The 72,089-nt window shown below is 38.4% G+C and overlaps 3 protein-coding genes across 3 annotated transcripts; 1 reads left to right on the top strand and 2 right to left on the bottom strand.

Annotated features, from left to right (window-relative positions):
• Positions 1–30,202: 30,202 nt before the first annotated feature.
• On the top strand, positions 30,203–33,278 carry LOC112188947 (nicotianamine aminotransferase 1). The gene is made up of 7 exons (XM_024328189.2): positions 30,203–30,634; positions 30,789–31,134; positions 31,655–31,873; positions 31,996–32,055; positions 32,243–32,398; positions 32,491–32,584; positions 32,811–33,278. Exons 1-7 carry the CDS (start codon positions 30,375–30,377, stop codon positions 32,927–32,929), a joined length of 1,254 nt encoding a protein of 417 aa, XP_024183957.1. The 5' UTR covers positions 30,203–30,374; the 3' UTR covers positions 32,930–33,278.
• A 3,405-nt stretch (positions 33,279–36,683) lies between these two features.
• Positions 36,684–37,482, bottom strand: LOC121051245. The gene is made up of 2 exons (XM_040513407.1): positions 36,745–37,482; positions 36,684–36,689 (listed from the first exon to the last, which is right to left on the bottom strand). The coding sequence occupies exons 1-2, from the start codon at positions 37,480–37,482 to the stop codon at positions 36,684–36,686; spliced, it is 744 nt and encodes a 247-aa protein (XP_040369341.1).
• A 265-nt stretch (positions 37,483–37,747) lies between these two features.
• LOC112189602 (tyrosine aminotransferase) lies at positions 37,748–62,151 on the bottom strand. Its single transcript, XM_024328944.2, has 7 exons — positions 61,781–62,151; positions 44,955–45,294; positions 44,526–44,744; positions 42,316–42,375; positions 38,769–38,924; positions 38,576–38,669; positions 37,748–38,057 (listed from the first exon to the last, which is right to left on the bottom strand). The coding sequence occupies exons 1-7, from the start codon at positions 62,056–62,058 to the stop codon at positions 37,939–37,941; spliced, it is 1,266 nt and encodes a 421-aa protein (XP_024184712.1). The 5' UTR covers positions 62,059–62,151; the 3' UTR covers positions 37,748–37,938.
• Between the last annotated feature and the right edge of the window lie 9,938 nt (positions 62,152–72,089).

The raw sequence follows: 72,089 nt of genomic DNA, 5'->3' as shown, positions 1-72,089 counted from the left end.
GAAGGACAATATTAGTCAAAGAATCTGCATGCATATCTCTTAAAATAATACATGATCAATTACTGCTATTAACACGCAATATTTCTTTATCACCTAATTAAATTCATTAATGTCATTGATCCAATCCCAAAAATCCAAAAAGAAATATAAATGGTAAAGTTTGTCTTTCAAGATTATGATGTGACAAGTCCTAGGGTTTAGCCGAGCATAGAGAGGAATCCGTCTAGTTGTGACAGGACCCGCCCCAGATTTCACCCTGAAATCCGAAGAGGCCCAGAGGGGCCCACCTTAGAAGAAATTCTACAAAAAATTTGACAGAACTTCCCATAAAAATGGACAACCCAAAACCTGTAGAAAAACATTTACACTTCTAAATCATCCATCCTTATTCTCCTGGAGCCACCCTGCTCCCTATATCACAACATCTCCCATTTCACAAACAATTCTGATACTTAAGAATATTAATCTCAAGAGTTATCAGAGCAATCTATTTCTTACGCGTATAAGAAGGTAGAATACAAGATAAACGATCAATACTTTTATAATGCGGAAGCTATGACAGCTATGTCTCAACCCCAAGTACGCTCGACCTCAAGCTAAACTGGCCTGCAAACTGGGCATTTAAAACCGAAGGGCCCAGGGAAAAAAACATTAAAAACCATTAGAGTGAGTGGACTAAAAATAAGTACTTTCGAATGTATAAGTAAAACTCAATGCTTTCCCAAGTTATTCTCTAAAATCTCGCATGCAGTAACAATCTTGGAAAATACTTTTAATCATCATCTTTACTGCAATCTCTTAAAATCTCATCCTCAATCCTTTTTAAAACATCATTTTCAAGAGGTTCGTTTGATGACTAGAAAGGACTGCTATCTAGTCATCTCATGCCATCTGGGAGGGACTGCCACCCAGAAGACGCATCAGAAGGGACTGCCAACCGGAACAGGAGGCGGTGGATAGAAATGACTGCCAACTAACCACATGTAGTCAGAAGGGACTGCCAACTACTACCTCATGTCACCTGGGAGGGACTGCCAACCCGGTGACGCATCGGAAGGGACTGCCAACCGGACTGTAGTCTGGAAGGGACTGCCAACCAGACTATTACCTAGAAGGGACTGCCAACTAGGTAATGCATGCATGTGCTGACTGATAGCCTCCTCAATAAACTGGAAACAACCTTTTTCAATTACTTGCTTTCGGAAAGAAACTTGCTGTTACTTCAATAAAACATTAAAAATTCACCGAAAGCATAACTCAGGATTATCTCGCTAAATCAAACCTCAATATCTCAATAAATTCTCGAAAGCATCTGCGAAAGCATAAATCAAATACTCTGTAAATCAATAAATGCTTTCGGAAAGAAAACTCAATCTAACTTCAAGGCTGATAAGTGCGGAGCTCAAAGCTCCATAAATCTCGATAATTCAATCATACTCAAATATTCGATGAAATATTCGTACTCGTGAATCCTCATACAAACTGATATTCGAAATCCATAATTCTCATAATATTTTCTGAATCAGTCACTTTTCGAAAATCATTTCTCAACTCAATAACTCCTGAATAACTATCTCAAAAATCTACTAAAAGCCCTCGGGAAGGAATTTCAATACTAAAAATCTCGTGACTCATAGAGCATAATAAATCTCAAGAAATCAAGCTCATAAACTCATAATACTCAATAATTCAAATAATAAATTAAACCTCAATCGGAAATTAATAATATACTGCATGCACATTTAATTTAAAATAAATGTCCACTCACAGTACTATTGATGCGATCACAAGGAGCTAGCATATTCTAAGATGTTTCTAGTTGTTTTTGTACCACAATTGAGTGCTGGTAGATTAGACTAGATGAATGATTTTTCCTTAGAATAGTGAGGTTGTTCTTACTTGTTTTAGGCTTGCTTTCTAGCAAGCGTCCCTTTAAATTTTAATGAGTTTAGTATTGGCTTAGATAAGTTATCTGGTTTTATCGGATTTCTTGTGTAAGTGTATATTAGACTCATGCCTGTTTTATGGGGTTTGATGACTAATAATATGAAATCCTATTAAAAAAAATAATAAATAAAAAAAAGATATGTTATGCTACGTGGAATTGAAAATAAAATTTGTATTTACTTACATGACATATTAAGGCATTAAATCTTAGATCATTTGAGTCCCCATATCATGGATCCGGATCCAAGGGCCATCATATTGACACGTCAGCTAAAAAAAAGTTTTTAAGGCTCATTTACGATAACTTTTCAATGCCAACCGCCGTTAACCCCCCTGGCTCTTTCTCTCTCTGCGCGCTCCTTCTTCGACCAAGAAACACTGCACTTCTCTGGCAGCTAGCCCATCCCCATGTCTTCTTCATATTTCAGCAATTGAGCTCTATGGTTATTTGTTAGGAATGGGATTTGAAGTATATTTTCATCAGCTTAATTAACTACATGCAGCAAGATGGAAATAGATTTGGTTGGAGGAAGAATGTTCTTCGACATCTCAGTCTGGGATTCTTAATTGCTGCACACAGCTTCAAGCTTCCGGGCATGAACAAGGAAAACTTATTCGAATCAATCATGTCAGCATCAATTTGGGAGGATCCCTATTATGACTGAAACAAAACAAAAAATTAAAGAATAAAAGAACTGAACAGATGGGGGGAAAGCGATCAACAACGACAGAAATGGTTAAACTTTCAGATATTGAAAATAGAAGAGAGGGAGAGAGAGCTGAGAAGAACAGATGAAGAGATGAAAAAGAGAAAGAACATCGAGATCGTTAATAGTGTTGAACAAGAGAGATAATGGAGAAGAGGAGGCGTCCCTGTGTCTTGAACCCATTGTAAACACGAAAATCTGAAAGCAAACAAGATACAGACACGTGTACAAAAATAATATATTTTATTAATTCAAGTGCAGGTTACAATCTTTGGTAATCCTCTGATTCGATCTCCGACGATGAATTTCACTCAAGGGCTCGACGCTTGATCTTGAGTTGGAAGATAGTCACGAGAGTCGACACGTGACGAGTGCTTTGGCTTGAGGTTGGTGATGAACCGGCTATTTGGCAGCTTGAGGGTTCTTCACACGAGCTTGGGAGGCTTCAGGAATTTTGAGAGTATTTCCTTCTCTTTTCTGGCTGAAGTCCTTCTCTTGATTTGAGAGGGGGTATTTATAGTGTCGGCGTCTCTCTCAATTTGGAACCCCTTGATGACACGTAATTAATTGTATTTTCCTTAATTACGTAATCAAATTAATCAGCGTTAATTAACTGATTTAATCACGATCATTAAGGAATTAGCCAATCAATTTAATGGCTGATTTTAATCACATTTTCCTTAATAACATAATCAAATCAACCAGCGTTAATTAGCTGATTTAATCACGACTATTTAAGGAATCAGCAAATTAATTTGATGACTGATTGTCGTCTTGATTATAAATTGATATCTAATCAGCAGACGAGATTTAATACTTGATTTGACTTGGAATCAACTTATTTAATTTGATTGATCCGCTTTAATATCAATTGATTTAGCCGGAGCAAATTCATTTATTGCCGTCGGGCCTTTCATGTGTCGCCAAATGTCATTCTCTGAGTCTGTGTGATTTTGCTGACTCACAAGCCACGTGGACATTTTGTGGGACCCACATGCAGACTAAATTTGTTCAGTCATAATTTTGAGTGTTGACCAAATTATTTAATGAATTTATTTTCACTAAATTTTTGGTGTCTACAAATGCCCCCACTTCAAGGTGCGCCGCAAACATGTCGTCACGTGTTGGAGGTGTGACTTGAAGTTTGAATTTGACCCTTTTTTTTTTTTTTTTTTCATAGCTTGACGCGGCACTTTGCTTCACTTGTAGCCACTTCTAGAACTCTGAAGTTGTAGAGATTCTTTTGGAATCTTGATTTAATTTCTTAGAGATTCTCCCGAAATGTTTTTGTAGAGATTCTCTGGCAATCAGGATTTAATTTTGTAAATATGGCAAAGACTTCAAATGGGCATGTGACAAAGCCCATAATATAAGAATATTTACATAATAAATCCTTAATTTTTTCAGAATAAAACATTTATTCACAAAATTTCTGCACTCAAAATATTATTGCCATATATAGCAGAAAATTTAGGATTTCTGCCATATTTTCCTAGTCTCAACTAGGAAATTAATGAAGTAAGAAACCCTAGTCGGTTAATTTAAAAGGACGGCCCCCTCACACATACTTTTCCAATCTGGCTTCTTCCAGACTTCAACAATAGAACTAGACTCGGCTGCCCATTCTCAACCGCCTTGCTCCATATTTGTCCTTGTGTTGCAGAGCAAACTGTCAAGGAATTAAAGGTGATTTGCCTTCACCCGTTTATTTATTTCTCAGTCAAGGGGTTAATGATAGCTTATGCTTACCGTCTCTTTCTCTATCCTCTGACAGGTACTGGAACCACTACTATTTCCTTGACTTGGGTTCCGCGAGTCGTCATCACATCATATTTTCTTTATTAAGGGGCAACGCAAGGCGGGATTCAAGTACTGTATTGCAGGCAAAGTCGACCTCGTCTCTGGTAGGAGAAATCCTTCAGGTCTCTCTCTCTCTCTCACTTTTTTTATTTCTGTAAAGCTTTGGGACTCATGATTGCATGTGCCTTTCTGGACACAATTCCATGATTTCATCCCTTTTTATACATATATATGCATACATGTATACATATATCCACGTACCCTTCTGCCATAATTCCATGATTGATTCTTTATATATATATATATATATATGTGCACGTGCAGTCTAATCAATCATGCTTTTTGCTCTCTGTTTTTTTTTTTTTTTTTTTTGGCTGAGTTCGAAACATGAACTTTTTCTCACGTGCCACACTCCCTTATGATGCTGCCGCAGCCACCCTTTTTTTTTTTTTTTTTCTCGCACCTTACATGCATTTTTCAGAGCTGTTCTAAATATATAAATATATATATATATATATATATATATATTCTTTCTTTTCAGGTGTTTGGTGATAATTGAAGAACCCCTACTCTGCTTTCTTTATTTACTGCCTGTTGCTGTCAATTTCTTCCCTTGAGCTCCGCAAATCTTCAAGCTGAGGTATGGCTTTCTGTCCTCTTTTTTACTTTCGAAATAAAGCTTTGTTCAATCATCTATCTTCTGACCATGGATATGCATGCACATATAGACCTAATCAAGCATGATCTATTTGTTCCATGGCTCATCCTTTTACATCCTTTTCATATGCTATGACGTAATTGCTTTCTTTTTCTTCTTTTTTAGATGTTACACGGATCTGAAAATATATATTTATATATACATTTTTTTCTTTCTCTTTTTGTGACGTCACCCTCTTCTTTTTTAATGGCGCACAATTTTATATGTATATATATATATATATATATATATATATATATTTTCTTTCTTTTTCAGAGTTTTGGTGATCACTGAAGAACGCAGACGACCTAAGCGCTTGGATTCCTCCACTTTTGTGTGTGGCAGGGTCCGCCAAAAGCAATTAGGCTTTGCGTGTTTATTGACGTCAAAGAGAAGAGCGTAAACGTCCTAAACGCTTGGATTCCTTCACCTTTGCTCGTGGTAGGGTCCACCAAAAGCGGTTAGGCTTTACGTATTTGGTGATTCACGAAGAGAAGAACGCGGACGTCCTAAACGCTTGGATTCCTCCACCTTTGTGCGTGGTAGGGTCCACTAAAAACGGTTAGGCTTCGCGTATTTGGTGACTCACGGAGAGAAGAACGTGGACGTCCTAAACGCTTGGATTCCTCCACTTTGTGCGTGGTAGGGTCCACCAAAAGCGGTTAGGCTTCGCGTACGTCATCAGGCACTCGCGATCGCACTTCCCGTCCTTTTGTGGCCATGGCTTTCTTCAAGTGCTTCAAGAAAGGGACAGTCACCATCCTCGACAATCCGGAGGACACGCTAAGTGATGGCACTACTCTGCAGGTGTATCCATCATTGACTGGGCCTCAAGCAATCGATATCCCTCCTTATGACCCTTCAGCTCACATCCTCTAGTGGACCCATGTGGCACCTCGCCAGCTACTGAAGGAAGAATGTGAACGTCCTAAATGCTTGGATTCCTCCATCTTTTGGGCATGGGAGAATCCGCTTCAAGCAGTTAGACTTGGAATATTTATCAACTATCGAAGGAAGAACGTGAACATCCTAAATGCTTGGATTCCTCCATCTTTTGGACATGGGAGAATCCGCTTCAAGCAGTTAGGCTTTGCGTATTCGTCGATAACCAAAGAAGGCGCGAACTTCCAAAGATTGTGCGGAGTCATGCTCTCGGTAGATATTTAATATTTGAGTTCTTCACGTGCATCTCTTCTTTGAGTTGGCGGACAGCTCCAAATGCTTGAGTCATTGAATCCAATTGTGATCTTGACACATCTCTGAGCAGACCCATCTTCTTGCTTTGGAATGACTGGACTCGAAGTAATTTTCCGAGCTGCCTACGTACTCCTTCCAAAGAAAGAGATCAAGTCATCACGTAGTTCAAGGATTTATGGATGAAGTGAAATTTTTTTTTTGTTGGTCTTTTTTTTTTGCTTGAGCCGCCCTTTCGGGTTTTCAACTAAAACGGATTTTTTTTTTTGGTGCCATGTGCAGTTTAAGCTCGTGCTGGCTAGGAGCGTCTGTTTTGCGCCACGTGCAGTTTAGGCTCTTTCTGGCGAACGTCTTTTTTGCGCCACGTGCAGTTTAGGCTCTTGCTGGCTAGGAGCGTTGCAATTCTTCTATGCTCTAAGGCAATTTGGGCAAGTAGCATGCCCCCAGCAAAGGCGATGACGACTCTGCTTCAAGTTGATCAAAGATGATAGCAGCATGATTTGATTGAGCCATGTCATCTTCAATGTCTAAACAGATTTTTCCTTGTTGTGCAAGCTTCATGATGAGGTCTTTCAACACAAAGCACTTCTCTGTCGGGTGACCGATGACACGGTGGTATTTGCAATACTTTGGTTCATTGATGCGATGCATCTCTTCTGGACGTTTGCAGTATGGCAATTTAATTACTTTCTTTTGAAGCAAATCTTCCAACATGTCAGCAACATCGGAATCTGGAAAAGGGTAACTTTTAGCTTCTAGCTCTTTAAGAGTGCGCCGCCTTGTTTGATCATGAGTCGGCTCCAACTTGTTTTGGTTATTTGACTTGACTCGTGCAGTGATCTTGACAGGAGTTGTGATCGCCAAAGACTCCATGACACGTTTCTGATTATGTGATTCAACGATTTCATCTTTTCTTCGACTATGACTAGCGATGCTAAATTCCATGTCATGAGCTCGAGTGGCAAGTTCTTCAAAGGTGCGAGGCTTTATCCCTTGAAGGATGTATAGTAAGTCCCAATGCATGCCTTGAATGCACATTTCTACTGCTGACAACTCTGAGAGTCGATCCTTGCAGTCGAGGCTTAGTGCACGCCAACGGTTGATGAATTCTATAGCCGACTCGTCATTCTGTTGTTTGGTGTTGGTGAGCTCTAACATGCTCACAATGCGACGTGTACTGAAGAAGCGATTCAAGAACTCTTTTTCAATTTGCTCCCAGCTGTCAATGGATTCAGACTCCAATTCTGTAAACCATTTGAATGCTGTCCCTCGGAGTGAGCGAACGAATTGTTTCACAAGATAGTCGCCATCTGTGCCAGCACTATTGCATGTCTCGATGAAATGTGCAATGTGTTGCTTGGGGTTACCTTTGCCATCGAATTGTTGAAACTTGGGAGGCTGGTATCCAGTTGGCATCCTCAAATTGTCGAGCCGTTTCGTATAAGGTTTGGAATACGTTAGTGTATCCTGAGATGGACCACCATATTGAGCTCTGATCGTGTTAGCAATCATGTCTTGAAGTTGTTGAATTGACCATGAAGCTAGAATGAAATTTGATTCTTCTTTTTGTTCAGAAAATGATTTGCTAGATGAGTCTTTCTTATGACCACGCAGACCTTTTTCTGAGTCATCGCCACGTTGAGTTTCTAACTTCTCCATGAGCGCAGCAATTTCCATATCCTTCTCTTCAATAGTTTTCTGTAGCTTCACAACTGCTTCAGCCAATTGGGCTATTTGAGTCGTCTGTTCTTCCACGGTGGTGACCCCTACTACCATGACTTGCATAGCAAAAGAGGAATCTTCCCATGTCTCTTCCGTTTGGTTATCAAAAGACGAACTGGGGCGTAGGTGTGTACTCTGATCAATACTGGCAGTGTGCAAAGAAGAATGTTCCCTTGAGTCGCTTGAGCTTGCTGACCATCTTTTCTTAGTGAGGTTTGCCCCCATTGTTGTCGAAATGATGATCGGCTGATGTGACCGAGATGGATGAGTTATGAATGTCGCGAGTTGAGACGACTCACTCCAAGCGGTATGATTTTTAAGGTTTTTACTCATTTTCAGAATAGCTACCTTATTGGTCTTGTTTGTTGATTTGAGTTGAATCATCTTTGAAGCCATATGCTGAAGATGATCACTTGAGATTGTCAGAGAAAGAGATGAGAGGCAGAGATGGTCCCACTGGGCGTGCCAATTTGTAAACACGAAAATCTGAAAGCAAACAAGATACAGACACGTGTACAAAAATAATATATTTTATTAATTCAAGTGCGGGTTGAAATGATGATCGGCTGAAATAGCCTCACAATTTAACCCTGCAAAATGTAGTTGTCAGTATAGGATAAGCAGGGATCGTTCAGTCCGGGGATTGTAGGGTACACCTACACAAAAAGGTCAATTAACAAATAAAAGAATTAAATGGGGGGTTTTGAATTTTGGTTCCTAATCTACTTAAAAATAAAAACAAAACAAATAAACCTATATACAATGATCGACTTCCCTAACCTAGACCAATACCACTTGGAAATTACTAAGTGTAAAAACAGAAAATCCATTTCAACATGCTACAAAAATGTGCCCATCTTTAATGCCTAGATAAGAGCTCAAATGAAAAGCCTCAGCGGATCAATCCATTTATCTGATTCGTTCTAATGTAGGCATGGATCGGAAAAGTCCTTACCAAGCCTAATACTACTAATTTTTGAAAACACTCAGCGTAATTCTCTTAACTAGTAGTATTATCTAACCCTCGAATCAACTCACACGTGCAAATTAACCATTACACATAGAATTTAACACGTAATTTCCAGAGTCATTTAATCATTAAGGCATGATTTTTACCACTCGTTAGAACTAATTACTACTTGTTTAACTCAGCGTCTTAACAAATAACAATTGCTCTTGGCAAATTAAGCAAACACACAAGAACACTCAGCGTGATTCTAGCATGCAAACTTATGAACCTAACTCTGAAAATTACCTAAACACATAAAAGGGCACAAGATTGTAACATGCATCATAAAAGAATTCTCGAAATTAACTCAATAATAAACTGAAAATCTCAAAATTTTTAATAAAAATATTCTGAAAATTTCGTGTCTCCAATTACACAACTCACAAATTGAAACACACAAAACCGAAATAAAAATTGTAAGTAGAGTCATAGTTACACTTTGAAGCTTTCCTCAGCGGCTTAGCAACACGGTGATTAACTTGTCTCTGCTATGGTGGTGGAGCGTCCTTGACTCATCGCCTAAGAGCTTTGTAGATTGATGGATGGATGGTGTCACGGTCTTGTAGGTGATGGAAGTTTAAGAAGTGAATTGGGCAGAGTCTCGGAAAAGTTTTTGGCCAGGAAGTGATGCAAATTCAGTTCTGGACGTTGCCTATTTATAGGGGAGCATTGGTTGGCTTTTGTCGATCATACCCTTCATCATTGGACGGATGAGATTGCACCGTATTTCCTTTAATTTTCCAGCTGAAACATCTTTCTCCTTTAAGGCCTTAACTCCTCTCATAATGGGGCAATTCCTTTAATTTCCAAGTTGAAACATCTTTCTCCTTTATTCTCCAACTGAAAACGTCTTTCACTTTATTTCCCTTCTTCATTGCTTGGTCAACCTGATTTAATAAAGGGCAGAAAATTAAATTCTTTTAGAGAAAATAAAAAGAATTAAAATAATTTAATTTCAGAAAAATACTCCTATAAATTATATCTTAAGGCCCACAGATTTGCATGACGGTGAGGAATCCTGATCCAGCTAGGATTCTTCATGAATTTTGCGTTTTCTGCCTATTTCACTCCAAACACTCTACAAGACTCTTAAAATGACTCGATGACTCAAAACACGAAACTTAAGGGAGAAACAAGGCTAAAATGGGGCACATATTCAATAATATCGTCACACTTTTTGGTCCTATCAACTACCCCACACTTAGCTTTTGCTAGTCCCTTAGCAAAACAAAAATACAAAACAAAACAACGACTCGACAAAAAAACAAGTAAATGACTCTACTTCCCCTAACTGTTGTCTCAGAGACTCCAAACTCATGGCTTTCACGTTAAACACTTAATCAAAATTGCATAGATAATTCCATGGTTAATAAACCTGTGACATTCATATGACTAAGCAAGATATGGAGAACTTAAGTTAAACAGTGAATGATAGCATGTTTCGAACAAGTCCAATCCAAACTCACAGGGCATACTCTCAACTTTTCTCTCAGAAATGGGTATGCTTAAAAGCTTAACTCTCAAGTATATGCAAGAGAATAAATTGTAAGGCAACAAACAGCTTGCATATTTCATCAATAAACGCATTTTGTGAAGAATTATTAAAGACCTCAAGAAATGACTAAGTGCACAAATGGACCTAAACCATAAGCTCGACTGCGTTCCTGACTCCACTAACCAAAGACTGCCCATCTCAAGGATCAAGTCAGCACTTAAAACAGGTTGTAATGGGGCTAAGCTAGGGTTTTTGAAATGAAGATTAAGGATACAAAAATCCTAAGGACCTAGCAGAGCATATAAGGACCACCTTATGTCATTATTTTTGTAGACCAAATATCATTGTTTTGGGCCAAACCTTCACTCTAACCAACATGGGAATGGACAAAGGCATAATTTTCAACTTTGAGCCTTCTACAAATTTGAAAGTCCAAAACCACACTTCAATAATTTCCCAAGAGTTTTCTTTTCAATTTTTCTTCTATTTTTGCCGCTTTTCTTTCTTTCTTTTTCATTTTCATTTTCTTTCATTTTTTTTTCTTGGATTTTCCCCACCCCACACTTGTCTTTCATCGTCACCCCTACATACTATGTCATGCTCTACTAAGTCCCTAAGACAAGGGTAGAGATATCCTGTACTAAGCTCATGGTAGGGTAGTGAGGGTGATGAAACAAAGGTTTTCAACGTAGGCTCAAAGGGGTTCATTCTAAGGAGTCCCACGACGGGCACAATTGGGGACACATGCTTGTTTGGCTATGGTGGTTACCCTAATGCCTTCTATCCTATCCAGGATCAGTGCATATTATGGCATACAAGTTTTGACAGTCACAACAGCCGAGTTCTAGTACTCTGTAGTCCATTAAAATCTATGGCACATGATCATTGGATTTTCAAAGAATGATGAGGTTTTGCAAATACAGCCATGAAATTCTGAATTTATCAATAAGCACTCAAAAAGAAAGTATTTTAGCTCAACAGCTCACTTAGGGTCAAATGAATCAGACTTAATCCTAGCATGCTTAATGAACCAAGTTACAATCCTATCTCAAATCTTCATACAAGCATCACAACGTCGATTAACCACAGAATTCAATTAAGTCATATTTCGATTGTGAAAACCTTCAGCCATGAATTCAGAGACATGTTCATCCTAGACGTTAGGGGCATCCTAAGACTCAAACACACAAAAAGACTATAAAACTAACTTCTTTTTTTTTTTTTTTTTACTGAAAAAAAATCTGAAATGAAGGTGTAAACCCACCCCACACTTAGAATCTACATTGTCCTCAATGTAGGCAAAAAATATGGTATATAGACCCTAAATATGGGGGGCTACGAAAATAAGGAAAGGGTAAAATAAATAAACAAACAAACTGACACAAGTACAATTCAACTAAGCAAGTGAAGGGATAGAAATTTCAAACTCTCGTTGATGGCTCCTCCACAGATTCGATTGAAATGGGTTGCCTCCCATGCAGCGCTTTAATATTTATAGTCCTTCAGCCTGGACTCTTCTCCTTGTTCACACGTCATGGGGTGCCTTCTGGAGGGGTATCTCTTCCAATGTGTGCTCCACCAAGGATTCGTAGTAGGGCTTGAGACGATGCCCATTTACCTTGAACTCCTTCCCCGTCTTCTCACTCTTGATCTCTACAGCACCATGAGCAAACACATTTGTAACTATAAACGGGCCAACCCAACGAGAACGAAGTTTACCCGGGAATAGCTTAAGTCTAGAATGGAATAACAGAACTTTCTGGCCCACTTGGAAGCTTTTTCCGCGAATCATTTTGTCATGGTAGGCCTTTGTCTTCTCCTTGTAGATCCATGAAGCATCGTAGGCCTCATTCCTTATTTCCTCAAGCTCATTTAGCTGTAGCTTCCTATGTAGGCCCGCTTCATCATAATCCATGTTGAACTTCTGGACAGCCCACCAGGCCTTGTGCTCTAGCTCCACTGGAAGGTGGCATGCCTTTCCGTAGGCCAACCTAAAGGGAGACATCCCAATTGGTGTCTTGTAGGCCGTTCTGTAGGCCCACAACGCATCATCCAATCTCTGGCTCCAATCCTTCCTTGTCGGGCCCACTGTCTTCTCGAGTATCCTCTTGATCTCCCTGTTGGATACCTCTGCTTGGCCACTGGTCTGAGGGTGGTAGGGCGTTGACACCTTATGGGTTACCCCATACTTCTTCAGCAAAGCCTCTATTGTACGGTTGCAAAAGTGAGAACCTCCATCACTGATTAGCACACGTGGCACTCCAAACCTGGAAAATATGTTAGTTTTCAAGAAACCTGCAACCACTTTTGAATCGTTAGTCCTGGTGGCTTTTGCTTCCACCCACTTTGATACATAGTCCACAGCCAATAGTATATATAAACAACCATTAGACGAGGGAAATGGGCCCATAAAGTCAATGCCCCAAACATCAAAAATTTCTACATTTATTATTGGGTTCATGGGCATTTGATCTTTTGGGCCAAGATTACCAGTCCGTTGGCACCTATCACAAGAAATACAAAACAAGTTTGCATCCTTGAAGATAGTGGGCCAATAAAATCCACAATCTAAGACCTTCAAGGCTGTTCTACGAGGCCCAAAGTGGCCTCCACAAGCCTCACTATGGCAAAATGACAGAATTGACCTATGCTCAGACTCTGGGACACATCTCCTAATGACTTGGTCACTACAATGTTTCCATAAATAGGGCTCATCCCAAATAAAGTGCCTAGCCATTTTCTTCAATTTATCCTTACTAGCTTTGGAAAGTGTGTCAGGAAATGTCCTAGTGACTAAATAATTAACTATGTCCGCATACCAGGGCACACTAACCTCTATCCCAAAGAGCTGCTCATCTGGGAAAGTTTCCTGTAGGGGCTGGATGTCTTCCTCATGTATTATCCTACTCAAATGGTCCGCCACCACATTCTCGCTGCCCTTCTTGTCCTTGATCTCTAGGTCAAACTCCTGAAGCAACAAGATCCATCGAATCAATCTGGGCTTGGCCTCCTTCTTGATCATCAGATATCTCAAGGCTGCATGGTCAGAGTAAACAATTACTTTAGAGTGCAATAAATAAGAACGAAACTTATCTAAAGCAAAGACTACAGCTAAGAGTTCTTTTTCAGTGGTGGAGTAGTTGAGCTGGGCATCGTTGAGGGTCCGAGAAGCATAGTAAATAGCATAGGGCTTCTTATCCTTCCTCTGGCCCAACACAGCTCCAACAGCATAGTCCGATGCATCACACATAAGCTCGAAGGGTAGACTCCAATCTGGAGGGCATATGATGGGGGCCGTGGTCAACAACTCCTTGAGCTTTTCAAACGCCTTCTTGCAATCCTCATTGAACACAAAGGGCACGTCCTTTTGCAATAGGGCACACATAGGTCTCGCCACCTTGGAGAAGTCTTTGATGAACCGCCTGTAAAATCCTGCATGACCAAGAAAAGAGCGTACCTCCCTCACAGTTGTGGGGGAGGGTAAGTGACGTACAAGATCAACCTTAGCCTTATCTACCTCAATGCCCCTATTAGATATTATGTGTCCTAACACTATTCCTTGTGTCACCATGAAGTGACACTTCTCCCAATTCAGCACAAGGTTAGTTTCTACACACCTTTCAAGTATCAATCCTAGATTCTCTAAACAAGTATCAAAATCTTTACCAAAGACACTAAAGTCGTCCATAAAGACTTCAATAATATTTTCAATGTATTCTGAGAAAATGGAAAGCATACATCTTTGGAAAGTACCTGGTGCGTTGCATAAGCCGAAAGGCATGCGCCTATAAGCAAAGGTCCCAAAGGGGCATGTGAAGGTCGTCTTCTCCTGATCCTCGTGGGCTATGCAGATCTGGTTGTACCCACTATATCCGTCCAAGAAGCAATAGTAGGAATGGCCCGCTAAGCGCTCCAACATCTGGTCAATAAAAGGCAAGGGCATATGATCCTTCCTTGTTGTGGCATTCAGCTTCCGGTAGTCGATACATACCCTGTGACCAGTGACTAATCTCTGGGGCACTAGCTCATTCTCCTCGTTCTTCACCACTGTCACCCCAGACTTCTTGGGCACCACTTGCACAGGAGAGACCCACTTACTATCAGAAATGGGGTAGATCACCCCACAATCTAGCAACTTGATCACCTCGTCTTGAACCACCTTCATCATGGGCGGATGTAAACGTCTTTGGGCTTCTCTTGTGGGCTTGGCGCCATCTTCTAATAGGATCCGGTGGACACACGTGGTTGGGCTGATCCCCTTGATATCTGCCAGAGTCCAACCAATGGCAGTCTTGTGCTTCTTCAACACGTCCACCAACTTTCTTTCTTGCTCTGCCTCCAGCGTTGATGATATGATCACTGGGAGGGTCTCCTTTTCTCCTAGGTACGCGTATTTCAAATTCTCAGGGAGTACCTTCAATTCCAACTTGGGTGCCTGAACAACAGAGGGTAGCATTTTATTAGTAGAAACCGGAATTGACAAATAGGAAATTGACCTCTTTATAGGTTGAGCCTCTAGTGAGGCCACAGTCTTGATCACTCTAGGCTCCTCAACGTCCCACTTAACCTTGGGGATAGGTTCCCCATTTGCATCATACCCGACCCCCTCCTCTAGGGTCAGAGCCAATTCATCCTCAACCATTGCTTCAGAGAAAACCTGCGCGAGTGAATCAACTACATCAATAGCAAAGCAAGGTTTCAAATCAGAAACAGGGTACCTCATCGCTTCAAGAATGTTGAAGCGTATAACATCACCATCAAACTCCATGGTGAGAGTCCCTTTGTACACATCAATTTTAGTTCTTGCAGTCTGATAGGAGCATTTTAATGTGATATTTTAATAGTTAATTCCTCACATTTTGCTTAGTTAATTCCTTAACTGAATCGATTTTAATTCAATTTCTATTTTTAGGTACATTGGAGTAAATGAAGGTGAAATGAACGTTAGGTCCATAATTACCTAGAAATGATGGAGAAGAATGAAAATGCACTAAAAAGTCAACCTTGAATATTTTCTTACTCCGGCTAGGAGAATCAGAGCCAAGCAAGGAAGAAGGAGCGGCCGCCTGACCAAATGAACTTCAAATGAGCTGAAACCTTCCAGATCCATTCTAGACACCCAAAGGATCATTTCTTATGAAGAGTGCCAGAGAAAAATATGAGTGGAAGGCATTCAAACAATCAGCCCAATTTTCTACAGAAGCAAAACCGGAAAACTGGACCTGTAAGAGGTCCAGCAGCATTTCCGGCCCAACCACATGGATTGAAGCTCTGAAAATTTGTCAGGATTAATCTAGGTGCTTTCGCTTAGGTTAATTAGCATTGAAAAGTAAAATATGGGAAATCATTTGCTTTCGAATGTTTCACATGATCAACTCCTCTCTCATGACTTGGAAGAACAATTATAGGGTTTGAATCGAATTTGATTACATGGAATTGATTTTGATCTTTGTTCCTTGCGTTCCACCCTTGTATATATGTTTTTATATTTTCTTTATTTTATTTATTTTAATTTTAATTTTAAGAATCCTAATCCCCCCTTATTTGTGTTTACTTGTATATATTTATTCTTTATTTTATTTTTGTAAATAATACTTTATTATTTTAATTCTTTATTTGTTTATACAATTGTATATATTTATATTCTTTATTTTATTTTTGTAAATAATACTTTTCTTTATTTGTTACAAAATTGTATATATTTATATTCTTTATTTTATTTTTGTAAATAATACTTTTCTTTATTTGTTTCACAATGACAGGTGTACCCTCAATCCCCGGATAGAACGATCCCTACTTACATATACTACTAACGATATTTCAGGGTTAAATTATGCGCTTCCCAAAAGCGCGTCAATTTTTGGCGCCGTTGCCGGGGATTGAAAAATCACTTGCTAAATTGTATCATTTATTGTATATATATTTGTTGTATATAAATTGTTTAAAACTTAGTTTAAATATTATTTATATTATTGAACACGAATTTTAATTGTAGGTTGTAAATTGAGAGGAATAGGTGAAGTCTCTTTTGTTAATATTGGCCTAAACCCCTTATTGGTACCTAGCTCAGGTCCCTTAAGGTTGAGGGCGGCCTTTATTAACACTTGTTGAACTGTCTTCACACTTATGAACTTTTTCATCTTAGTAAGTATAGCCTATGTGGAATGGTGTCTAGGAAGGGGACAACGTTCATGACGGGTTTTTGAATCCAGAAGTGCTTACAAATGGGCATAAACCACTATGTGGGAGTAGCTCATGCCAAAATGGATTTTTCCTCTCGTGTTCGCCCTCCCCCACCTGACCATTTCAGTAAGGTTGCCCAAACGATTTGAAAGGGAGTTTGTGTCTAGGCGACTATACTTGGGCCGCACGTCCACTTGATTTACCGCTTGGAATTTGATTCGATATCACTAATGTTTATAATAAAAGAAATACTTGTGAATACTCTATACATGTAAATTATTTTGTTGTTTCACACTTTAAACTTGTAAAAATACTTTTCACGTTTTATACTCACTTGAGCACTTAACTTGTGTCTTGTGTACAATATACTTGTTAATTATACTTGTAGTTTGTAATTAATAGTTATACTTGTTTTTATTTTGTATTTCTTTGTTAATTATAGTTACTAACTTTATTTAATGTAGGTACTGTCTGGCTGCAAGACGTAAAATACAAGCGCTACTTGGGAGGCAACCCAATTCAGAATATAATCAGATTTGCTTTCTCTTTCCCTATTTCTTTTTATTTTTCATTTTTTTTTCTCTATTGTTTTTATTTTTAGGATTTGTTTTCGTAAATGTCTTCTATCTATGCTTACTTATTTCATTGCATGCTTTTAATTGATTACATTGAAGATAATGCAATATTTAAGTGTGGGGGAAGGGATTTATATTTTTGTCTTTCATTTTGAGTCCTATATTATATATATATATATATATATTTTGTCTTTTATTTTTGAGTCCTATATTTAAAAAAAAAAAAAAAAAAAAAAAAACTGCATTCATTCAGTCTTATTAAATTCAGCTATTTACAAAAAACAAAAAAAACAAAAAAACAAAAAAAACAAATATAATAATAATAATAATAATAATAATACTAAGCCATGTCTGCATCTCTGTAGGAGTTGAGACTGAGCTCAAGGGAAATGTGAGAGCCACCGCCATAACCGCCACCTCCCTCGGAAGTAGTCTTCATGTTGCCCAAGATGTCCTCACCATGCATGGGGAATAGTGGAAGGGTTTCAATCTCCTGGTGATATTCTCCTCGTTGTTCCATGATCGATCCATCAGCACCATAGCCGACACGTGACCCAAAGTTTAGATCAATGGATCTGTCAGTGGATCTGTCATTACTAGTAGAACCAGTGGAACCAAAATTGAGATCGAGAGATCCACCAACCGGAACGTTCCGAAATTCCTTCAACTTCTGCCTCTCACGAGCCTTGAGGTTCTGGAACCAAAAGAAGACGTTTTTGTCCTCGATCTGCCCATACTGTTTCAGATGAAGGCAGATCTCTTGAATCTGCTCTGGAGTTGGGTACTTAAAACCCTTATCATAGTAAAGGCCCTTGAGGATTCTTAGTTGAGGCGGTGTGGGAGCCCACCGGTTACTACTCCCGGCTGCTTGGATGCTTCCTCCCTCCTCGGTTGGTTGCTGGGCTTGTAATTCCATTTGTTGCTGGGTTTGTAACTCCATTAGTTGCAGAGTTCGTGGTTCCATGTTGATGAAGAAAGGATTGGAGTTTCGAAAGAAAGGCTGAAGGGTTGAGAGAGAAAGGATGGAACTCGGAAGAATTTTCTTTTGGAGTGAATAGTCGCTCCCTCAGAATGCACCTAATTATAGAACGAGTGAGCAGATCTCCACCGTTGGATGGACGACCTCTGAGATTAAATCTACGCGTTGGATTAAAGTCACCCGCAAACACGGAAAAGCTGTTGCCGCGTGGAAGACACGTGGGGGAACCAAACGAATCTCGAGGAGCTGTGACAGACAAGCTACAGCCGAAAGCAGGTTTAATTGCCGTGAATCAAGGAAAAGAAGGACGCGTGGGGGAGTCAAACGAATCTCGAGGAGCTATAGCCGAAAGCATGCCATAAATCCAGGAAAAGAAAGGAATATTTACACGTGGGGGAGTTTCTTGGGCCGTGAACTGTCATAACTCTTCTCCTTCCCGGAGAAGCTTTGTTAAAACCGTGTGCCTGTTGAGATTTCTACCCTATTTTGTGCTTTACATATACATCCTTTTTTGTCTCCTCCAGATTTTACTAAGGTTTGTCTAAGCGTGCAGTTTCAAATTCCTTCTATTTCCTCATGGCTCGAACCAAGGTAACCCCTCGCAGGGGCGTCAATCAACACCATGTTCTCTCTTTGGAGGAAGAAGGTCGTCAAGCGGCCACTAGAGCTGGGCTTACTCGTCCATGGGACCATCGTCCTATTCGTGAGCGTACCCGCAGTCCCCCTCCTCTGCCTCGTCGCTCTCCCAGACTGCATCCCGGAGAGTCTTCTTCCTCACCAGCTGCTCGTGCTCCTCGGCCTATGGCCACCCTGGAAAGCTTGTCGGATTCGATTGATGATTTGCGTTCCTCTCTCCGCGATGGTATTATGGTGACAGATTGGAGAGTCAATTGCATGATCGATTACATCTCTGAGATGAACTGCTCTTTGATCCGCTGTCACACTGCAATAAACAAGCTTGCTCAGGAAGTCAATAACTTGCAGAGTTATCCTCCTGGGTTTCCTCGCAAGGACACTACTGCATCACACCATGAGAACCCGCCTCCGAAGGCTGAAACCAGCAAGAGGGCTGCCACTCGCCCGCATACCGCTCCTCCAAAGGAGTAAATGGAGGTACAAGTCTAGGCTGAAAGACTTTAAACATTAAGCGCTGCATGGGAGGCAACCCATTTCAACCGTATCTGTGGAGGAGACTTCAAACGCAGATTTGCTTTCTTGAACTCTTCCTTCTATTTTATTTTCATGAATTTTAAGTTGTTTTAGGTTTCGTTGTGTTAACTTTCTCTTCTATGCTTGATTTATGCTTTGCATGATTTATATTTGTTTGTACATTGAGGACAATGCATGAATTAAGTATGGGGGAAGGGTTATTGCTTTATTGTGTTTTTAGTAGTTAGTATATAAAAAAAAAATGAAAAATAGTTGATGTTGGATTGTGTTTTTATTGTGTTTTTAGTTGATGTTGTGATACACTAAGGTATATTGGATTAAACATAGTCTTGAAAAAGGGTAGCTGTTTCAGTCCCATTGCACATCGAGACTCCCTGTTCCCGTACCTAAGTGTTGAAATTAAATTAAATTGTAAAAAAAAAAAAAAAAAATTGTTGGTTTTAGAGTGTTTTTGTTTGTGTGTTTGAGTCTTAGGATGCTCCTAACGTCTAGGATGAACATGTCTCCGAATTCATGGCTGAAGGTTTTCACAATCAAAATAGGACTTAATTGAATTCTGTGGTTAATCGACATTGTGATGCTTGTATGAAGATTTGAGATAGGATTGTAACTTGGTTCATTAAGCATGCTAGGATTAAGTCTGATTCATTTGACCCAAGTGAGTTTTTGTGCTAAAATACTTTCTTTTCGAGTGCTTATTGATAATTCTAGAATTTCGTGGCTGTATTTGCAAAACCTCATCATTCTTTGGAAATCCAATGATCATGTGCCATAGATTTTAATGGACTAGAGAATACTAGAACTCGACTGTTGTGACTGTCAAAACTTGTATGCCATAATATGCACTGATCCTGGATAGGATAGAAGGCATTAGGGTAACCACCAAAGCCAAACAAGCATGTGTCCCCAATTGTGCCCGTCGTGGGACTCCTTAGAATGAACCCCTTTGAGCCTACGTTGAAAACCTTTATTTCATTACCCTCACTACCCTACCATGAGCTTAGTACAGGATATCTCTACCCTTGTCTTAAGGACTTAGTAGAGCATGACATAGTATGTAGGGGTGACGATGAAAGACAAGTATGGGGTGGGAAAAATCCAAGAAAAAAAAAATTTTGCCTTGAAAAAAAAAAGAAAGAAAGAAAGAAAGAAAAGCGGCAAAACAGAAGAAAAATTGAAAAGAAAACTCTTGGGAAAATGTTGAAGTGTGGTTTTGGACTTGCAAATTTGTAGAAGGCTCAAAGTTGAAAATTATGCCTTTGTCCATTCCCATGTTGGTTAGAGTGAAGGTTTGGCCCAAAACAATGATATTTGGTCTACAAAAATGATGACATAAGGTGGTCCTTATATGCTCTGCTAGGTCCTTAGGATTTTTTTTGTATCCTTAATCTTCATTTCGAAAACCCTAGCTTAGCCCCATTACAACCTGTTTTAAGTGCTGACTTGATCCTTGAGATGGGCAATCTTTGGTTAGTGGAGTCAGTTACGCAGTCGAGCTTATGGTTTAGGTCCATTTGTGCACTTAGTCATTTCATGAGGTCTTTAAAAATTCTTCACAAAATGTGTTTATTGATGAAATATGCAAGCTGTTTGTTGCCTTACAATTTGTTCTCTTGCATATACTTGAGTGTGAAGCTTTTAAGCATAGCCATTTCTGAGAGAAAAATCGAGAGTATGCCCTGTAAGTTTGGATTGGACTTGTTCGAAACATGCTATCATTCACTGTATAACTTAAGTTCTCCATATCTTGCTTAGTCATATGAATGTCACAGGTTTATTAACCATGGAATTATCTTTGTGATTTTGATTAAGTGTTTAACGTGAAAGCCATGAGTTTGGAGTCTCTGAGACAACAGTTAGGAGCAATAGAGTCATTTACTTGCCTTTTGTCAAGTCTTTGTTCTGTTTTGGATTTTTTTTGTTTTGTTTTGCTAAGGGACTAGCAAAAGCTAAGTGTGGGGGAATTTGATAGGAGCATTTTAATGTGATATTTTAATAGTTAATTCCTCACATTTTGCTTAGTTAATTCCTTAACTGAATCGATTTTAATTCAATTTCTATTTTTAGGTACATTGGAGTAAATGAAGGTGAAATGAACGTTAGGTCCATAATTACCTAGAAATGATGGAGAAGAATGAAAATGCACTAAAAAGTCAACCTTGAATATTTTCTTACTCCGGCTAGGAGAATCAGAGCCAAGCAAGGAAGAAGGAGCGGCCGCCTGACCAAATGAACTTCAAATGAGCTGAAACCTTCCAGATCCATTCTAGACACCCAAAGGATCATTTCTTATGAAGAGTGCCAGAGAAAAATATGAGTGGAAGGCATTCAAACAATCAGCCCAATTTTCTACAGAAGCAAAACCGGAAAACTGGACCTGTAAGAGGTCCAGCAGCATTTCCGGCCCAACCACATGGATTGAAGCTCTGAAAATTTGTCAGGATTAATCTAGGTGCTTTCGCTTAGGTTAATTAGCATTGAAAAGTAAAATATGGGAAATCATTTGCTTTCGAATGTTTCACATGATCAACTCCTCTCTCATGACTTGGAAGAACAATTATAGGGTTTGAATCGAATTTGATTACATGGAATTGATTTTGATCTTTGTTCCTTGCGTTCCACCCTTGTATATATGTTTTTATATTTTCTTTATTTTATTTATTTTAATTTTAATTTTAAGAATCCTAATCCCCCCCTTATTTGTGTTTACTTGTATATATTTATTCTTTATTTTATTTTTGTAAATAATACTTTATTATTTTAATTCTTTATTTGTTTATACAATTGTATATATTTATATTCTTTATTTTATTTTTGTAAATAATACTTTTCTTTATTTGTTACAAAATTGTATATATTTATATTCTTTATTTTATTTTTGTAAATAATACTTTTCTTTATTTGTTTCACAATGACAGGTGTACCCTCAATCCCCGGATAGAACGATCCCTACTTACATATACTACTAACGATATTTCAGGGTTAAATTATGCGCTTCCCAAAAGCGCGTCACAGTCCTCATAAAGGGACGCCCTAAAAGTAATGGAGTGGTATTTAGGGGCGATTCCTCCATGTCCAATACGTAGAAATCCGCAGGGAATATCAGATGGTTTACCTGCACAAGAACATCCTCAACATACCCTTGAGGGTATTTGTTAGACCTATCAGCAAGTTGAATGACAACATTATCCCTCTTAAGAGGGCCTAGACCTAGGGACACATACAAATTATAAGGCATAACATTTATGGATGCCCCTAAGTCTAACATCACATTTTCAAATCTGGTGTCACCAATGATACAGGGAACAGAAAAACTCCCTGGGTCCTTCAACTTTTGGGGTAGCTTCCTCTGGATAACGGCTGATACCGTCTCGCTCATTTTCACCACCTCATTCTCTCTTGTCTGCCTCCTTGTGGTGCATAGCTCCTTCAAGAACTTGGCGTATTTAGGCACCTGTTTGATGCACTCGATCAAGGGCATGTTCACTTGAACCTTCTTGAAGATTTCCAAGATCTCTTGATCAGATTTATCTTTCTTCGTCTTGGCAAACCTGCTTGGGAAAGGTATAGAAACAACTGGGTTAGTCTTAACTAAACAACTAGAGTTAGGAATTGTACCTTCGGGTGCCTCAGCTTGGGGCAAGTCAACTTCCACCCTTGTTGTAGCTGGGTCCTTCTCAACATCCTTCTTAGACACCTCCACAATGTCTTCTTCTTCATTATGGGCCGCTTGGGCCTTCTTGTGGGCTCTGGGAGGGTCAACTAGTACGCGCCCACTCCTAGTGATGATGGCTTGGGCGTGCTCATTCCTTGGGTTAGGCACTGTGTTGCTTGGAAGTTTCCCTGTTTCAGCAATCCGGCCCATGAAATCCACCACTTGGCCCATTTGATTCTTGAGCTCTGCAATATCCTTTGAATGGGTTGCCTGTCCTACAACCAAAGCTTGAGTAGCCGTGTTAAGTTGTTGTTGCCCCGCAGCAAGGGACTTCAACAGTTCATCATAATTAGGGGCATTCAAAGTATTAGAAACAGGAGGTAGAGGGACAGAATTGGGAATACCAAAATTTTGAGGTACCTGAGGCCTCAAAAACAAACCTGGTGGGCGCTGAGAATTCTGACCTGGACCTTGAGGTGGTCTCAAGATGTTATCATTGTTGGCCCAACGAAAGTTGGGGTGGTCTCTGAGCCCCGGATTGTAAGTATTTGAGTAAGGGTTGTACCTCGGGCCTCCTTGACCTCCTTGATACCCTAGGGCGTTAACAGATTCCCATCCTTCTGGAGAGGCAAGCTGGGGACATTTATCAGTGGGGTGCCCTTGAGTCGAGCACATCCCACACACTTGAGCCATTGCTCCTCCTCCATTAACGTTTAAGACTTGAGACAGCAAAGTAGACATCTTGTTAACCTTGTCTTCAAGAGCAGAGTTAGTGGACACCTCATGTACCCTCCGTTGAGAGGCAAGTACCCCCTCATATTGTTGATAGTTTAGCGCACGATTAGTAAGTAGCACCTTGGCATCAGCAGGTGTCTTATCCATAAAGGATCCTCCAGCAGCAGCATCTAACAGACCACGCTCATTAGCGGTGAGTCCTTCATAAAAATAGGTAAGGAGGGACCCCTCACTCATCCCATGGTTAGGGCATGATGCTACAAGGCTCTTAAATCTATCCCAATAATTGCAGAAATTCTCCTCATGTCCTTGCGTGATTCCACTAATCTGCTTCCTCAAAACAGTGACCTTTGAGGCAGGAAAGTACTTCGTAAGGAACTCGCCCTTCATCCTATCCCAAGTGTTGATAGTCCCAGCAGGCAGCTCAAATAGCCAAGTCTTGGCCTTGTCCTCCAAAGTAAAGGGGAATGCCTTCATCTTCAAGATATTGATATCAGCTCCTTTAGGGCACATACTCCCACAGACAAACTCGAACTCCTTGAGATGCTTGTTGGTGTCTTCACTACTCATCCCATGAAACTTGGGTAGGTGATGCAGAAACCCACTCTTTAACTCAAAATCATCATTAAGCCCCTCTCCTGGTTCTGGATAGGCAATGCATAAGGGCGCAGCACCCCCACCTGTAGGATTAGACAGTTGCCTAATAGTCTCAGCCATTGGGGCCTGTACTTGCTCAACACGGGTGTGCTCTTCCTCTTCTTCCTCTTCTCTGTCTGCAACGTCCTCTTCAATGGCCTCCTCTTCTTCCTCTTCAAAGACTTGTTCTTCTCCTTCTTCAGAATGGTCAGGTTTGTTGATCTCCTCGGTTGATCTAGTTGAGGAGTTATAACCTGAATAGCTAGAGTCCTGAGAATCCCTCCTTTCTAGAGGAGGGCGGTCTGAAAAAGTGAGTTCTGCCCTTTGCCTAGCACGTTCCAATTTTTCAATGAGCTCCTTAGTCTTATCAGAGACAGTGGACATTCATAGACCTTTAAGACCAAATCAAGTGTTAGTAACATATACAAGGTTCGAAATACAAACATTATGTCTTTCCTACTTTCTAAGTTACTTTTACATTTACATACTTAGGTACTGGAACAGAGGACCTCGTTTGTGCAATGGGACTATAGAACAGCTACCCTCGACAAAGTCATGTTTAATCCAATATACTTTAAGTAGGTCACACATCAGTTTTTTTTTTTTTTTTTTTTTTTTTTTTAATTTTTAATTTTTTAATTTTTTATTAATTTATTTTTTATTATAAACATAGTTAATATCTCAATTGATTCCAAGTTGTAAGTCGAGCCCAATAGAAACCGCTACTATTGGTGAGATACGATCTAGGGATAGTCGCCCAGACATAAGTCTCTTTCCTTTGTTTCAGAAGGCCGAATGGCCAGATTAAGAAGTAAGTGAGAGGGAGGACTCATTTTGGTGATACTACGGAGGCTACTCCCTCATTGAGGTTTAGGCCCCTATCGGCTACTCCCACATAGTGGTTTACGCTCATTCTATAGTATCTCTGAGATCCAATTGAACCCATCACCCAGGGTCTCAACCTTAGACACCATCCGTATGCCCCTTACTCAGCTGGGAAATTAACTTATGTGTTAGACTGTTCTCCAAGTGCTAATAAAGGCCGCCCTCAACCTCAAGAGACCTGAGCAAGGTACTAATGAAGGGTTTAGGCCAATATTAACAAAAGGGCCCTTGTCTACTCATACGATTTTACACACTTACAACAATTAAGTATTTAGTTAAATTCACAACTTAAGTATATTAATCTAAGTGAAACACATTCAATTTACAATATGGTTAAAGAAACAACTTCTACAAATTGTACAACAATGATAAAAGACATGCTTAATTTTGTAACACTCATAAAACTTAAACTAAATCACAATTAAAGCTTGGCCTAACCAAAATCGTAATTTGTTACCATTCCACAAGTGTAGTACAAAAATTAGCATGCATTCTATATACAACAAAATCGATGACACTTTAAGTGCAAGGGATTTTAACAATCCCCGGCAACGGCGCCAAAAATTGGTTCGGCTGAAATAGCCTCACAATTTAACCCTGCAAAATGTAGTTGTCAGTATAGGATAAGCAGGGATCGTTCAGTCCGGGGATTGTAGGGTACACCTACACAAAAAGGTCAATTAACAAATAAAAGAATTAAATGGGGGGTTTTGAATTTTGGTTCCTAATCTACTTAAAAATAAAAATAAAACAAATAAACCTATATACAATGATCGACTTCCCTAACCTAGACCAATACCACTTGGAAATTACTAAGTGTAAAAACAGAAAATCCATTTCAACATGCTACAAAAATGTGCCCATCTTTAATGCCTAGATAAGAGCTCAAATGAAAAGCCTCAGCGGATCAATCCATTTATCTGATTCGTTCTAATGTAGGCATGGATCGGAAAAGTCCTTACCAAGCCTAATACTACTAATTTTTGAAAACACTCAGCGTAATTCTCTTAACTAGTAGTATTATCTAACCCTCGAATCAACTCACACGTGCAAATTAACCATTACACATAGAATTTAACACGTAATTTCCAGAGTCATTTAATCATTAAGGCATGATTTTTACCACTCGTTAGAACTAATTACTACTTGTTTAACTCAGCGTCTTAACAAATAACAATTGCTCTTGGCAAATTAAGCAAACACACAAGAACACTCAGCGTGATTCTAGCATGCAAACTTATGAACCTAACTCTGAAAATTACCTAAACACATAAAAGAGCACAAGATTGTAACATGCATCATAAAAGAATTCTCGAAATTAACTCAATAATAAACTGAAAATCTCAAAATTTTTAATAAAAATATTCTGAAAATTTCGTGTCTCCAATTACACAACTCACAAATTGAAACACACAAAACCGAAATAAAAATTGTAAGTAGAGTCATAGTTACACTTTGAAGCTTTCCTCAGCGGCTTAGCAACACGGTGATTAACTTGTCTCTGCTATGGTGGTGGAGCGTCCTTGACTCATCGCCTAAGAGCTTTGTAGATTGATGGATGGATGGTGTCACGGTCTTGTAGGTGATGGAAGTTTAAGAAGTGAATTGGGCAGAGTCTCGGAAAAGTTTTTGGCCAGGAAGTGATGCAAATTCAGTTCTGGACGTTGCCTATTTATAGGGGAGCATTGGTTGGCTTTTGTCGATCATACCCTTCATCATTGGACGGATGAGATTGCACCGTATTTCCTTTAATTTTCCAGCTGAAACATCTTTCTCCTTTAAGGCCTTAACTCCTCTCATAATGGGGCAATTCCTTTAATTTCCAAGTTGAAACATCTTTCTCCTTTATTCTCCAACTGAAAACGTCTTTCACTTTATTTCCCTTCTTCATTGCTTGGTCAACCTGATTTAATAAAGGGCAGAAAATTAAATTCTTTTAGAGAAAATAAAAAGAATTAAAATAATTTAATTTCAGAAAAATACTCCTATAAATTATATCTTAAGGCCCACAGATTTGCATGACGGTGAGGAATCCTGATCCAGCTAGGATTCTTCATGAATTTTGCGTTTTCTGCCTATTTCACTCCAAACACTCTACAAGACTCTTAAAATGACTCGATGACTCAAAACACGAAACTTAAGGGAGAAACAAGGCTAAAATGGGGCACATATTCAATAATATCGTCACACTTTTTGGTCCTATCACGGGTTACAATCTTTGGTAATCCTCTGATTCGATCTCCGACGATGAATTTCACTCAAGGGCTCGACGCTTGATCTTGAGTTGGAAGATAGTCACGAGAGTCGACACGTGACAAGTGCTTTGGCTTGAGGTTGGTGATGAACCGGCTATTTGGCAGCTTGAGGGTTCTTCACACGAGCTTGGGAGGCTTCAGGAATTTTGAGAGTATTTCCTTCTCTTTTCTGGCTGAAGTCCTTCTCTTGATTTGAGAGGGGGTATTTATAGTGTCGACGTCTCTCTCAATTTGGAACCCCTTGATGACACGTAATTAATTGTATTTTCCTTAATTACGTAATCAAATTAATCAGCGTTAATTAACTGATTTAATCACGATCATTAAGGAATTAGCCAATCAATTTAATGGCTGATTTTAATCACATTTTCCTTAATAACATAATCAAATCAACCAGCGTTAATTAGCTGATTTTAATCACAACTATTTAAGGAATCAGCAAATTAATTTGATGACTGATTGTCGTCTTGATTATAAATTGATATCTAATCAGCAGACGAGATTTAATACTTGATTTGACTTGGAATCAACTTATTTAATTTGATTGATCCGCTTTAATATCAATTGATTTAGCCGGAGCAAATTCATTTATTGCCGTCGGGCCTTTCATGTGTCGCCAAATGTCATTCTCTGAGTCTGTGTGATTTTGCTGACTCACAAGCCACGTGGACATTTTGTGGGACCCACATACAGACTAAATTTGTTCAGTCATAATTTTGAGTGTTGACCGAATTATTTAATGAATTTATTTTCATTAAATTTTTGGTGTCTACACCCATTACTTACCGTAGAAGAGAGAGATTTTCAGAGAAATAGACTAAGAAATCGGACAAAGAAGAAGAGGCTAGATGAGATAGACGGAAAAAGACGCCGTTTGTCTTGAAATCCCAACTTTTGCATAATTTATTATAGGGGAAATGATCATTTACCCGATTTTAGGCTAAAAATTGCCCACTTGCTCCACCAACTGTTTTTTAACCCCATTTACCCAAACCTTCTTTTTCACTTAGAGGGAGAAGTCATCCTCTACCTTGCCAGCCTCCGGTGACCAGTGGCAGGGTGCCGGCGACCGGAATCCTGCTACCGGCGACCGGTGATCGGAATCCGGCGAAAGGTGACCGGAATCCGACAACCGGTGACCGGAATCCGGCGACCGGTCACTAATAATATCCAGTAATCATATTATTGCCTCCCAAAAATCATATTATTGCCGTCAAGTGAATTGTATGAACTCCCAAAACCAAAATAAATGCACTACAGGCACAATTGATCAATTTATAATCATATTATTGGCTCCCAATAATCATATTATTGCCCCCCAATATAAAGTCCAATGTCTCTACTGCCTCCCAATAGACCACCAAAAATGCACCTTTTTGTAGGATTCACAGATAATTTGACTTTAATACACAGAAAACAACATGTAACTTATCAAAACACCACACTATAGTGATTCCTGTCCCTCGTATCAAAGTCTACTGGGGGCCAATAATGTGTCTACTGCCCCCCAATAATTATATTACTCCCCTCCAATAAACATAATTCCTATCAATACAGCTTATTAAGGCTTTGCTCGGTGATTTTACGTTCACCGGGATTCGTCCTGAGAGCACCTTAGAGTATAACCGTGAACCAGCATTTCTGCAAGCTTAAACCTTTCAAACCTCACAAGTTGAACCCACTCAGAGCTTCCGGTGAAGATAATGAAAGCATTGAAGAACCCAAGAAGCCCGGTCGCCGTGGCCGGAAAAAGACCCCACCAAAGAAAACCCAGCGCTCCAAAAAAGCCCAGATTGAAAAATGGCCCGATAGAACTAGAACCCGAATCTTCAGATTCAGAGCTCAAAGATTACGACGACGGCATCGATTTCCTGTACGACTACCTGCCCTTGGTTTGCTGCTTTAGGGCAGCCCAGAAAAAGTTTGTCCCGACGGTTCGGGTCTCTGACAACCCGATGGACCTGGACATGTACAACCAGTGGAGATGCTCCAGTGGCACTGGAAGATCGACGATCTGATTCGTCGGAAGCCTGGGTCGCTGGAGGCCTGGGTTGAGCATCAGTGTGAGAGAGAGAGAGAGAGAGAGAGAGATTAAAATGAGGGTAATTATGTCAGTAGAAGTTATATTGGGTAAATGGGGTCAAAAAACTCTTAGTGGAGCAAGTGGGCAATTTTTTAGTTAAAATTTGGTAAGTGGTCACGCCCCAATCATAACCTTAGGGCAGACGTGGACATAGTCAAGGACAACTGAGCAGGCAGGCTAGCCAAGGAGGAGGGATGAAATCAGCTGTAAATAATGACTGACAAGAAAACAACAAAATAACAAATTGCATAGGCGTACTCTCCGAATGAATAAGCACAAATCGTCATTGGAAAACTCCAAAGAATAGAGGTTAATTAATCTCAAGAATTTTGTCTTTATCTAAATAAAAGCTTACGTCGGACTGAACTTTTGAGGTAATATTCCGCTTTAAACCAGAGATATTTTGCACCAATAGATGCACCGAGATAAAAAGAATCTCAGGTTGTGGTGGAGAAGAGACAGTGGCTCATTAATGATAAAATATGTGCAAGTCAGAGTAGTATAGTCTTTGTAAAATCATTAATGTTGTGTATGATCAGATGCAACTGTGTAATTAAATCAGAATGAAGGTTAGGTGAGCCACTACTGAGCATAATTATATAAACAAAGGTCGACATTGAAGACCTCAGTCAGCTCAACAGCTGGAAATGGAAAACAAGTGGAATTTTCAGGGGAATGGAGAGCTCAAACCGGAACCACCAACCACGGTTCGAGGAGTTCTCACAATGATAATGCAAAATCTCAACAAAGATGATCCAAGGTCTATCATTCCTTTAGGCCACGGTGACCCCTCCGCTTTCCCATGCTTTCGGACTAGTATTTCAGCCGAAGATGCCATCGTTGATTCTGTTCGGTCCGGCAAGTTTAACTGCTATTCTCCCTCAGTTGGTATTCTACCAGCAAGGAGGTATGTATAGCTAGCTTAGCTACTCTTATGTAATAGTTTGGAGGTGTCATATTTGTGTTTCAAATGTATTTCAATCCTTTTCTCTTTGGTGTATTTTATAGTATGTAAAATATGTCGTCTAAGATGATGATGCTCAACATGTTGTATCAAACAGGGCTATTGCAGATTACCTGTCAAATGATCTCCCATACAAGTTATCGCCTGACGATGTTTATCTTACAATTGGGTGTACACAAGCAATTGAAGTGGTACTGACAGCTATATCCCTGTCAAATCCTGTTGCCAACATTCTGCTTCCAAGGCCAGGCTTCCCTTACTATGAAACTCGTGCAGCCTGTTCCAATCTGGAAGTTCGTCGCTATGATCTGCTTCCAGAACAGGGTTGGGAGGTTGATCTTGAAGCTCTTGAAGCACTTGCAGATGAAAATACTGTTGCCATGGTCATCATCAATCCTGGAAATCCTTGTGGAAATGTTTATACGTCTCAACATTTGAAGAAGGTTGGTCAAGAAACTACTACTGCCTCTCTTTTTCATGCTAATAGTGTATACAACTGGATTCCTATGATCCTATCTACAAGTGATGCAGAAAGACTTGTGCAAATATGAGTCTGCAGTCAGTGAAATTTGGATATTTTCTTTTAAATGCTCCATGTAGTTCAGGCCTGTATCTACTTATTGCAGTTAAGACCTGAGTCTTCTTTTTGTAGTTCAGCTTTGTATTATCGATTGCGACCGAGTCCAACTTTACATTTATCAAAAAATTAACTGGTGACAATGTCATGTTATTCTCACTTGGAAAGTTTTGGTACTCTATTTAATTCCTAAATTATTTTGATGTAATCATTAATAAACTACATGAACCAAAAATGTAATTTACATTAGAAGTTGATACTAGTGAGTGATATGGCAATCTCTCAAGGAAGAAGATAATTAAAACACATAAAAGTGTAATTTACATTAGAAGTTGATACTAGTGGATAGTTTGGTACTATATAATCATTAGTCTGCTGAAATCTAGATTGCAGAGACGGCAAGGAAGCTTGGGATTCTTGTAGTTGCTGATGAAGTGTATGACCATCTTACTTTCGCAAATACCCCATTTGTGCCAATGGGGACATTTGGATCTGTTGTCCCAGTTCTTACACTTGGTTCTATATCAAAGAGATGGATTGTACCTGGTTGGAGACTTGGTTGGATTGTTACCTGTGACCCCAACGCAATTCTTCAAAAGTCGGGGGTATGTATCTCTTGTATATATCCTCTTTCTTCTACACACCCTATTTAAGAACAATCTTCGCTATTTATGGCATATATAAATTTTTCTGAAGCTCGTGTCTATGCTCTTGCCGTTTCCTTCAGATTATGAAGTCCATTACAGGATGTCTCGAAGTCTCAACGGATGCTCCAACCTTCATTCAGGTTCTGTAATTCAAGTAGAGTATGAAAGTTTTAGAGACTAATTTCAGAGAAGGAAAAAAAAAAAAAAGACAGAGAGATGCTACTCTATGAAGACATGCTAAAGCTGTTTCCCTGAATTTATATACTATTGCTCTTCCTCTATCTGATGATAAAATTTTGTACTTCTGTGGCTTTCATGGATCTGCAGGCAGCAATTCCTCAAATTATAGAGAATACAAAGGAGGATTTCTTTTTTAAAATAGTTGAGATGCTACGAGGTGCTGCAGACATATGTTTTGATAAACTTAATGAGATTCCCTGCATTACGTGCCCAAGCAAACCTGAGGGTTCCATGTTTGTAATGGTAATCAATTAAGGGCGTGAATAATCAAATAAGGCCATTATGAAGATCTGTAATTAGAAAATGGTAAATAATTACTTCTTATATGCATGCAGGTAAAGCTGAATCTATCATTGTTCGATGACATTAGTGATGATGTTGAGTTCAGCCTCAAACTTGCCAAAGAGGAATCAGTCATAGTACTACCTGGTAATTACAAACAAGCTTAATTCACAACCATCAAAATCTTGAATACTGCATCGACACTAGTCTATATTTATGCCAGATTATCACCATTCATCTGTTTGATATGAGTCCACCATATTGCAAAAGTCAAACTGACGGTTTCTCTGTTATAACTAGGAAGTGAAACTGATTATGCTGGTGGAGTTTGTTTCTGAAGTTAGAACCATTTATATTTCACCTTTTTTTGTAGGTGTGACTGTTGGATTGAAGAACTGGTTGCGGATAACATTTGCTTGTGACCATTCAATTCTTGAAGATGGCCTTGGGAGGATTAAAGGCTTCTGTGGAAGGCATGCCAAGAAACAATAACATGCATGTGTACGTTGCAATTCAGAATATGATGGAGTACATACATACCGGCGGTGATCAACAACTCCTAGTTGGATCTCATGCTCCACTCAAATGCTGGCTTTGACTTTCAATTAAGACTGAAATTTATGATATTAGTGGAAATCAAATATTGACTAGTCAGTCAATTACTGAAAATGAATAAAATCCCTCTGTATCGTAAGGGTGATTTATAGGAGATCAGCAACTTCTTGTTGCGTCTCGTGCTGTTGCATGCAGGTAGTTCTTGTAACTTCCTTGAATTCTTATGACAATTGGAAGGGAGTATTTGTTAGATAAATGAAAAACTGGAATTGGAAGTTTTCTGAGATGCTGAATGTGTTGTAAATTCTGGTTGTTACTGCAACTTTTGTGAGTAGCTAGAATGGTGCTGCTATCTATGTTTTTTTTTCCAGCCAATTTGATAATATGCCTATCCATACTAGATATATGATTTCCTCATTGTTAGGTAAGAAGCTAGCAGCATAATCAGGTACGTACTTATTCTTTGTCCATTCAGCGATCCATGAAATTTCTGAATTTGGCCAAGTACACCTTGCCCATCAAACGCCAGTTCCTCCCTTCCTCAATGTACGTCGTACTCATCAACTCCAAAACATACAGTTTAATCTTGGTTACAGTGGTTCCACTTTAGCCTACAAGCCGCCCATGTATCCATTCATCACTAGGATTTTCTGTATTACATATTATACTAACAAATGGAAACTTATAGATCGAGTACATGAGACGATCGAGGACATCTATATAGAGCATCTTATTAATGTAAATGAAAAAGCTCATAAACACCAAAATAAGAAAAAGTAGTCGCATCTGGAAAAGAAAAGTAGAGTTATATAGTTGTAGGAGAGTTTCTATTGGGACCTCATAATCTACTTACTAGATCTCCTTCATTTTCAATTATTAAATGACTTATATATCCTTATATAAAAAGACTGTTGCAGACAACAAAATATTAAGAAAGTATATATTTTTGTTCTCTCTCCAAAGCTTTATAATAATAGAAACACAATTCACGTTACTTTTATTATTTATTTCGATTTTCAAATCTCATTTCTTTGTTCATGAAAGCTTTCGAAGAAAAAAAAATTCAAAAGAAAATGCATTAAAATTACTTGGTGAATTATACAAGAAGAAAACTATGATGCAATAGGAACAAAATTAGAAAAATGTTTTTCTCATTAGTATAACAAGATCATGAAACGAGGGATAGAGAGCCATCATGTAAACTAAACCAAATAAGTATGTGAAGTGGCATATAAGATAAAGCTAAATAAACGATAGAATGAGTAAATTTAATTTTGTAACCTAGCCAAAAGGGTAGCAACCATAAAATATGAAACATTAGGCTTGAAAACAATTATGTTAATATTTTTTTAATTAGATACCAAGCTATGACTTTTTTTTTCAATAATTACTTCAGTTTTTCTTGTTTGGTAAACAAACAATTATGGGAGCACTGAAACTCATCTTTAATGCTCGGAACATTCTATTTATAAGTAAGGTTAAGTTAGATATCTGAAAGAGGTTTAGATAGCAAATTTTACTTTTTAAAAAGCAAGTATGAGATGTAAAGAGCATGTGAGGTCAAATAAGCAAATTTGGAGGTCCTAATAGAAAAACTCTAGTTGTAGGATTTTCTTGTTTAGCTTGAGGATTGATTTCACTTGACAGATACATTATGGCGCTGAGGATGCGTTGAGTGAGAAAGGATACTTCCCAATTCCCTCAGGCCTCAGAGACGGAGCTTATGGAAGTTGGCGTTAAATTTACATGCCAAAAGAAAGAGAACTCGCTCCACGTACGAAAGCTTCAAAAATGAGGTGATGGATATTTCACCATTTTCCATTGGAAGAATGTAGAGTCTCTCTTGAGGAACCTCATTGCATACGAACAGCGTGATGATCAAAGCATGCTGACTGAAGATACCATCCGCATTACCTCGTATGCTGCAGTCATGGCCAATGTCATCAACTCCAGCAAAGATGTCTAGACTTTATACCAGCAAAGAATTAATTCAATAAACAAAATGGAACGCAAGGCACCCTATTCTACAGTACCTGCATGTATGTCAGTATGTGATACACTCATCTACAGATTTGACAACAATTTTGTAGTCATTGTGGTAAATAGAGTTATTTTTTGGGTAATTTTAGTTCTATTAGAGGTAATTACTCCACCTACGATAATTTTACAAGTTTATGAATAAATTGTTGTCAATGTGGTAACTTGGTTCAATTATATGTAAATGTGTAAAATAAATGTGATAATTTTGTTGTCAATGTTGTAAATTTGGTTTAGACTTTACTTCGCTTTAGATAGGAGATCAAATCAGTCTGCGTGCAAGAATCGTAACCCAATTGGCCGGGTTCGGATTCCGGAGAAACTTCTTCAGTAGGGTCTTCCTTGCACCTTAAACAAGGAGGTATTCATAATACTAGGAGCAGCCCAGCGAATCAGGCCCTACCTTTTTGTGGTACTCAAGGAGCTAGTCTTCTTCGTAACGAGTTGAGATTAGCCCGGGTTACCTTCCCTCCTCTAGCATCAGCGCGGCAAACTCTGAAGTCAAGTCACTGAGGGCCAAGAGTGCTGGGTACTTATGAAAGGGCATTCAATCTCTCTTTGGCAGGTCATAGACTACATCCCACTAGCTTAATCTACAGTCCAAGGGTATTCATGTGACCCATAGCTTACTGCTGATATGTCAAGCAGAACTGTCTGTAGATTCAATGAAATTCGATCATCCTCAGACTGACCCGTTCATGATTTAATCCAGAAAAGTTCGAGCAATACACAGTAGTTTTAATAAAACTAGAAGGAAAAGGTTGGCGGGTTTGTTTAGCCAAAGGACAAACCGCACAGGTATGACTAGAATCAAAATCAAAAGAAAGAGAGTTCTTGGCTAGAAATTGTAAACGAGCAGGAGAGGGGTGTCCCAAGCGGCGATGCCAGAGATCAGATGGTATGGTGATGTGACCGGCAAAGGGATGGGTGGTAGGAATGGAGGAAGACAACGCCACAAGATAGTATAAATTTCCACGTCGCTTACCCACACCAATCATCATCCTCGTAGCCAAATCCTGCAAAATACACCAACAAGGAAAAAAGGTTACTGAACAGTGCAAATCATCTATAGTGCGTCCAACAGACATCAAATTGACATCGAATGAGGGAACACAAAGCACGTCCCGCAAAACTGCATTATTAATGGTAATTGACCCTTTCATAGTGATGTTTGCCTTGGCTCCACTAGGCAAAGAAACAGAAGGAAAAGATGCATTCTTGTGGTCAGTAAAAAGATGTGGTGCATTAATAATGTGGTGAGTTGCTCCACTATCGATTATCCATCGATTAGGATCCACCAAAGACAAACCTGAAGCAAACTCTGTAGCAGAAGCGGCATTAGCCTGAGGAGTTGGTGGCTTCGGATTCAATGCAGCGATAACCTGAGTGTATTGATCTTCAGTCAGGTTGGGAAGTGTGGCTTGCAGCTCCTTAAATGAAGGTGTGCAATCAACATGATTAGCAGAGGCATCATTGTGTGGTGGAGGTCGATTTCCTTGTTGTGGATTGCGTTTATAGAGCCGATGACCAGGTGGAAAGCCATGTTTCCTGTGACAATTCTCCTCAGTATGATAAAATTTGTCACAATAGGTGCATTGAACTGGAGTGTGATTGCGAGAACTGCTGCCTTGATTGCCAGGATTGCGACGAGGTATCAATCCTGGGTTGCCAGGATTGCGACGTGGTATCAATCCTGGCCTGGGATAGTTACGAACGGCCATTGCTGCTGCATTGGATGGAGCAAGGGCAGCAACACCAAGTTCTCGCTGCTTCTCTTCCTGAGTTACTGAAGCATAGGCCTGTCTCACAGAAGGTAATGGATTCATTAGCAAAATTTGACCACGAGTACCTGCATACGATTCATTCAAGCCCATGAGGAATTGCATGAGTTTGGTGCGGTCATTCTGTGCCCCACAAGTGCAATTATCCACTGTATTGTATGAGGCAAGTTCATCCCAAAGTGCTTTCAACTTGGTATAATAAGCAGCGATTGACAATTGGCCTTGTTCAATCTTGTAGATGTCTCTTTGAACCTGGAAGATACGTGGGGCGTTTCCCAAGGCAAAGCGTTCCCTAAGGTCCTCCCAAATTGCATGAGGTGTTGTGCAGGAGAGGACCGAATCAGCAAGGTCTGGTTCAAGAGAGTTGAGAATCCAGGACAAGACCATGTCGTTGCATCGCTGCCATAGAGCATGCTCCTCTGGTTTCTTGATTGCAGATGGTTCTTTGATTGCACCGGTAATGAATCCGGTCTTATTTTTCGCACTCAAGGAGATCCTCATGGCACGACACCATGAGTTGTAATTGTCTCCTGTCAATTTCTTGGAGACAAGGATGAGACCGGGATGGTCTGAATGATGGAGGAATAGCGGATTTGCAGATTCATCAGAGGAGGTGCCGCTGGTGCCGCTGCCACCATTGGGAGTTTCAGAAAATATATCGTCTCCAGCCATGGAGGGTTAGGGAAACGAAGAAGGATAAAGGCTGCAAAGGAATTTGCAGAAGAAAGAAGAGTCAGGACGTTGCCTGCTTTGATACCATAAAAGAATTATAATTGTGACTGAATTTGTTTTACTTCTATTGATAATCACCAATATATACAGATATACAAACCTTGATCAACAAGAAAACCCTATAATCTAGGGATATAGATAAAGATACAAGAAATCTATTCTTAATTACATAATATTCTCAACTAATTACATAATATTCTCAACAGCAACAATTACATTCAATATTGTACAAGAAAATCATGTGTAAAAGTCCAACTTCGACTTCATTTATTTATAAATGCTGATAAATCTTAATTTATCTATTGCTAAGTTCAGGCAATTTGAAGTCCAAATGATGAGGAGTTGCCGATCAGCATCTCTCACTTATATGATTGTTAAGACATGAAACTCATCACCTTATTGCTTCTTGGCATGTCTTTGGGAGAAGGCTTTGATCCTTTCAAGGCCTTCTTTAAGTACTTGAGGTTCCACAGCAAAAGTAATGCGGAGCCAATTTTTCAGTCCAACAGTGACCCCTGATCCCCATAAAGGACAACATAAATTAGCAAACCCATCCAAAAGTTTCCAGTTCAAATTTTCTTCTATACAGAGGAAAACATGCCTAAAAAAAGAAAAACCAAAGAAGTACTTTTTGTATATGCAATGTTTACAAATTTTTTTTTGTCAGAAGCGGATGGATGTTAAATATCAAGAAATGTTCTCTAAACTAGATAGATTGACATGCCAAGCATGTAGGTAAATCTGAAACATTAACATGTACATACTTATTTGAATATTTACTCCAAGATGATAGTTTAACGTCGTAACATGTCAGATTGACAAAAAACATAACTATTGAATATCATTTCTTAACATGCAGGTAAATCTGTGGTACTACTGCACTAAGCATCCTACTGATTTATCTGTGTTTGGGACTGAATCGGCCACCAAAAGAAAAAAGAAAGAAATTATACCGAATGGAAAGGGAAGGGAAAATTCTTAGCCAAGTGCAATACGAATCAGTAGATGTACGAGTTAATAATTCAACTTTTACCTGGCAGAACAATCACAGACTCCTCTTTGGACAGCTTAAGACAAAACTGTATATCATCATCAATGCCTTCAAGTGCCGATAGGTTTAGTTTAACCTGTTAATTAAAGTTTTTTGCCATTAATTTTAGTTCATATATATGCTAATTATATTACAAATCAATGAGAGTTTCAAACGAATAAAATGTATTACTAACCAATACAACCATGGAACCTTCAGGTTTATGTGGGCAAGTAATGCATGGGATTTCCTTAATCATGTCATATAATATATCCACAGCTTCTCTCATTATGCCAATTATATTGGAGAAAAAACTCTCTTTTGTGCGCTCAATGATTTGAGGTATTGCTCCCTGAAAATGAGAATTATTATGTTTTTATTGACTGGAATTGGGAAAAGAGATGAAGCTGTATACATGTTTTCTCTTGAGAGTCTAGCTAGTATGTTAAGTTATTAGTTTAGTGATTGACAATTTAACACACGCAGCTGACCTGAATGATCACTGCAATAACAAGGCCATGCATTCTATCTTATGACATTTTAATTCACAACAAAGCAAATGAACAAACACTACTAGCAAAATCTCTAGTGGCCACCCATTTTGGATACACTTTTCTAAGTGTATCATTTGAGTAAAGCAAATGACACCCTTTTATATTTTTAGTATTCTTTGTTTTATGGGTACCGATAACAATGACAAAATAAAAAATATAATCAATAAAAGTAAGTTAATACAACTAAAACTTGACTTAAAAGTAAGTTGTTTTCAAAATTAGTTCGTTTACTTGGGTGTAGGATTTTATAGTTTGAAAAGAAGTACAACTAAAACTTGACCTCTAAGTAATCATACATATATGTTTCTTCTATCTAGTTGTATTCTTTAATTTCTTTTTTTTAGAACAAATATATTAATATATGTTCTCGAGTTTGATGAGGTTAATATGGTTGAGCTTTATAAAGTAACATAAGTTCCATCGCGGTTCTCTCCACCTGTTTGTCAACTCTTTTTAGGTTGAATTAGCATTTTAGTTTTAACATTCATCTGCTTTTCTTTTTTCAGTTTCAAAACATTTGGTGACAGAAGTTGGATCAAATCTGTTAATCTAATTTCTTCTATTTCAAACATATTGTTATTCAAAAAGTAGTAGCTAGCTAAAGTAACCTAGGTAACTGAAGGTATAACTGCATGGTGTTCAACAAACAGAATTGAAATTGGATTTTTATATCATTGCTAGCGCAGCATGGATGTTAGTTGATATGTGTTGACAGGTAACTAGTACGTATACATACATACCCAACGAAATTTTCAGGAACTTGATCTTTGATGTTGGATTGTTTGGTATGCAAGTCGTCGGGTCGTCGGCTATATCAAAGACTATATATGGACAGTAATAATTCCTTTTTCTTTGTTTCTGTTGGTAAAATCTTTAGTTTAAGTGATTTTTTGCTAGAGTATGTCCTCATTTTTTCTTGACCAAAGCTAACTTTGAGCTTTCAATGCAACAACATTAATTAATAGGTGTATCTCAACTAATACAGTTTGTTGCTTTGACATTCGCTTAGCTATCCCTATATATACTAACTGCCCACTTCTTAAAAAGAAAACGCCAAATGTGGTAATTGCAAACATATAAAGGGAAGAAGAGACCTTGACATTGATTTATTGTAATGAGTTCCAGATTGGTAGAATATATACTTTGTAGACAACTATGCTTTTTGAGAAGTTAGTATGGCAAGATTAATTGTTGCATGCTTGGTAAGTTCTTCCATTGCTGAGTAATTGTTTAATCTGGGTGAAAAAGTTAACATCTGCCTTGCCTGTAATTAAATAACAAGCTCTATAATTAACGAGTCAAGGAATTATTTTCAGATTAGTAGTTCAATTATTAAAAATGTGATTACCTGCAGACATTTGGATGTGTTTCCAACTCTTTGTATCTCTGTTTCTTCTCTCTCCTACCTGCCCACCTTCTTGTATATCTAGTGCATATTTTTAATATACAATCTATTGCACAGGAAATTTCTCATGGTAAAGAGCCAGATAGGTGGGAGCTATTTAAATTAACGCATCAAAGGAAAGGGTCCCAAGAACCAATCGATGCGGCATCTGCAAAGGCAATTGTAAGCTAATTTATCTGTAGTTTTATTATACTTGTAGATATTTCGTGTCTCCTTTCCTTATGGTCTATCCATTACATTTGTTGTAGGCGGATTTTGAAGAGGCTGAACAAAAGAGGCTAAGCATGAATGTTGACATCACTGCTCCAGAAATCCGTGAAGAAATGTATGCTGAAGTTCTTGGTAAGGAGAAGGGGAACAGAGTGAGAGGTGTTGGAGCAGGGGTTACTTGGGACGAAGTCCCTGGAATCCATGTTGAAGAGCGAGGAGTATCAAGAGAAGTGAAACAGTTGCGAGAGCAATTGGAAGAGCAAGCCAAAAAGGCACAAGAGAGAGAAGCACACATGATGGAGGAACTACAAAGAAAATGGCTGAGCAAACAAAACGGATGGAACAATTGGTTGAAGTAAGATGCGTAGAGATGGCACTCCAAAAAATGGGAGAGATGTTTAAACAATGCGGAATATCAGTGGATACACAAGAAGATGTCATGCAAACGATGTCTCAGTTTGCTCGTGACACGTCTCAAAGGCCATCGACTGTTGCTTTTTCACCAGATGATGATGTCTACCGTCCTACAATGCCATTTGATTGCCCCAATAGGCAAATTGATTAATCAAGTAAGTATATATTTATCTTTGCATTTTGACTATATTTATTGGATCTGGAACTTTTTTACAGTTCATATTATGATTTTGTACATATGCTATTTCTGATCAGTAATTCGTCTTTAACTTGGTCCATATGTTTAGGAATCATGCCTCTATCAGCCATTATGCAACAAGAACGGGAGCTAATCTTGTGGAGATGGTGGTCATTGCTTCAAGACTATTAGGATTTCAATTCAATGTCATGTTAGGATTTCAATTCAGTACTAGATTAGGATTTGAATTCGGCATTTATTTCAAATTATGTAGACCTTATAAATAACAAAACTATTTATGTACTTCTGGTAAAATTTAAATGTTGGTGGATTTGATTTTAAATATGAATATTTCATTGAGGTTCTTCTTTGCAGGGGAGTTATAATGGTTGTAATCATGAAACAATTGATAACGAGATGTTAGATTATTGCAGCAATATGAATTTTCATAATAGCAGATTTAAAAAAAAAAAAAAAATTGCTCTGAATATTAATGGTAGGTTTCAATAATTTTTTTAAATATAAAAATTCAAATGATACCTTTGTCATAGGGTATCCAACGCATAATAGATACTGAAGAAGATTCGTAGCTTTGCTTAATTAACATTATATAAAAATTTATAATATTAAAGAAATCTCTAAAAAAAAATATTAAATGAAATATTAAGGTATTTAGTATCTTATACGTATAAAACAAGTATTTTTATATTTCGATTAATATATAAATAGGAATTAAAAGAAAACGAAGAGAGAGAAAGAAAAACATTAATATAACATTTAAAATAAAATAAAAAATAGAGACACCAAAGTCAAAAGCGTGGCTTTTGGTTACTGGAGCCTGCAATAGAGGATACACTTTTTCATTCCGTGGCTGCACCGTACCTAATGACTTTTTGATACGGTTATCCATATTCTCTAGAGCAAAAGATACAGAAAAATTAAAGTGTTCTATAAGGCATATGCTAGTAGTGAAAAGGGGTACCTGAACAAAGGTCGCCGGGTCACAAGTGATATCAAGATAGTTCTTAATGCTGTCCACGACCTGGACAAAAAGACAATACTTGATACCAATAAGTTACAATGAACAATTTTTTTTTTTGGCAATTAAAATAATTTATTAAATAAAAAACATAGTACCGAAGGGGGGGACATGAAGCCAATACCCTTTAGAAGAAAGAACAAAACGGAAAAACAACCAAAACATAAGCATGATTAAGCAGAGCCGGTTGAATCAAAGATCAAGACGCACAACAGGCGTCCGATTGCGGGTAGGGTAAGGGTCTCGTGAATCTCTTTTGGACTTCAATTTTTTATTTTGAGATTTTGGGAGAGACTTAAGAAGATTCTCATCTTCCACAGTTGCTTCACCCTCATCAAACCAGGAACACAGAGGACTTAACTCAGCCTGAGCATATGTATGATTACCAAGAGGTTCTTCATTTTCCAAATCACCCCAACAGAACTTAGCTTTATGAACATCATATTCTGACTCCGACTGGGCCATATCCTTAGGTAACTCCTTAGGGGAAGGAGTTTTGGAAATAGTATCCTCTTCAATGATAACATCCGCTCCACGTTGCACATCATCACTAGATTGTATCTCTATGGTCTCTCCCTCGCTATCAGTCTCAGACTCATTTGTGAGGGCCTGAAAAGCATTAGCAGTAGGTACAGCTACAATACCTGCCAAACCTCCCACAGACGGAGGTACTAGAATTGGTGAATGCACTCTTGGAGAAGGTGCAGCCAAAGGAGAAAGTTGTGTCTCTGGAACCTGTGAAGTCTTGACCATGTCATTATGTACTATCCGTGAAATCCCAGATGATACATTAGGATCAGCAGAGGAGGGGTCTCCAATCTGTCGAACCACCTCCACCACTTTCTTAGCAACGTAGACTTGAAAAACATTACTCTTCTTTACACGTTGACTTCATTTACGCCCCCTCCTTGAATTAATGTCATTCTCCTGCACTTCCTTTGCTTGAGAAGGACGAAGCCAATTACATGAACTAATAGCATGACCCACATTACCACAGTGAGAGCATGATAAGGGCAGATGTTCATATTCAACTTCCAAAACTAGGGTTCCACCACCCTCACGTTCTACCATAATTTCCAATGGGGGTTCTGTGGAAAGGTCAATATCCACCAAAACCCTTGCATATAGACCAAACTTTCGATCAAGTGTGTTCGCATCAATCCTGATGGGGACACCAATTCCATTGGTGATTTCAAAGAGTGTTTGGGCTTCCCAGTACTCGAGTCCAAGATCCCATAACCTCACCCAAACTTGGGCATTTGAATTGCACTGACATGTAGGGGAAAATTAGGAACCCAGCGCATGAATCTCAATGTTCTAGGCTTCAAAGCAATGGCACCCATCGCCCAAACTTCAAAAATATAAGACCGCGTTCGGTTTGCAGAAAATAAGCATTAGAAAATGAAACTTGTTCCTTTCTCGAAGGAAAGGAAATCCTTTCTTGAAGGAAGGGAAAATAAGAGGGAAAGTGGTTCCTTCCAAACCTCAAAGTTTCCCCCATTCTTTCCTTGCATTTGCTACTCATAACATATTATTTTATTATATTATTTACAAACTTTGTAACAACTTTCCTGATTAGTTTCCTTACGTTACCAAACATCGGAATGGAAAGTTCTTGAGAAATTTCATTTCCCTTCCCATGGGAAAGACAAAGGAATTACTTTCATTTCCGTGAACCAAACAAGGCCTAAGAACTTGAGAGTGTGTTTGGATGAGGGAAAAAATGATGGAATTTAATTGAAAGTGAGGATTTCATAATTCTTAAGAGCAAATTCCCTCGTTTGGCATTATTAGATTGGTAATTTTAAATTTCTCTGTGGAAAAAAAACGAAGGAATTCGTTATTTAAATTCTTCACTTCAATTTCCACCAAAATAGGTGTTATTTATGAATTCCTTTGCAGTATTCAATTTTTATTTCCAAAACAAGATTTTATTTTATTTTATATTTTTATTTGTTTTAAACTTTTTTAATTTATTACACATTTCAAATCCTAAATAGATGCAACCAAACAATAGAAATTGCAATTAATGAAATTTTAATTTGATGGAGTTAAAGATTCCATCATTTATAAATTCCTTTTAATTTTGTAGTTTTCTCATCCAAACGCACCGTGAATGAAAAAAAAAATGCATAGAAGAAGAAGTACCATACCCCAGTCTTTTCAAGGATGCCCTCGGGATCATTTTTCACAATCCAGCCAAGTCTCCAGCCAGGAACAATCCATGTCTTTGATATAGAACCAAGTGTAAGAACTGGTACAATTGAACTGAACTTTCCCATAGGCACAAAAGGGTTACTGGCAAAAGCCAAACGGCCATAAACTTCATCCGAAATCACAAAGATCCCGAGTTTCTTTGCTGTTTCTGCAATCTAGATGTAACGTAGATGTACTTAGAAATAAAAGAAATTCATGACAACTATATAAATAACGAACTTCCAAGATTCTAACACACACACACACACTATAACATCATTTGAGCAATAAATTATACAAGCAAATTTAAAGTGTGTAAATTACTAACCATATTATTCACACATTTTATTTTTTCTTGAAGAAAGAATGAACATTGGACCCTATACCTTCTTCAAATGCTGGTATGTGAAGACATTTCCACAAGGATTGCTAGGGTTAATGACAACAATGGCGGCAGTGTTGTTATCCACAAGAGCTTCAACAGAATCAAGATCCACCTCCCAACCTTTTTCAGGAATAAGATCAAAATGGCGAACTTCAAGATGGTCAAAAGCTGCTCGAGCTTCATACTGTGGGTAACCAGGCTTGGGAAGCAGAATATTGGCACCAGGACGTGCAAGAACAGACACTATGATCTCGATTGCTTGTGTGCAACCAACAGTGAGATATACATCTTCAGGCAATAACTGGCTTGAGAGGTCACGGGAGAGAAACTCTGCAATAGCTCTATTGTGATAGAGTACGAAGATAAGTACATGAATATTAAATTTGTCCAACTTTTTCTTTCTATCACCGCACAATACAACATGGCTAATATTCTTATTCATAGTACTATCACCAGATAAATAGCATGCTACAGCTCTTTAATTAAAATTAGAGAAACCACAAATCGCATCACAAATCATTTTGTTCAAAAGCAACTGAGCATATCTAATAAGATTAAGTGATTAACTGCTGTCTCCAGATCTAACTAGGCTTTCCCCTCTTGTATTGCTTCTTAGCTTATGGGCCTTTCTATGAAAGGCAACGCAAACCAAAGTTGGAAACATTTTTACAACTAATGTGCATCTCATTTCAAAATTGTAAACCGAGTGAGTCAGTTTTTTTTTTCTTCCATTATTACTGTTGGAAAATAAACCAAGCTTATTTTAATTGTCTCTTTTGCTGATAGTTGCCTAGTTAAGTGTGGTAGTGTGATGGTGTGTCTAGAGTGCTCTGACTAGGTGGAGTCTTCTAGGTTGCTGTCTCTTTGGCGTGAAGTAATTTTAGCATGCTGTGTCTTTGGCCTCAGAGCCACTGTTGTTTTCAAAAACTCTTTGTTGTTGCTGCACACGCATATAAGGCTGTGCCTCTTGTATTTCGGCAAAATAGTAGTAGCAGTGTTTGGGATATCAAAATCCTTTTCCAAAATTTTCTCTCTCGGTTAGTTAGATTTGTGTGAGTTATTCTTGTTTCCATTTTGTTGTTGCAAACATATTTCCCGCAGCTATTTGCTGCAGTTATTTCTGGTATTCTACATCTGGTATCAGAGCTCAGAGGTTGAAGAGCTGGTGGTGGTTCAAGGATGGCCAACAGGGTCGAGTTCTCGCAGTGCCCAGTCGGTAAATTTGACGGGAAAGGCAATTTTCAACATTGGAGAGCCCAGATGGAACTTTTCTTCAAGGTGATGGAATACACAGAAGTTGTAATCAGTGGATTCAGAGATCCGGGAGATCAAGCTAATCTCACACAGAATCAGAGAGAGGAGTTAATCAAGAATCGGAAGAAAGATAGCAGAGCCCTGATGTATATCTATGGAGCCATTGATTCAGAGATTTATGAGAAGATTGCACATGCTGCTACAGCGAAGGAGGCTTGGGATTGTCTCATTAATAGCTATGTGGGACAAGATAAGGTGAAAAAGGTTCGGCTCCAGACTTTACGGCGGCAGTTTGAGCTTCTTCAGATGGAGAAAAGGGAGAGCATCTCTGATTACTTCTCACGCACCTTAGCAATTGTGAATCAGATGAAAGCCAACGGAGAGATTATAGCAGATTTGCAAGTCGTAGAGAAAATTCTTCGGACTTTGACAGAACGGTTCGAAGGTAAAGTCACAGCAATTGAGGAGTCAAGAGATCTCACTGCTGTGACGGTGGATGAGCTTATGGGTTCTCTCCAAGCCTATGAGCAGAGGCTAAATGAGAAGTGACGCGCCTAAAAGCAAGCGCGCAATTTAACCCTGAAATATCGTTAGTAGTATAAGCAAATAGGGATCGTTCTATCCGGGGATTGAGGGTACACTTGTAATTGTGAAACAAATAAAGAAAAGTATTATTTACAAAAATAAAATAAAGAATATAAATATATACAATTGTATAAAATAAAAAGGGAGGGGGGTTTAAGAATTATAGAATTGAAAATTAAGATAAATAAAATAAAGAAAATGTAAAAACATATATACAAGGGTGGATCGCAAGGAACAAAGATCAAAACCACATCCATATGTAAGAAATCCAATTACAATTCCTATAGTTGATTTTAAATGTCATGAGAGAGGAGTTGATCATGTGAAACATTCGAAAGCAAATGATTTCCCATATTTTACTTTTCAATGCTAATTAACCTAAGCGAAAGCACATAGATTAATCCTATCAAACATGCAATCAAGCCCTAGAAAGCTAGTCAATCATGACATGTTCAACGCATTAGACATAGAGAAAGGCTATCAACTCAAGTGTACAACTTAGTATGGAAAAGTCCACCTAATTGCAATCCTCTTTAATTAAATTCGGTCTTTGCACAAAACCTTTACTACTTTGATTCAAGTTTACACAAAACGAAAAGTCGATTTCATGTTCTTAAACCTAGCACCATTCATATCAAAACCCTAAGTGTTTGCAACCAAATAAGATTAAAATACAAAAGTTTTCTATCATGCAAATTTAATTAAACAAACCCACATAAGCAACATAAAAATCAACATATAGAAATCACAACTTTATCTCAAAACATATAAACGGGCTTTAAACTTTGCCCTTAACATTATTTGTTAACTAGAATTCATAGTTCTACAAATCTAAACAAAGAAAACCAAAAGAAATTACAAGGAAAAAGATAGAATTACACCATGAAGGGAGTGGATGATGAAGAGCTTGAGACGTTGATCTTGAATCTTTAAAGCAAGACTTCACTATCACGGCACAAGGTGGATGATGGCTGCTAGGAGGCTTCATGGCTTCTTCTTCTCTTCTTCTCTTTGCTTAAAAATGCAGAACTAAGAACTAGAGAATGGAAAGAAAAATGGAAAGGAAATGGAGAGACAAAAAAGATGGAATGGGTGAAGGAATTGGTGTAGGAAATGGTAACTAAGGAAAATGGAGAGGAAATGGTGAGACAAAGAAGATGAGATGGATGAAGGAATTGGTGTGGGAAAATGGAAAGGAAATGGATAGACAAAGAAGATGGAATGGATGAAGGAATGTATATAGGAAATGGTGACTAAGGAAAATGGAGAGGAAATGGTGAGACAAGGAGATGGAATGGATGAAGGAATTGGTGTGGGAAAATGGAAAGGAAATGGTGACTAAGGAAAATGGAGAGGAAATGGTGAGACAAGAAGATGAAATGGATGAAGGAATGTGTGTAGGAAATGGTGCCTAAGGAAAATGGAAAGGAAATGGTGAGACAAAGAAGATGAGATGGATGAAGGAATTGGTGATTGAGAGTGAGAGGAGAAGGTGTTTAAATAGGGAATAAAAAGAAGAGTGAAATGATGAGATGAAGAAAAATAATGAAAGTGGAGTATGAGAGTGGTTTGTAAAATATGTAAAAGATGAGGTAATGATGAAAGCAAAGCATGAAGGTGAAGAAATGTGGAAGTGATGATGATCTTTTAGGGTAGAAAAATTGTATCCAAGGAAAAAGAAATGCTTTCTTCATATGGGTGGGAAACATGAATATGTGGTGTTGAGCTGTTTTCAGGTCAGTTTCTTCCCCTTTATTCCTTCAATTATTTCTCCATCAAAAATTCAGAATGAGCCTTCAACTTCTTCATAAAAAATGTTCCACTATGAGTGTATATCATCCTCACAAATTTTCAGAGCTTTATTCCTTGTGGTTGGGCCGAAAATGCTGCTGGACCTCTTACAGGTCCAGTTTTCCGGTTTTACTTCTGTAGAAAATTGGGCTGATTGTTTGAAGGCCTTCCACTCATATTTTTCTCTGGAACTCTTCATAAGAAATGATCCTTTGGGTGTCTAGAATGGATCTAGAGAGTTTCAGCTCATTTCGAGTTCATTTGGTCAGGTGGCCGCTCCTTCTTCTTTGCTTGGCTTGGTTTCTCCTAGCCGGAGTAGGAATATGTGTAAAATTGATCTTTTAGTACATTTCCATTTTTCTCCATCATTTCCAGGTAATTATGGACCTAACGCTCATTTCACCTTCATTTACTCCAATGTACCTAAAAATAGAAATTGAATTAAAAATCGATTCAGTTAAGGAATTAACTAAGCAAAATGTGAGGAATTAACTATTAAAATATCACATTAAAATGCGCCTATCAAATTCCCCCACACTTAGCTTTTGCTAGTCCCTTAGCAAAACAAAACAAAAAAAATCCAAAACAGAACAAAGACTTGACAAAAAGCAAGTAAATGACTCTATTGCTCCTAACTGTTGTCTCAGAGACTCCAAACTCATGGCTTTCACGTTAAACACTTAATCAAAATCACAAAGATAATTCCATGGTTAATAAACCTGTGACATTCATATGACTAAGCAAGATATGGAGAACTTAAGTTATACAGTGAATGATAGCATGTTTCGAACAAGTCCAATCCAAACTCACAGGGCATACTCTCGATTTTTCTCTCAGAAATGGCTATGCTTAAAAGCTTCACACTCAAGTATATGCAAGAGAACAAATTGTAAGGCAACAAACAGCTTGCATATTTCATCAATAAACACATTTTGTGAAGAAGTTTTAAAGACCTCATGAAATGACTAAGTGCACAAATGGACCTAAACCATAAGCTCGACTGCGTAACTGACTCCACTAACCAAAGACTGCCCATCTCAAGGATCAAGTCAGCACTTAAAACAGGTTGTAATGGGGCTAAGCTAGGGTTTTCGAAATGAAGATTAAGGATACTAAAAATCCTAAGGACCTAGCAAAGCATATAAGGACCACCTTATGTCATCATTTTTATAGACCAAATATCATTGTTTTGGGCCAAACCTTCTCTCTAACCAACATGGGAATGGACAAAGGCATAATTTTCAATTTTGAGCCTTCTACAAATTTGCAAGTCCAAAACCACACTTCAACATTTTCCCAAGAGTTTTCTTTTCAATTTTTCTTTTCTTTTGCCGCTTTTCTCTCTTTTTTTTTTTTTTTTCAAGGCAAAATTTTTTTTTTTCTTTTTTTCTTGGATTTTCCCCACCCCACACTTGTCTTTCATCGTCACCCCTACATACTATGTCATGCTCTACTAAGTCCTTAAGACAAGGGTAGAGATATCTGTACTAAGCTCATGGTAGGGTAGTGAGGGTGATGAAAAAAAGGTTTTCAACGTAGGCTCAAAGGGGTTCATTCTAAGGAGTCCCACGACGGGCACAATTGGGGACACATGCTTGTTTGGCTATGGTGGTTACCCTAATGCCTTCTATCCTATCCAGGATCAATGCATATTATGGCATACAAGTTTTGACAGTCACAACAGCCGAGTTCTAGTACTCTCTAGTCCATTAAAATCTATGACACATGATCATTGGATTTTCAAAGAAAGATGAGGTTTTGCAAATACAGCCATGAAATTATGAAATTATCAGTAAGCACTCAAAAAGAAAGTATTTTAGCTCAACAGCTCACTTGGGTCAAATGATTCAGACTTAATCCTAGCATGCTTAATGAACCAAGTTACAATCCTATCTCAAATCTTCATACAAGCATCACAATGTCGATTAACCACATAATTCAATTAAGTCCTATTTTGATTGTGAAAACCTTCAGCCATGAATTCGGAGACATGTTCATCCTAGACGTTAGGAGCATCCTAAGACTCAAACACACAAAAACACTCTAAAACCAACATTTTTTGTTTTTTTTTTTTACAATTTAATTTAATTTCAACACTTAGGTACGGGAACAGGGAGTCTCGATGTGCAATGGGACTGAAACAGCTACCCTTTTTCAAGACTATGTTTAATCCAATATACCTTAGTGTATCACAACATCAATTAAAAACACAAAAAACACAATCCAACATCAACTATTTTTCATTTTTTTTTTTTTATATATACTAACTACTAAAAACACAATAAAGCAATAATCCTTCCCCCATACTTAATTCATGCATTGTCCTCAATGTATAAACAAATATAAATCATGCAAAGCATAAATCAAGCATAGAAGAGAAAGTTAACACAACGAAACCTAAAACAACCTAAAATTCATGAAAATAAAATAGAAGGAAGAGTTCAAGAAAGCAAATCTGCGTTTGATGTCTCCTCCACAGCTACAGTTGAAATGGGTTACCTCCCATGCAGCGCTTAATGTTTAAAGTCTTTCAGCCTAGACTTGTATCTCCATTTACTCCTTTGGAGGAGCGGTATGCGGGCGAGTGGCAGCCCTCTTGCTGGTTTCAGCCTTCGGAGGTGGGTCCTCATGTTGTGATGCAGTAGCGTCCTTGCGAGGAAACCCAGGAGGATAACTCTGCAAGTTATTGACTTCCTGAGCAAGCTTGTTTATTGCAGTGTGACAGCGGATCAAAGAGCAGTTCATCTCAGAGATGTAATCGATCATGCAATTGACTCTCCAATCTGTCACCATAATACCATCGCGGAGAGAGGAACGCAAATCATCAATCAAATCCGACAACCTTTCCAGGGTGGCCATAGGCCGAGGAGCACGAGCAGCTGGTGAGGAAGAAGACTTTCCGGGATGCAGTCTGGGAGAGCGACGAGGTAGAGGAGGGGGACTGCGGGTACGCTCACGGATATGACGATGGTCCCATGGACGAGTAAGCCCAGCTCTAGTGGCCGCTTGACGACCTTCTTCCTCCAAAGAGAGAATACGACGTTGATTGACGCCCCTGCGAGGAGTAACCTTGGTTCGAGCCATGAGGAAGTAGAAGGAATTTGAAACTGCACGCTTAGACAAACCTTAGTAAAATCTGGAGGAGACAAAAAAAGGATGTATATGTAAAGCACAAAATAGGGTAGAAATCTCAACAGACACACGGTTTTAACAAAGCTTCTCCGGGAAGGAGAAGAGTTATGACAGTTCACGGCCCAAGAAACACGTATGCACATGAAAAACTCCCCCACGCGTAAATATTCCTTTCTTTTCCTGGATTTATGGCAATTAGACCTGCTTTCGGCTGTAGCTTGTCTGTCACAGCTCCTCGAGATTTGTTTGGTTCCCCCACGTGTCCTTTCTTTTCCTGGATTTATGGCATGCTTTCGGCTATAGCTTGTCTGTCACAGCTCCTCGTGTCCTCCACGCGTCAACAGCTTTTCCGTGTTTTCGGGTGACTTTAATCCAACGCGTAGATTTAATCTCAGAGATCGTCGATCCAACGGTGGAGATCTGCTCACTCGTTCTATAAATAGGTGCATTCTGAGCGACTGTTCACTCCAAAAGAAAATTCTTCCGAGTTCCAGCCTTTCTCTCTCAACCCTTCAGCCTTTCTTTCGAAACTCAAATTCTTTCTTCATCAACATGGAACCACGAACTCTGCAACTAATGGAGCAACAGACCCAGCAACAAATCGAGGATGGAGGAAACAACCAAGCAGCCGGGACTAATAACCGATGGGCTCCCACACCGCCTCAACTAAGAATCCTCAAGGGCCTTTACTATGATAAGGGTTTTAAGTACCCAACTCCAGAGCAGATTCAAGAGATCTGCCTTCATCTGAAACAGTATGGGCAGATCGAGGACAAGAACGTCTTCTTTTGGTTCCAGAACCTCAAGGCTCGTGAGAGGCAGAAGTTGAAGGAGTTTCGGAACGTTCCGGTTGGTGGATCTCTCAATCTCAATTTTGGATCCACTAGTTCTACTGATGATGGTAGATCCATTGATCTAAACTTTGGCTCACATGTCGGCTATGGTGTTGATGGATCGATCATGGAACAACGAGGAGAATATCACCAGGAGATTGAAACCCTTCCACTGTTCCCCATGCATGGTGAGGACATCTTTGGCAACATGAAGACTACTTCCGAGGGAGGTAGCGGCTATGGCGGTGACTCTCGCATTTCCCTTGAGCTCAGCCTCAACTCCTACAAAGATGCAGACATGGCTTAGTTTAGAGTATTATTATTATTATTATTATTATTATTTTTGTTTTTTTTGTTTTTTGTTTTTTTTTTGTTTTTGTTTTTTTTTGTAAATAGCTGAATTTAATAAGACTGAATGAATGCAGTTTTTTTTATTTTTATTTTTAATATTTTTTTTAAATATAGGACTCAAAAATAAAAGACAAAATATATATATATATATATATATATATATAATATAGGACTCAAAATGAAAGACAAAAATATAAATCCCTTCCCCCACACTTAAATATTGCATTATCCTCAATGTAATTAATTAAAAGCATGCAATGAAATAAGTAAGCATAGATAGAAGACATTTACGAAAACAAATCCTAAAATAAAAACAATAGAGAAAAATTGAAAAATAAAAAGAAATAGGGAAAGAGAAAGCAAATCTGATTATATTCTGTATTGGGTTGCCTCCCAAGTAGCGCTTGTATTTTACGTCTTGCAGCCAGACGGTACCTACATTAAATAAAGTTAGTAACTATAATTAACAAAGAAATACAAAATAAAAACAAGTATAAATATTAATTACAAACTACAAGTATAATTAACAAGTATATTGTACATAAGACACAAGTTAAGTACTCAAGTGAGTATAAAACGTGAAAAATATTTTTACAAGTTTAAAGTGTGAAACAACAAAATAATTTACACGTATAGAGTATTCACAAGTATTTCTTTTATTATAAACATTATTGATATCGAATCAAATTCCAAGCGGCAAATCAAGTGGACGTGCGGCCCAAGTATAGTCGCCTAGACACAAACTCCCTTTTAAATCGTTTGGGCAACCTTACTGAAATGGCCAGGTGGGGGAGGACGAACAAGAGAGGAAAAATCCATTTTGGCATGAGCTACTCCCACATAGTGGTTTAGGCCCATTTGCAAGCACTTCTGGATTCAAAAACCCGTCATGAACGTTGTCCCCTTCCTAGACACCATTCCACATAGGCTATACTTACTAAGATGTAAAAGTTCATAAGTGTGAAGACAGTTCAACAAGTGTTAATAAAGGCCGCCCTCAACCTTAAGAGACCTGAGCTAGGTACCAATAAGGGGTTTAGGCCAATATTAACAAAAGAGACTTCACCTATTCCTCTCAATTTACAACCTACAATTAAAATTCGTGTTCAATAATATAAATAATATCCTAGTTAATTTAAACTAAGTTTTAAACAATTTATAAACAACAAATATATACAATAAATGACACAATTTAGCAAGTGATTTTTCAATCCCCGGCAACGGCGCCAAAAATTGACGCGCCTGAAAGCAAGCGCGCAATTTAACCCTGAAATATCGTTAGTAGTATAAGCAAATAGGGATCGTTCTATCCGGGGATTGAGGGTACACTTGTAATTGTGAAACAAATAAAGAAAAGTATTATTTACAAAAATAAAATAAAGAATATAAATATATACAATTGTATAAAATAAAAAGGGAGGGGGTTTAAGAATTATAGAATTGAAAATTAAGATAAATAAAATAAAGAAAATGTAAAAACATATATACAAGGGTGGATCGCAAGGAACAAAGATCAAAACCACATCCATATGTAAGAAATCCAATTACAATTCCTATAGTTGATTTTAAATGTCATGAGAGAGGAGTTGATCATGTGAAACATTCGAAAGCAAATGATTTCCCATATTTTACTTTTCAATGCTAATTAACCTAAGCGAAAGCACATAGATTAATCCTATCAAACATGCAATCAAGCCCTAGAAAGCTAGTCAATCATGACATGTTCAACGCATTAGACATAGAGAAAGGCTATCAACTCAAGTGTACAACTTAGTATGGAAAAGTCCACCTAATTGCAATCCTCTTTAATTAAATTCGGTCTTTGCACAAAACCTTTACTACTTTGATTCAAGTTTACACAAAACGAAAAGTCGATTTCATGTTCTTAAACCTAGCACCATTCATATCAAAACCCTAAGTGTTTGCAACCAAATAAGATTAAAATACAAAAGTTTTCTATCATGCAAATTTAATTAAACAAACCCACATAAGCAACATAAAAATCAACATATAGAAATCACAACTTTATCTCAAAACATATAAACGGGCTTTAAACTTTGCCCTTAACATTATTTGTTAACTAGAATTCATAGTTCTACAAATCTAAACAAAGAAAACCAAAAGAAATTACAAGGAAAAAGATAGAATTACACCATGAAGGGAGTGGATGATGAAGAGCTTGAGACGTTGATCTTGAATCTTTAAAGCAAGACTTCACTATCACGGCACAAGGTGGATGATGGCTGCTAGGAGGCTTCATGGCTTCTTCTTCTCTTCTTCTCTTTGCTTAAAAATGCAGAACTAAGAACTAGAGAATGGAAAGAAAAATGGAAAGGAAATGGAGAGACAAAAAAGATGGAATGGGTGAAGGAATTGGTGTAGGAAATGGTAACTAAGGAAAATGGAGAGGAAATGGTGAGACAAAGAAGATGAGATGGATGAAGGAATTGGTGTGGGAAAATGGAAAGGAAATGGATAGACAAAGAAGATGGAATGGATGAAGGAATGTATATAGGAAATGGTGACTAAGGAAAATGGAGAGGAAATGGTGAGACAAGGAGATGGAATGGATGAAGGAATTGGTGTGGGAAAATGGAAAGGAAATGGTGACTAAGGAAAATGGAGAGGAAATGGTGAGACAAGAAGATGAAATGGATGAAGGAATGTGTGTAGGAAATGGTGCCTAAGGAAAATGGAAAGGAAATGGTGAGACAAAGAAGATGAGATGGATGAAGGAATTGGTGATTGAGAGTGAGAGGAGAAGGTGTTTAAATAGGGAATAAAAAGAAGAGTGAAATGATGAGATGAAGAAAAATAATGAAAGTGGAGTATGAGAGTGGTTTGTAAAATATGTAAAAGATGAGGTAATGATGAAAGCAAAGCATGAAGGTGAAGAAATGTGGAAGTGATGATGATCTTTTAGGGTAGAAAAATTGTATCCAAGGAAAAAGAAATGCTTTCTTCATATGGGTGGGAAACATGAATATGTGGTGTTGAGCTGTTTTCAGGTCAGTTTCTTCCCCTTTATTCCTTCAATTATTTCTCCATCAAAAATTCAGAATGAGCCTTCAACTTCTTCATAAAAAATGTTCCACTATGAGTGTATATCATCCTCACAAATTTTCAGAGCTTTATTCCTTGTGGTTGGGCCGAAAATGCTGCTGGACCTCTTACAGGTCCAGTTTTCCGGTTTTACTTCTGTAGAAAATTGGGCTGATTGTTTGAAGGCCTTCCACTCATATTTTTCTCTGGAACTCTTCATAAGAAATGATCCTTTGGGTGTCTAGAATGGATCTGGAGAGTTTCAGCTCATTTCGAGTTCATTTGGTCAGGTGGCCGCTCCTTCTTCTTTGCTTGGCTTGGTTTCTCCTAGCCGGAGTAGGAATATGTGTAAAATTGATCTTTTAGTACATTTCCATTTTTCTCCATCATTTCCAGGTAATTATGGACCTAACGCTCATTTCACCTTCATTTACTCCAATGTACCTAAAAATAGAAATTGAATTAAAAATCGATTCAGTTAAGGAATTAACTAAGCAAAATGTGAGGAATTAACTATTAAAATATCACATTAAAATGCGCCTATCAAGAAGTCAGAGGTTGCAATCGAAGAAGCATTAGAGACTCAATTGAATTTGAAGAAGGAGAGAAACTTGACGCACCGCAGTGAAGGAGGTTACCGCGTTGAGGGAGGCTACCGCCGTGAAATAAGAAACCAGAATTCAAGCTACAAGAGAGGATCGAATCCCCGATTTGGAGCAAGAAGAGGAAGAGGAAGAGGCTACACTTGGAGCCAACCACGTGATAAGTCCAGGGTTCAGTGTTTTAATTGCAGGGAGTATGGCCACTACAAAACAGAGTGCAATCAGAAATGGAGGTCAGAGAGTCATGAGTTCCATGCCAAGATTGCAGAGAATGATGCTGATAATGAAGAGAATTTGCTGCTGGCTTTTAATGCTGTGAATGGTCGAGAAAAAACTAAGTGGTTCTTGGATACAGGTTGTAGCAACCATATGTGTGGCCATAAGGACTTGTTTGCTGAACTAAACGAGTCCATAACATCAGAAATCACATTTGGCAATGCAGCAAAGATGCCCGTGAATGGGAAAGGCAAAGTGTCTATCAAGTTAAAAGAAGGGCAGAACAATAGCATATCTGATGTGTATTATGTACCTGGTCTTCGCCACAATTTGCTAAGTGTGGGGCAGCTGTCTGAGAAGGGATATGATATGAGGATCTACAGAGGGGTCTTCACCATCAAAGACCCACAGCAAAGGCTATTAGCTAAGGTAAACATGACCCAAAATCGTCTGTTTCCTTTATATGTTGGCTGTGAGGATTTACCTTGCTTTAGCTCTTCTACTGCTGGAGATAATTGGTTATGGCATATGCGTTTTGGGCATTTAAATTTCAATAGCCTAAACTTGCTTGCTCGAAAGAATTTAGTCTCTGGTTTGCCTCCAATTTCTATTCCAAATCAAGTATGTGAGACTTGTGTGATCGGGAAGAAGCACAGAGATCCTTTTCCTAAAAGGAAGGTCTATAGAGCAAGAGTGCTGCTGGAGATTATTCATTCTGATTTGTGCAGTGTTGAAGTCCATTCTCATCGTGGTGGAAAGTACTTTGTCACTTTCATTGACGATTTCAGCAGGAAGACCTGGGTGTACATATTGAAGAATAAATCGGAGGCATGTGATACATTCAAGAGCTTTAAGGCCTATGTTGAAAAACAGAGTGGGGAGAAAATCAAAGTGCTGAGAACTGATAGAGGGCAGGAATATATTGTGTGTGACGATTTCTTGCAGAAGAATGGAATTAAGCATCAATTGACTGCCCGGTACACACCGCAGCAAAATGGTGTAGCGGAGAGAAAGAACAGAACCATCATGGATATGGTAAGATGTATGCTGAAACTTAAAAGTTTGCCAAAGTATTTGTGGGCAGAAGCCGTCGCTTGTGCAGTATATATTCTGAACAGATCTCCCAGCACCAGTGTTGATGGAAGAACTCCTTATGAAGTATGGAGTGGAAGGAGGCCAAATATCCAACATATGAGGGTGTTTGGATGCATTGCATATGCACATGTACCTGATCATATTCGAAAGAAGCTTGATGACAAGGCCGAAAAATGCATCTTCATTGGCTACAGCAATGTTACAAAGGGATATAAGCTGTATAATCCCAAGACGGAGAAAGTGATTGTCAGTCGTGATGTTATCTTTGATGAGCAGAGCAAGTGGGATTGGTCTTCAAAAGAAAGCACAACAGGAGCATTTATTCAAATCGATGACGAATTTCAAGTCCAACAAGAAGATGTCCCAGCAATTCAATCTCCAGGAGTTACTGCTGTTCAAATCCCTGCAGTACAATCTTCAGTTCAAATCCCCGCAGCTCAAACATCTCATGAAGAAGAATCTGGTCGCCCACGACGTAATCACCGATTGCCAGCACGTTTCCAAGACTATCACATCAGTAATGACAATGAAGCATCTGATGAAGAAATTGTGAATTTTGCTCTTTATGCTGATTGTGATCCCCTCACATTTGATGAAGCCTGCCAGCATCAACATTGGTTGAAGGTGATGAATGAAGAAATACACTCCCTTGAGAAAAATGATACGTGGGAGTTGACTTCTCTTCATGAGGGAAAAACACCCATTGGAGTTAAGTGGGTATACAAGACAAAGTACAAGCCAGATGGAGAAGTAGATCGTTTCAAGGCGAGATTGGTGGTGAAAGGCTACAAACAAAAGCCAGGTATTGATTATCTTGAAGTTTTTGCTCCAGTTGCTAGACTTGATACTGTGAGAATGATTGTTGCTCTTGCTGCTCAAAATTCTTGGAAAATATTCCAAATGGATGTTAAGTCTGCCTTTTTGAATGGAAATCTTGAAGAAGAGGTGTATGTTGACCAGCCTACAGGATATGTAAAGGAAGGCCAAGCTGACATGGTCTATAAGTTGAAAAAGGCTTTATATGGCCTGAAGCAAGCACCACGGGCATGGTACACTAGAATTGATTGTTATTTTATGGAGCATGATTTTCTCAGGTGTCCTTATGAGCACACCTTGTATGTCAAAACTAACCCGCAGGGAGAAGTTGTCATTGTGTGTTTGTACGTAGATGATCTCATAATTACCGGCAGCAACACAAACTTGATAGCTGAATTCAGGGAGGCCTTGACTTCTCAATTTGAGATGACTGACATGGGTCTAATGTCTTACTTTCTTGGTATTGAGGTGTTGCAAACTGAGCAGGGAATCTTTATTTCACAGAGGAAGTATGCAAGAGATGTTCTCAGAAGGTTCAAGATGGAGTCTTGCAATCCAGCTCTCACTCCAGTTCAAGAAAGATTAAAGTTGGAAAAGGATGGCTCTGGAGAACTTGTGAATCCTACTCACTACAAGCAGTTGGTTGGAAGTCTGCGTTATCTGACTAACACTAGACCAGACATTACATTTGGTGTTGGGCTTATTAGTAGATTCATGGAGTCACCGCGACAATCTCATTTGATGGCAGCAAAAAGGATCTTGAAGTATATCAAAGGCACTCAAGGTGATGGTATCTTTTACTCTGCAAATTGTCCAATTGAGCTTATTGGTTATACAGATAGTGATTGGGGTGGTGATTCTGAGGATGCAAAAAGCACTTCAGGATATTGTTTTCACATTGGTTCTGGAGTTTTCTCTTGGTCATCAAAGAAGCAACAAGTGGTGACTCTTTCTACTGCAGAAGCAGAATACACCGCAGCAACGAGTTGTGCTACTCAAGCAGTATGGCTGCGTCGAATGCTTAGCTTCCTACAGCAGGAACAAGAATTTCCTACAAAGATCTTTTGTGACAACAAGGCATCTATTGCACTGTCAAAGAACCCAGTGTTTCATGGAAGAACCAAGCATATTCATGTGAAGTTTCACTATATTCGTGACTTGGTGAATGAGAAACAGGTTGAAGTTCACTTTTGTCGATCCAAAGATCAAGCTGCTGATATCTTCACAAAGTCCCTTAAAGCAGATGCCTTTCTGAAGCTTAAGAGAATGATGGGAATGATGAAGTACAATGAGCTTGGTTTAAGGGAGGCTGTTGGAAAATAAACCAAGCTTATTTTAATTGTCTCTCTTGCTGATAGTTGCCTAGTTAAGTGTGGTAGTGTGATGGTGTGTCTAGAGTGCTCTGACTAGGTGGAGTCTTCTAGGTTGCTGTCTCTTTGGCGTGAAGTAATTTTAGCATGCTGTGTCTTTGGCCTCAGAGCCACTGTTGTTTTCAAAAACCCTTTGTTGTTGCTGCACACGCATATAAGGCTGTGCCTCTTGTATTTCGGCAAAATAGTAGTAGCAGTGTTTGGGATATCAAAATCCTTTTCCAAAATTTTCTCTCTCGGTTAGTTAGATTTGTGTGAGTTATTCTTGTTTCCATTTTGTTGTTGCAAACATATTTCCCGCAGCTATTTGCTGCAGTTATTTCTGGTATTCTACAATTACTTCATGGATATGAATTTTAACAACTATTTTCCCTTGAATTTTTTATTGATATGAATTAATTACCAGTCACTCACTATAATATTTTTTTGGGTCAATATAATCATTGCTCTTACTAGTAATTACGAGAGACTACTATATGGGTCAATACAAAATACCTTAGACTTGTCTTACTAGTAATTTCGATGACTAAATACAAAATACCTTAGACTTGTCTTACAAAATACCTTAGACTTGTCAATATAATCATCGCTCTACTAGTAATTACGAGAGACTACTATATGGGTCACATTTCAATGACGTGCAAGACTTGCAACAACTAGTATTAGAGAATGTTTTTCGATGACTAAATACAAAATACCTTAGATTTGTCTTACTAGTAATTTCGATGACTAAATACAAAATACCTTAGACTTGTCTTACAAAATACCTTAGACTTGTCAATATAATCATCGCTCTTACTAGTAATTACGAGAGACTACTATATGGGTCACATTTCAATGACGTGCAAGACTTGCAACAACTAGTATTAGAGAATGTTTTTCGATAACTAAATACAAAATAGCTTAGACTTGTCTTGTTTTTTAATCTGTGCTGTCAACTTTGCAGTTCATTCATGTAGCAAATTCATATTTGGTGGCTCCTAGCTAGCTCGGTTGGCTCCTACATTTGTGGGTCATGACTCACTCACGAGTAGTTATCTGTATTATATTCATATTCATTCATATGTAACAAAACTGAAATTGGCTTCTGCCTCGACCTTTATGTGTCGTTTTTTTTTTTTAATGCAATCTGTGTTGTCTACTTTATAATTCATACATGTGCCAAAATCTATAGTCTTTTGCCATATTTAGTGGCTCCTAGCTACAGTCACGACTCACTCAAGAGTAGTTGTCTGTATTATATTCATAAACATTTATATGTATCAAAACTGAAATTGGCTACTGCCTCTACCTTTATGTTTGTTTTTATTTTTTTTAATTTTTTTATTTGATGCATATCTGTATGTTTGTTATATATATGCTTATATTACATATATATATATATATATGGAAGAGACATACGTTAAAATGTACGAGTAGTATAATAATCACTGAACAATAGAATGAGAATCAAGACCCACAGGCACGTATGTTAGTCAGATATATAGTGTAATAAATAAAGTACCAAGTACGACAAAGTTATGAAGAAATGGATGCCATTAGATTCCTTAATTAATTTCAATTTTTCATAATGGTTTGGAGATTCCTTAATTGTTTCCCGAAAGAAAAGAAAAGAAAACAAGTGCTCATTCATGGTCGAACTCTCCGTTTCAGCGGCGTTCGAGCCACCATAGACGGTTGTGCTTGTGCAAAAAAGATGATGATGAGGGCTCACAGAGTTGAAGAGTTGACAAGACATACCTTCTTGCTGCGAAAACACCGCCGGTAGGACAATAAGAGTTGAACTTGAAGGATTGGAGGGCCTCTGAGACGGCATCAGCGGCGGGAGGAGCCGTCCAGAATGATGCAAACTCAGTCGGGTCTCCGCGGCCCAGCATAATGGTGGACCGTCGATCGTCGGAGTTGAGATTCTTTGCTAACGTGTTGAGAACACCACGGACGGAGATTGAGGCAGTGTTCAGTTCTTCATTCGCTCGGAAATTCCATTTCTGATGCGAATAACCATTCTCATTCTCCATGTCCCTAGCTCGAGTCTTTGGCAGTGAGAGAATATGTGGGGTGTTAGGTGCTGGGTTTCAGGTTTTAAAGTGGGATTGAAAAGACTTGAGGCTAGGGGTCATCATGGGCCGGGCTAGGACAGGCCTTACGCTAAATTTTAAGACTTAGAGTAGGGCCGGGTCGGGTCTAGTTAAAGTCAACAAAATTTAGGACTGGGTAAGGTAGGACTGAGGCTTAAATATGCTAATTCTTACCCGCCCGAAAAGCCCAAGTCACTGGGGTCAAACGGGCCGCGTCGGACCGACCTTCCAAATAGGGCCGAAATTGGCCTAAAAGGGCTTTAATTTGTTTAACAAAAAGAAACACATTATTCTTTTTTCCTTAAAATGTGGCTCCATGGTCATATAGGCAATATAAGACTCATTGTTTTTTGTTGATCATATTTAATATATATATATATATATATATATATTTTGAGATTAACTTATAAGTTATAACATTTATAAATATTAGTTAATGAGGTTATATTTAATTAACTATCTCTTTAAATCTCTAAATTAATTTTTATTTAACAAAGGAAACAGGAATTAAAGAAAATAAAGCTTACGAAATCAATTACCAAAAAAGAGATAAATTGTATATTACAGAAAAAATATAAATTTATTTTAAAAATAGAAAATATTAGGGCTTAAACGGGCGGGCCTAGAGGGCCGGGCCAGGTTTCAATTGCATGGCCCTTATCCTACCCTATTTGAGAAAGGGTCGGGCTGGCCCGCTCTAATGCAAGGGCCGGGTAGGGCTTCGGCCCTATGGGTCAGGCGAGCTTAGGGCCGAAGGGCCAAATGATGACCCCTACTTGAGGCAATGATGATGTATTTATATTTTCAAAATTTCTACTATATGGTTGTAGCATATACATAAAATCAGGGACTGCAGCACAAATTAAAATTGAGGTAGGTTAAATTTACCTTAGCAACTAAGAAAATTTTTTATTAAAAGTTTGACAAAATCTACTCTATTTTAATGAAATATCTCAATTGCATAACACTTGTTAAAACACATTTACGATTTATTTTTACATCTTTACCAATATAATGTTTAAAAAGGTTGTCATAAAAAAATCAGAAAAATAATTGAACTCTTAACGAAAGATATCTAATAATGTGAGTCATTTGATTAACAAGCAAGAAAAAGCAGTTCTAGTAGGGGAGACATAATGAGCCTTGCCCCACAAAATGTATATTGTTACTTGAATTAGACAATTGTTTCAATTCAAAAGTAAATATGCAATGCAAATACATACTAACTACTGGATCCTGGGACATATAAGCTTACACAATTTTTACATTTCTTCTAAGCGTTTAAGATTAAAAGCATTCAATGGCTCAAATTAATTTTGTGAATGATGACAACATATTAGATGATGATTGGACAAATGATGTGGCATCAAATTAATTTTAAAATATAGATTTGTTAAAGGAAAAATACGTTATGTGCCTTTGTCAAAGTAACTGACGAAGAGAGAATTAGAGAATTAGCGGTTACAACTCAATCATCCATTATTGTCATTACTGTAATTGCTACTACCATTGTAATCCTCACCCAATATAAAGGGACTATCTAATGAAATGAGTAGACGAATTTCCCCATTTTACTTGTACACGTTATCAGCACGCTCAGAACCAATAACCAAGAAAAAAAGAGAAAAAAAACCTAGATTTTTTTTCTTTTTCCCCTCGACACCAAAGGAAGAAACAAAAAACCCAAATCTGTCAAGCCAAGCCGCACCATGTCTTTCCTCGTCAAGCCAAGCTGCATGGCTTAACTCAGAGCACAGAACCCACTAGATCTGCATCGACTCCTTGGCTCATTAGCTCAAGCTGAGACGCCGTTCTGACCTAGCCCACGTGTTGCAACAGTCTTGTTCCCTGCGTGCCACACCAGCATCCGAGCGACGCAGCTTCTCAGCCCACCAAATTAGCAGGCCCAACAGAAGCCCAAAAAACATTTCTACGCACGCCTGCATCAACACGCGCATGTGCTAGGATCATTCTGTTTTCTCGTAACCAAGTATGTTCTCTTTTATTTATATAATTTCATACTCTGGTAAATTTAATTAGGAAAAATTTTAGTTTACTACCCTGTGGTTTGCACTCAACATTATGTTAGTCCCTGCTCTTTCAATTTGATCAACAACACCCCTATGCTTTCAGTTTCAATCAGCCGTGCCCAAATTTTTCCGAGACATCCAAATCAGACATTAAGCTGTGAGCTGGCAGCGACAAAGTCAGCGAGTGGGCCCACAGAAAGGGGTAAACTCTACATTTCACTTAATTTCCACCCAAACTCAAAAAAAAAAAAAAAAAAAAACCCAAATTTATCTTGGCTCCTTCGCGACAAGCCCTGCCCTACATCTATCTTTGACCCAGACCGAACTGCAGCTCGGACCTCCGACCCAAATATGTTGAGTTCCGATCGTCACCTCGTCATCTGGTTGTTCCACCTCTTCAATCTCGCTGAACTTCTTCACCGCCTGCGCCGGCTCGGCTTGCACGCTCGGATTTGAAGAAGAAGACCTCCTCCATTCTATTTGGGTCTGTTTCTAATCTATTAGAGATCTTTCTAGTGCATTTCACAATATCCTTTCTGCCTCCAGAAGAGTCAACTCTTTCAACTTGGTCAGATTTTCCAAAGCCTTATTTGTCAATTGTCGTCGATTTGGGTTAGCAAAGATTGTTTCTTTGATTTCTCTATGGTTCATTCGCCGACTCCGACTCCGACTTTGACTCCGGTGAAGATGACGGAACCAAGAAACTCAAGTTTGAGCGACTTCGACTTCCACTTGGATCATTTTGTTTTTGGTTTTTTCATGGCGGTAATTGCTTGATTTGGGTAATTGTTATTGGGTTATTTTTGTTGGTCGTGAATTGCTATTGAGTTCAAGGATTTCTCTCGATGTGTATCCTTCAATCGAAAGGAAATTGAACACTTTTATGCTCTGTGTTGTTCATTTGGATTTGGGTTGTTTGAATTTTGTCAGATATAGCCATCTTCTACACCCAATATGGGTTCTTCACCATATACCTCAATTCAAATTTTTGAAACTCAATTTGTTCCTGGTTGGTTCATGAGAATTGCTTGGTGTATATGCCTCTCACAGTACTTGAAATCTGGGTATTTCTTTCAAAAGAAAGTTACAGGTCTTGTTTCAAAACTCATCAATTGGAGAAGATGGGAAGAAGTCTACTATTAGGTAATTCGCTTGGTGTACATGCTTCTCACAGTACTTGAAATCTTGGTATGCTTCATTTGAACGCCTCCACTTTTTACCATTTGGTCTTCTGCACCTTCTTGGCTTTGAGTTTTTCTACCAAAGCCCATATATATCATAGCAATCCCACCCATTTTTCTCTATCTCTTCTTGTACCAACTATGTTGCATAATTGATCTAATGATAGCTTTTTGTTTGGTCTAAGATGATTAGCAAGCTTAAATTTATAGTTGTTAATTGTAATTTTTTTTATTTGGTTTGAGTGAAAAACTGGAAATTTCCTGATGTTATGAGTTTGGGTGGAAATTAAGTGGAATGTCGACTTTACCCCTTTCTGTGGGCCCACTTGCTGACTTTGTCGCTACCAGCTCACCACTTAACGTCTGATTTGGATGTCTCAGAAAAATTTGGGAACGACTAATTGAAATTGAAAGCATGGGGGTGTTGCTGATCAATTTGAAAGAGCAGGGACTAACATGATGTTGAGTGCAAACCACAGGGTAGTAAACTAAAATTTTTCCGTTTAATTATTTACAATTAGAGCTTTTGAGCATGTATAGTTAGATAATATTGATCTTTTTAGCATGCCTTGTTATTTTATTTATTTTTTATTATTCGTAGAAATTTGAGCATGCTATATTATTGCTATTATTATGTGTTTCATATATTTTGTATTATATTATTTGTGAAATTTGAGCATGTCCTATAATTTTATGTTACTACCTTCTATAATTGTCTTATTTAGCAAGTTATATATAAATTGAGTTTTGCCCAGATAATGAAAATTCATGCACATTATAAATACATAATTATCGTGATAAAGTATTTTCACATAGCATCGAAAAAATGTGACCATTACAAATCCTGGTCTTGAAATCTAATTCATATCCTTGGAAAATAATTCACGTTGATGTCTTTATGACTGCGTAATTTATATATCTTCTCTCTTATTTATGTAGATGGTTGATCCAACTCGACCTGAGCTTGATATTTTGGACTCAGAAGGACTTGAGTACAATCGTCACCTTTGTGGCAAAAGACTACACTGCCACCATCCAAACTCCTACCGACCCTAAAGATGATGCACCGTCTAACAAAGTGAAAGCAAGTGCCTTAATGTTTCTAAGGCGACATATTGATCTTAGCCTACGCTGCGAGTACCTTCAATTGAAGACACCCAAAGAACTATAGGATGCCCTTAAGGGGCGTTTTGAGAACATTCACGAATCTTTGCTCCTAGAACTGACTGTTCATTGGAATGAAATCCACTTGCTTGACTACAAAAGGGTCAATGACTTCAACATGGACATGTTGCGCCTAAAGAAACGTCTCAATTTCTGTGGAAAGGAACTCACAGAATATGATATGATCCAGAAGACTCTTTCCACTTTTCATACTTCAGCACTTATACTAGCGAACCAATGTAGGCTAGAGTATGACAACAAAAGAATCACAACCTTTAATAAGCTGATCAACCTACTGCAAGTAGCTGAGAGGCATAATGAGGTTCTTTTGAACAAAAATGTCAGGCCTATTGGGACAAAGAAAATTTCTGAGGCTAATTATGACAAGGTGAAAGGTGGAAAAAACCCCAATGCAAAGGGGGTTGGATGTGCTAATTCCTACCCACATTGAAACAATGAACCACGTGGAAAGGGACATGGGGGTCGTAGTATGGGCCGTGGAGGCCCTCCTAATGTATGGCGCGAAGATGGTGGTGCTGGCCCAAGTGGTCATGGAAATAAGGTGCAAAAGGCACCCAAGAACCCTTCAGTCAAAAAGGAAAGAGTTGGCAATGAACCATGCTATAGGTGTGGAGTTATTGGGCATTGGTACAAGAACTGCCAAGCAAGCAACAGAGTAGTAGCCACTTACAAGAGGTATAGGGAGTCTAAAGAATAAGAGGCTCACCACTATATGGAAGAAGGAGGCCATGACCCAAACGTCAACCTCACAATTGCAGACTTCAATGGCAACAAGGAACTTACTCAGTCAATGGATGCTCTAGATTATGACTGATCTGCTTTATTTATTTATTTTATTTTTCGAAGACAGTTGTTAAGGTATAATGCCTCATTTTGTTTAATTAGACTATTGTTTGGTCTTAAAATCTATTTAAATAATGGTTTGATGAATTAGATTTCTGAACAAGACCATGATTTGATTATCATTGGCTTATTAATAAATTTCAGATTTTATTCTAAAGCATTGAATTTATTCGCTTTTATTTACTACACATATATACATGGTTCAAAATAGCACTATAAAGATGTAAAGCAATACATCTTGAAAAATCAAGAAAATTTATTAGAATGAAAAGATTATCATTCTACCTAAATTGAAATACTCTAAAGAATATGAGATATATATTTTTGAATTATTTAATAATACCTTCCATTTACTTGTAGGAATGAATCGAGGAGAACTTGAGTGCTTAGTTGATAATGAGACTACCCACACCATATTAAGGAATAGGCAATTATTCATTGAATTAATAGCCTATTCCTTTGTGGCTACGATGATTGGATCATCACAAGTAATAAAAGGGCGAGGAACTACCAAATTTTTGCTGCCTAATGGCACAATGTTTAAAGTCACAAATGCTCTATATGCACCAAAAGCTAATCAAACCTTGTTAAGTTTCAAAGATATTCGTGCCAACGGTTATCATTTAGAAACCCACTGTGAGAATAAAGCCGAATACATTTATATTACCTCTAATGAATGTGGAAGGAAATGCATTTTAGAGAAACTAATGAGTCAATCTAGTGGACTATACCTCACTACTATTCGGATCATTAAATCCTATGTTGTCAATCACCAACAAGGAAATTAATCTTGGATGGTGAATTCTTTCATGTTAGATGCTTTGCACATGTAATGAATCTTGTTGTTCAAGCTAGCTTAGATGAGGCTAAATTCATTATTAGTGTGACGTCCCGAACCCGAATTTACCAGTTTACAAGTTTTTCGATGGGTAAACGACATTTACATTTACTTTTTGGCTCCGTTTCGACATTTTAGGGGGCCCTAAAAGTTGACTTTTTGTTCGGGTCAAAATTTGGGAAAATGTTCTTCATGGAAGTCGTAGAGGATGTTAAACTGAGCGCGTGCACATGTGGTGCGTAAAAATCGGAGTTCGTATGTGGAAGTTATAAGCGAAAATGTGAAAATTACTGTTCATGGTAAGTAGTATAAATTTGAAAAAGTTACTGTGGCCGGTAAGTTTTCTTTTTTTTCTCTTTTCTCTCTTTCTCCCGCGATTTTCTTCCTCTCCTCGGCTCTCTCTGCAACTCCGGCCATCTCCCTCTTCCGGCCACCTCGGAGCGAACAAGCAGCACCGGTCGACTCCTCTACCCCTACCCAACCTCCCCACGGCGGTAACTCACGGCGACTTGGCCGGAAAATGACGCATCGGGTCCTTGAAGTTTCACTGTAGCAGAGTGGTCAACACCGATATCTTCCTTTTCCGGCCGTCTCCGGCCACCAAACCAGCGTCGAAGGAGCGGTTTTTCCCAAGGATCATGTTGCCCCTAGCCTTGAGCCACGATTTGCAGTGTAGAGGAAGAATCGACGATTGGAAGATTACGGTCACTATTCACAGTTTGAGTTCAAGCTTCTCCTTAATTGTTGAGGTACTTCCGCTCATTTTCTAACTTGGTTACAGTTGAAAGAATTATTGGGTCCGTTGAGTAGGTGATGCTGCCAAAGTTTGGTGGCCATCGGAGCTGGTGGCGGTGGCGGCGGTGCCGCCACTGTGGGCGGCGGTAGCGGTGGCTAGGGTAGCTTTTTAATTTCAATTTCTGGCTAGTTAAATTCTATAATTATCATAGAGCTTGTATGTGAAGTTTGGTGAATTTTGGAAAAGCTTGGATTTAATTATGAATTTTTGAAGTTTAGGGTTTCGATTATCGAATTACGAGAATCCGACCGTCGGATATCTCTCGGTTCTGCCTTGGAACCTTTAAATTAACGAATTGGTATTAGTGGTATAATTTGGGTTGCATCCAAGGAGAAGTGGAGATGTAATTATGAGGAATTGATTTTAGGAATCGTATTAATTTGTCGAATAACTATTCACGGAATATAATTGTGTACAGGGCGATGTACCGAGCTATTGCTCGACGAAGGAACTCGTATGCATGGTCGCCTAAATAGTACTGTGAGTGGACATTTGTTTTTAAATTAATTCCGCATGCAGTATTATTATTATTTCTTCCAATTGAGATTTAATTATGTTTTGAATATTTGAGATTTAGTTTATCGAGATTTATTTATGGATTACGAGATTAGTATTGAAATTCCTTCCCGAGGGCTTTTAGTAGATTTTTGAGATAGTCATTCATGAGTTATTGAGTTGGGAAATGATTTTCGGGAAGTGACTGATTCGGAAAAATATTATGAGAATTATTGTTTTCGAATATCAGTTTTTATGAAGATATACGAGTGCGAGGGATTTAGCAAATATTTGAGCATGATTGATTTATCGAGATTTATTGGGTTTTGAATTCCGCACTTATCAGACTTGGGTTAGATGGAGCTTTCTTTCCGAAAGCAATTATTGAATTATAGAGTATGTGATTATGCTTTCGAGGATTTATTGAGATATCGAGGATTGAGTTAGTGAGTTATTACTGAGTTATGCTTTCGGTGAATTATTATTGATTTATTGAGGTAATATCGAGTTTCTTTCCGAAAGCAAATGATTGAAAGAGGTTATGTTCAGTTCTTGAGGAGGCTATTCAGTTTATTAAGGAGGCCAGTTTTGGCGCATGCGTATCTTACCTAGTTGGCAGTCCCTTCTAGGTAATAGTTTGGTTGGCAGTCCCTTCCAGACTACAGCTCGGTTGGCAGTCTCATCTGATGCGTCACCTCGTTGGCAGTCCCTTCCAGATGACATGAGGTAGCTAGTCGGCAGTCCCGTCTACTACCTGTGGTTAGTCGGCAGTCCCGTCTACTACATGTGGCTAGTTGGCAGTCCCATCTATCCACCGCCTCCTATCCCGGTTGGCAGTCCCTTCCGATGCGTCATCTGGGTGGCAGTCCCTCCTAGATGGCATGAGATGACTAGACAGCAGTCCTTTCTAGTCATCAAACGAGCCTCATGAAAAGGATGTTTTTATAAGGATTGAAGATGAGATTTTAAGAGGTTTCAAGATGTTCTTGTTACGTGATTGAGATTTCAGTAAAGAGGATGATTAAGAGTGTTTTCAAGATTGTTACTGCATGCGAGGTTTTAGAGAATAACTTGGGAAACCATTAAGTTTTACTTATTCATTTGAAATTACTTATTTTTCGTCTACTCACTCTAACGGATTTTAAATGTTTTCCCCTGGGCCCTTCGGTTTTAAATGCCCAGTTTGCAGGCCAGTTTAGCTTGAGGTCGAGCGTACTTGGGGTTGAGGCATAGCTGTCATAGCTTCCGCATTATAAAAGTATTGGTCGTTCATCTTGTTTTCTTTTCTCTTGTACGCCTGTATATTAGATTGCTCTGATAACCTATGAGATTAATATTCTTAAATTCAGAATTGTTTATGAAATGAGATATGTGAGATGTTGTGATATAGGGAGCAGGGTGGCTCCAGGAGAATAAGGATGGATGATTTAGAAGTGTGGATGTTTTTCTACAGGTTTTGGGTTGTCCATTTTTAGGGGAAGTTCTGTCAAATTTTTGGTAGAATTTCTTCTAAAGTGGGCCCCGCAGGGCCTCTTCGGATTTCAGGGTGAAAACCGGGGCGGGTCCTGTCAATTAGGAGCCTTCGTCGAAGTGTCAAATATGTGAGAATTTCTCCTTCACGTCTACAAGAATTTTAAAAAAATTGCTGAAGAAGAAGATATCGTATCAAAGAGGTACTTGTCTTTAGATGTTAAAACAAGATGGAATTCAAGTTATCTCATGATAGATTCAGCGATGGCATTCAAGACAGCCTTTGAAAGATTAGAGGATAAAGACTCATTTTATGTAAAGCATGTTGATCATGTCAAGGATTGTGATTGGAGGAAGTTGGTTTCTTTACATGTCTTTCTAGAAGAATTTTATGATATCACAAACCATGTCTCTGGTTCTAGGTACATGACTTCTATCACATACATGGATGAATCAACACAAACAAAAGATCTTCTTGATAAGCATATGAAGAGTGAGGATGCCGATGTTTTGGCCATGGCTAAATTGATGAATGAGAAGTTTGAGAAGTACTGTAAGATTGAAGATGTTAACCAAATCTTAGTACTTGCACTAGTGTGATCCTAGAAATAAATTGCATTATGTACAGTGGATGCTAAAGAAATATTTCGATGATGATAAGGTGAAGACTCTGGTTGGACAAGCAGTAGATTTCATGTCACGCCTTCATAAAAAATACAAGGCAGATTTTATTTCTTCCATGAATGTTGAAGCACCCACAAATGTGTTAGTTTAGGATATGGCAAAAATTGCTAAAAATGCAAGCAATTGTGTAGGGAGGAGAGAAGGATTTGCTAACCTTTTAAAGAGGAAAGACCATCCGGAAGACATGAGTGATCTAGAGAGATACTTACAAGATGATGTTGAGGATGATGTTGCAAATCTTTATATCTTGGATTGGTGGAAAGGAAAAGTTTCAACTTATCGTTTAGTTGCATTGATGGCACGTGATGTACTATCAATTCCTATAACCTTTGTTTCTTCATAATGCACCTTTAGTTCTGCTTGATACATTTAGAAGCTCTTTGACACAATCTATCACCAAGGCTTTGTTGTGCACCCAAGATTGGATTAAAGGTTCAGCATTACCAATA

Source organism: Rosa chinensis, chromosome 2 (genome assembly GCF_002994745.2).
Source record: "Rosa chinensis cultivar Old Blush chromosome 2, RchiOBHm-V2, whole genome shotgun sequence".
NCBI lineage: Eukaryota > Viridiplantae > Streptophyta > Magnoliopsida > Rosales > Rosaceae > Rosa > Rosa chinensis.
This window is presented reverse-complemented; position numbering and strand designations above follow the sequence as displayed.

Excerpts from the sequence above, each read along its gene's own strand:
- LOC112188947 (XM_024328189.2), top strand. The coding sequence starts at position 30,375 with ATGGAAAACAAGTGGAATTTTCAGGGGAATGGAGAGCTCAAACCGGAA. Across the intron at positions 31,135-31,654 it reads CGTCTCAACATTTGAAGAAG|ATTGCAGAGACGGCAAGGAA; the intron begins GTTGGTCAAGAA and ends GCTGAAATCTAG. Across the intron at positions 31,874-31,995 it reads CAATTCTTCAAAAGTCGGGG|ATTATGAAGTCCATTACAGG; the intron begins GTATGTATCTCT and ends CGTTTCCTTCAG.
- LOC121051245 (XM_040513407.1), bottom strand. The coding sequence starts at position 37,482 with ATGGCTGGAGACGATATATTTTCTGAAACTCCCAATGGTGGCAGCGGC.
- LOC112189602 (XM_024328944.2), bottom strand. The coding sequence starts at position 62,058 with ATGGAGAATGAGAATGGTTATTCGCATCAGAAATGGAATTTCCGAGCG. Across the intron at positions 38,925-42,315 it reads ACCCGGCGACCTTTGTTCAG|GGAGCAATACCTCAAATCAT; the intron begins GTACCCCTTTTC and ends TCTCATTTTCAG. Across the intron at positions 38,670-38,768 it reads AAGGTTCCATGGTTGTATTG|GTTAAACTAAACCTATCGGC; the intron begins GTTAGTAATACA and ends TTTAATTAACAG.